The sequence below is a fragment of the Carlito syrichta genome, unplaced genomic scaffold (assembly GCF_000164805.1).
Source record: "Carlito syrichta isolate Samal-C Ts95f unplaced genomic scaffold, Tarsius_syrichta-2.0.1 Scaffold301930, whole genome shotgun sequence".
Lineage (NCBI taxonomy): Eukaryota > Metazoa > Chordata > Mammalia > Primates > Tarsiidae > Carlito > Carlito syrichta.
In genome coordinates, this window is record NW_007246026.1 from 265,257 (window position 1) to 336,435 (window position 71,179).

The following is a 71,179-nucleotide window of genomic DNA, read 5'->3' on the forward strand; positions in this document are numbered from 1 at the left end:
AGACCAAAGTTAGAGAAATTATACTTCCTTATATCAAAACTTACTGCAAAGCTATAGTAATCAAAACAGTCAGTACTGTTTTAGAATTCTATTATATAAGACCAATAGAATATCTCATATTTATGGTTAAGGGATTTTTGAAAACAGTACCAATTCAATGAGGAAAAATAGCCTTTTCAACAAATGGTTCTGGGACAACTGAATCTACATCAAAAGAGTAACATTTGGCTTCCACCTCACATCATTCACAAAAATTCACTCAAAATGGATCAAAGACCTAAATACAAGTGCAAAAACCATAAAACTCTTAGAAGAAGGCATAGGCATAAATCTCCATGACCTTGAATTAAGTTAGTGGTTTCTTAGACATGACACCTAACACAATTAACCATGACGACAACAAAAGTACATATATTGGACTACAACAAAATTTAAAACTTTTGCCCTTCAAAGGATACCATCAAGAAAATAAAAAGACGACCCACAGAATGGGAGAAAATTTTTGTGAATCATATGAGGGGGGACCACCAAAGAACAAGGAATTTATTTATAAAAAATTGTGTGTTTATCCTTACATGCTTAAACTTCAGTCACCTTCAAAATACTCTTCGTTTGATGCCATACACCTATCAATACACTTTTCCACTGCTCTAAACCACTTTTGAACTTGTCCATTTTGATGCCTTTTAGTGCTTCTGCTGTTTTCTCCTCTTCCACATCAGCAAATCGTTTCCCTTTCAGGACTTTTCATCTGGGGAAACAAACAAACAAAAAGTCCCTTGGGGTGAGATTGGGTGAATAGAGAGGGTGGGGCATAAGGAGTCATCCAATTTTTAATCAAAAACTGCTAAACACTCAGTGCGGTATGGACAGATGCTTTGTCACAGTGGAAGAACCAGTCATCTGTTTGCCACAACTCAAGATGTTTCTTCCATAGACCATGATACAACCTTCTCAAAACTTCCAGATAAAAACTTGGATTGATGATTTGATCCAGAGGAACAATTTCCAAATATACTACAAGGGGATTGACCCCCAAAAGATAATTCCAGGTTTGTTTGGTTGGTTCCCTAGTATATTGAATAAGGGGCTTATATCTAAGATATATAAAGAACTTTTGCAACTCAATAATAAGAAAACAAACAACCCAATTAAAAAATGAGCAATGGATCTGAATAGTTATTTCTCAAAAAAAAGTTATAAAAATGGGCAATAATATTTTCATGGACAATAAGCACATAAAAAAGATGCTTTATATCATTGGCCATCAAAGGCATGCAAATCAAAATCAGTGTAAGACAATATTTTATACCGACTAGCATGGCTATAATAAAAATAAAAAGTGTTGGCAAGAATGAGGAAGAATTGGATCTCTCAAATACTGTCGATGGGAATGTAAATGGAGCAACAACCTGGGAAACAGTTTGCCAGATCTTCAAAAGGTTAAAAATGAATTATTGAATGATCCAACAACTTCACTCCTAAATACATAAACCAAAAAAAATGAAAACATGCGCCCATATTCTTTTTCTTAGATTTATAAGCCTAAGAAAAACTTGTATGAACGTTCATAGCAATGTCACTCATAGCCAAAAAGTGGCAACAACCCAAATGTTCATCACATGACTAATGGTTAAAGAAAATGCCATTCGTCCATACAATGAAACGTCCTTCAGCAATAAAAAAAAAGTACTGATACATGCTACGTACAAGTTTCAACATGGATGAAAACACTGTGCTAAATGAAAGAAGTCAGTCACAAAAGGTTATGCATAGCATAATTTCATTTTTATTAAATGCCCAGAAAAGACAAATCAACAGGGACAGAAAGGAGATCAGTGGTTGTCTTAGACTAGGGGACTGGGGAAAAACGAGGAGTTACTATTAATGTTACAGGATTTATTTTAAGAATAACGAAAATGTTTCAATTAATTGTAGTGTGGTTGCACAACTTTGTGGATATTCTAAAAACCATTGAATTGTGTACTTTCAGTGGGTGAATCATATGGCAGCGAATTATATCTCAAAAAAGCTGTTATTAAAACAAGCACAGATTGCTGGGTTCTGGCTCAGAATTCCTTATTTTGTAGGTCTAGAGTGATGTCCGAGAATTTCATTCTAACAAGTCCCCAGGTGACACCGCTGCCGCTCTGGAGACCACACTTTAAGAACAACTGGTCTAATGCCCTCCATGAAGGTGGGACAGGGAGCCAGAACGAGGTGTGGTGGGCGATGGTGAGTGGGAACAACCTTAGATGAGACAGGGCACTAGAACTAACAGTATTACCCATGAAAACAGTAAGTTATTCATCTACCCATCTCTCTCCTCTTTATTTGTTTCAGTGAGACCCCAACGAATACTTTCAGAAGACACTTTTAAAGATCTCAGTATGATCTCAAAGTTTAGAGAAAGAAAGAGTTCGTTTTCTATAATGACCCACAAAGACTTTGTTATCCATTCATTGGCCTAAAAGTCTTTCAAATAATTTTATTTTTTATCCTGGGTCTCAACTTCTGGCTTGCAGGTTGCCCGCAGGGCATGAGGGGTGGGATTAGGTCAGCACTGACAATAAGCAGCCTGTGCATCACTACTCTCCCTTCTAAAAGACACCATTCTCCTGAATCACAGCCTTCTTTTCAGGAATAGCTCAGACTTGGGTTCAGGATCCTTCTCAACATGGTTCGTCAGGCAGCTACTACAAATCTATGAGAGCTGGCATGGAAAATAACGCGTATTTGCCATCCTAGGATTAAGGGCTCTTGAAGAACCTTTGAGCTCTAATATGATAAAGTTCACATGCCTTTGTGGAGCAACTGTGACCTATACGGTGCCATGCCAAGCACTGTGGCTGAGATGTGGGTGAAAATAGAGCAGTCCCTGAGCTCAATGGACATTGAGTCTAGTGATTCCAGGTTGAGTGAAGTAGGACCATACTTTTTCAATTCCCAGAGTCTTAATTTTTAAGGTTTAAGGACTTTGAATCTGGGAATAATGAGTTACATCTACACACCTATATAGGGCAATAACAAACTATTCCCTAATTTCAGAGCCCCTTCCACTCTCATTGACTATGTACTCTCAAAAGTGTTTGCTTCTTGTCTCCTGATGCAAATAAGCAAAGAGAATTGACCAGAAAGCCAGAATCCATCATCAGGGATGGAAGCATTTCTGTTTCTCACCCTCCTTACCCCTGGGACCTGGGAAGCTTAACATGGGAAAGCTTCCCATTCAATCACTATTTTATACCTTTCTATTTCATGTGCAACAGACATTGAACCATAGTTGTACAATTTTGCTTTTTTTTTTTCTTGCTCTCTCCCTGCTTTTAAGCAGCTGAGTACCCTACGTTAAGTTCCAAGGAACTCAACATAATAATAGCTACATTTTGCCCATTTACTACATGCCAGATCTTGTGCTAAGGGCTTTATGTGTATTATTCCATTTAATCCTTATTACAATCAAGTTAGTTTCTACCATTCATATTTTATAGACAACTGAGGCTCAGAGAGATTACACAACTTGGTAGCACTGATTGTTTAATAGTCAAGAATTCTGCAAGCTGCTAGCTGTTAAATCTAGCTTGAAATAGGCCATTGTAGAAGTATTTATACCACAGAAACAGGTATATCGAAGTTTTCCTTCCCTGCATCCAATTGACCAACTAAGCACTGGTTAACCCTAAAGCACGATGGTGCTATCCTTTTTTGTTATGATCTTCCTTTTGTCTGTACAGCATTCAAGTTGTTTCCAGTTCTTGGCAATTATGAAAAAGCCTCTGTCTCATATATGTCTGAGTTTGTATAAACATAAGTTTTTAATAAGGTATTCTTCAGCAATAAAAAAAATAAAGTATTGATACATGCCACATACAAGGTTCAACATGAATGAACCCTGAAAACAGTTTGCTAAATGAAAGGAGTCAGTTACAAAAGGCCCGGATAAATTTCTAAGACTGGGATTGCTGGATTGTATGGTAAGTGTATGTTGACTTTATAACAAATTGCCAAACTGTGTTCCAAAGTTATGTACCATTTTACATTCCCAGCAGCAATGTATAAGAGTTCCAGTTGTTCCACATTCTTGCCACAACTTAATATTGTCAGTTTTTGTTTTAACCATTATAATACAAGGGGGACCCAAAACCCCCAGGAATTTATTTATAGAAAGAAAATAAAGCATATTTATTCTTGCATGTTTAAACTTCAGTCACCTTTAAAGTATTCTCCCTTTGATATCATACACCTACCTATTAAGATACTTTTTCCACTGCTCAAAACAGTTTTTGAGCCGGGCTCGGTGGCTCAGCCTGTAATCCCGCGCCTTTGGGAGGCTGAGGTGAGTGAATTGCCTGAGCCCGCGGGTTCAAGACCCGCCTGGGCAGCGAGACCTCATCTCTACAATAAATCAAAAAATCAGCCGGGTGTGGTGGCGCATGCCTGTAATTCCAGCTGCTCGGAAGGCTGAGGCGGAAGGATCGCCAGAGCCCAGCAGGCCGAGGCTGCGGTGGCCGGAAGCGGCCACTGCACTCCAGTCTGGGCGACAGAGTGAGACTCCAACTCAAAAAACAAAAAAAAACCAGTTTTTGAACTCGTCCATTTTGATGACTTTTAGTGTTTCTGCCTTTTTTTGTTTCAGCTCTTCCACATCAGTAAAAAGTTTCCTTTTGAGGATTTTTTTTTAATCTGTGGAAACAAAAAATGTCTTTGGGGGTGAAATGGGGTGAATAGGAAGGATGGGGCATGGGGCTCATGCCATTTTTGGGTAAAAACTACTGAACACTCAGTGTCGTGTGAGCAGGTGTGCTCATAGATCATCCATAATGAAATGGGCAAATGCTTTGAAAGAATCTCCAAAAAAATTCACTGAAGCTGAATGCAGCCTCTCATGACAACGCTAGCTGGTATACTGATGCTGATGGGTTCCTAGAACACTTACCTAGCGGGAGAAGCCTGTACTACAAGAAACTCGCCTTACAAAAACATCATTCTAGTTTTTTGGGGGGTCCACCTTGTACTGTAAGTATGATCTTTTTCAGATTGGCTTTTGCTTAGTAGTATTCATTTAAGGATCCTCCGTGTCTTTTAAAGGCTTGATAGCTCTCTTTTTTTTTGTTTTGTTTTTTAGTGCTGAATAATATTCCATTGTCTGGATGCACCATAGTTTATTTATTCATTCATCGTGAAGAACATCGTGTTTGCTTTCAAGATTTGTCAATCTGGATGAAGCTGCTATCAATGACTGTGTAGGTTTTTGTGTGGACATAAGTTTTCAACTCATTTATGAGGAGAGTGATTGCTGGATCATATGGCAAAAGCTTATTTAGTTTTTTGGTAGATTTTTTTTAACATTTAGATTCTCAATCTATCTGGAATTTCTTTTTATGAAATGTATGAGGTAATTAAAATTTTCCCTGCAAACTAATAGGCATTTGTCCTGACACCATTTATTGCATCCACCTTTTCCTAGTAGTTAGAAAGCATCATCCAGAGACTAAATAATGCAAGGTAATTGTGTGAGCCTGGACAAGTTAGCTAACCTCTCTGTGCTCTAGATCTCCCACTTGACAAAGGGAGTAACAATAACTGCCCACAGCATTGGCATGACAGTAAAATAAGGATATGGGCATGGAGACACTTGAAAAAGTAAAAAAAATCGTGTACCCTGGATCATCCATATATGGGTGAGGACATTACGATACATTCTGAGGCTGTTTGCCTCATCTGTTCTTCTGAAAAGCCATCCAGATCCACCAAATAATTCTCACACCATTGGTCACATTTGAAATGTAAATGCCAATGATCCATGTTTTGGGGAGACTTGAGCATGGTTTTCAGTAGAAGGGTAGAGAAAGTTAGTGGAGGAATGAATTGGAGGTAGCCATGAATGAAGTATCAGTCTGGGTGCACTTGGTCCTGTAGACTTCAAGAGGACATAAATACCACTGTCAGACTGTGAGTTCCTTGAGGGCAAAGGGCTTGTGTCTAATTCATCTGAACAACCACAGAGGCTGACCAGTAAGTGTCCAGTAAAGTTTCATTGAATTAAATAAATTAAATTCTCCCCATTGGGACTCACTGAGAAGGAAAAGGAAAAGAAGGTTAAGGAAAATGGAATCTTTCATCTGGTCTACCATTGCTTCAAAATATTCCTTACTCTTGCAAGCAATCCAACTTATAGCCATGTTACTGCCAAGAATAATTAGTGAAAATGATCTTTTTTTCCCCTCCCAGTAAATGGCAGCCTTCTTGGTACAGTTGCCCTGTGCCTTATTGCAGTTCTGCAGCTGGGGAGCGGGCTGGGAACCCTATGGGTTGACTCCGCAGCGTCAAAGGGAAGAATCAGGAATCCCGGCTTGCTGGACTCGTGGGGTTCAGCCGGTTTCCCTACAACAGTGTTAGCCAGCACACAGCAGGCAGGGAAGGTGGGATCGTGCCCACCTGGGGAAAGAGAGCTCATGCTCTGCTAAAGAGGAGGCCGGATGCTGTGGTGCAGCATCCCCTTTGGGTCTTGGCTTCTACTTGTCAACTACTCATTAATTTATAGTTTTATAATTGACGTCTTCTTATCTATGACATCTGGGATACAATAGATCCCCCAGCTTGAAATTTCTGCTATTCCTCTGAAGAGCTTTCCTCAGTTCCATAGACAAAGGCTACCTCAGCAGCTGTGCTTCAACAGACCCCAAGTGTATCACACATGCCAAGTATGGCCAAACGTGGGCTTAAGAGGACAGGGTCTGTGGGTGCTGTCTCCTCTGGGCTCCTCTGACATTGGCCTCGTGGCTGGGGTTCTTCAGAATAAAGGTCTGGAGGAGCTGGGGCTGGCACCTGGGCCACTATAAGTGGTGGGCAGACACTGCAGAGGCTTAATCTTTGGACAGTCAATGTGGAATTCTCCTTTGTGCAACTGAGTCACTGAATTAAGCAACTAGAATTTTTTTTAAATTGGTGGGTAGACATTCTGCTCTCAAGTTTTAATATGCAAAATTTAATTTAGTAGGAGCTAGGACTCTAGGTGTTTATATCGTTGCCTCTAGGGTACAAAGCTCACAGCTGTCCCTCTGAGAAAACCTAATCTCTCTACCCTGCCTGCGTGATTGTCTGGGACAATTCTAGGACAAGAGTGGATTCCCAGTTACTGTTATTATCACCCCATGTAAATTAAAACTTAGGGAAGAGAAAATCATAAATTCTCGGTGAGAGCTCTATCTTACAGAACAATGTAAAATTCTTGAGTTTAAAAAGTCTTTAGGAAAGGCTGGGTGGGCACAGTGGCTCCTGTCTGTAATTTCAGCGTTTGGGGAGACTGAGGCCTCAGGCTTGCTTTAGACTAGGTATTTGAGACCAGTCTTGGTAACATAGTGAGATCTAGTCTCTACAAAAAACAAATAGACCCAAACCCCCCTCAAAACTAGCTGGGCCTGGCGGTGCGTGCCTGTGGTCCTAGCTACTCTGGAGACTGAGGCGAGAGGATCTCTTGAACCCATAAGTTCAAAGTTGCAGTAAGCTATGATTGCTCCACTGCACTCTGATCTGGTTGATAGAGCGAGATCCCGTCTCTAAAAAAGGCCTAGAAATTTAATAAACACGAGTTCGATTAATTTTGCGTAATTGAACCAAACTGAATTCAATGGAAGCTGACAATGAAAGGATTTCGGCTCCAGTAACGAGCTCCGCACCTGGCCGGAGAGCTTCTACTCAAGACAGTACCTAATGCTGCCGGAGCACAAGGATATGAGCCGAATGAACCGCACTTGGCGTGGTCGAGTCACTGCACACGCCCGCAAGCGCAGAATGGGACGGAGGTGGGCGTTGTAGCGCGGCGGGCGGGGGCGAGGGCGCTCCCTCGTTGCCCGGCCCCGCCCCACCCAGTCCTGCTTAAGCTGGAGGCATCGCCACCTAGGGGCATGCAGTGGCAGCGGCCACGAAACTGCACTGCCCGGGTTTCCAGCCGGGCCGTTTTCGCGGTCGGGCCCCAGCATGGCTGCCCCCAGGGCTGCGCGCCGGGCAGCCGCTGCGTTCTCTCTTTCCTGGTATCCCCCGGCTTCTGTGCTCTTCTAGTCTTCCCCGGGCCACCCCAGCAGACATGTTTGCCAAGGCCTTTCGGGTCAAGTCCAACACGGCCATCAAGGGGTCGGACAGGTGAGGGAAGGAGCCTGCTCTGCTCACCTGGACACCCAGACAAATCTCGGGCCCGGCTGGCCCATAGCCCTCGCGGGGCTCGGCTAGTCATCCTGGGATGGAGGCCGAAGGGTACAGCCAGGAAAAGGACCCCAGGGGCAAGGATGGGTTAGACACATTTTGAGGGTGAGGATGGAGAGGGAGCCTGATTTATCTACCAAGCTGTCTTTTGGATATTCTAGTGAGTTTAAAAGAAATTGTAATTCATTCAGCGTTTACTGACTGCAGACTGTTTAAGGTATTGTGGAAGATGCAAAAATGAAGAGCCCTCCAAAGAGCTTATAACCCCGTGGGAGAGATAATTGGGGCACCAAGAATTAAAAGAATAGGAGGAAAAACGTCTAGTGATTATGTCTGGCAGGAGACGCGACTGGAAGCTCAGGTGGGAGGGAATAAGGCACATGTGGTAAGGAGAACTGTATTTGTTTAGAGTCTAAATGCAAACTGCATTTAGAATTTCGGAACTAATGTTCTATACTTGTAATTCTTGGTGTCTTGGTCTGTCTAGCTATTTAACCATAACCTGACAGATTTACCAAGCATCTAGGAGAAAGAAGTGGGTCTGAGGACTAGGCATGAAGTTAGGAAGGCACGGCTGAGTTTCTAATGTCAGGCTAACTTGGGTTGCCCACTGAGCCTCAGTTTCCCCATTTATAAAATGGAAAGATATACCCCATGACTGTGAAAATAGATGAGACACTGGATGAAAAAGATAATAGAATGTTTTAGAAGAGTGTGTGAAAAGAGCGCATCATAAGGCAGTCATTCTTTCCCTAGCGCTCATGATTTTGTAGAGTCTTTCAGGAATTCTTGATATTTATGCTGTTCAGGCAGCATTCATGGCACTGGTGTGCTTTCTGCAGGAGAAAGCTTCGGGCTGATGTGACAGCTGCTTTCCCTACCCTTGGAACCGATCAAGTCTCTGAGTTAGTACCTGGAAAGGAAGAGCTCAACATTGTGAAGTTGTATGCTCACAAAGGGGATGCAGTGACCGTGTATGTGAGTGGTGGTAACCCCATCCTATTTGAACTGGAGAAAAATCTGTATCCGACAGGTATGGCAACAGAATGGAGATGGCCCTGGTTATAGTCCTTGCCTAACATCTGCTTCTGTTTCTTCCATTAACCTACCTCCTAGCAAACAGACACAAAATCTTTCAATACCATCCCTAAGGATCTTTGTGGACCTCGTGTTTTTGGAATTGGGTTTTTCAAGACCGTAAACTGCTATGGGAAGGAGAATAAAGGGCTAACACAGAAAGAGAGGTTAGTTGCAAAGGGAAGTTCTGAGATGAGGGAACAATGGCTGAGGAGTTTACATTGAGTTAACTAGGGATAGAGCAGAGGTCTTGAAAAGGATGGAATTGCAGGGCATGTTAAATATGTTTCTTAAAACTATCCATAGCAGGATAATAAATGAGATACTGTGAAAGGAAGATAAGATAATAAATGAGATACTGTGATAGGAAAAAAGCTGGGTTGATTAAGCTGTCTTGGTGGTATACTTCAATCAGATGTCTCACAGAGATTTGTTTAGGCTCTGACTGGTTCACTAGTATTCTTTACTTTTTGTCTTTCTCACATATATCAGACATCCAGTCTCCTTTTCTGCTTTCTATACCTGCTGGTAATACTTTGTCACTTGGTGCTTTTCAACCTCCAGAGTGGGCAGCAACAGTGTAATGCAGTCTCCTTAGGCTACTCCTGCCCCTACGCCCCACTTCCCTGCTATACCTGAAGACAAACACAAAACCTAAGGGTTTTACTGTGATTCACTGTGGAAACAAAGGGAATCAAAATGATTAAACACCAGAAAGTTTTGAAATTTCTTAAAGCCTGGCCTTCTTTTCTTAGGTTACTTGCTTCTGAAGTCCTTAATAAAGCCTCATTGGTTCTCTGCCCCCACTTTTAACCACTGTGGCCATTTTCTGCTGCAATCCAAGTGTCTCTAAACCTCTAGTTTCTTAGGTCTTTGCCTTCCTCAAAGATGAGACCTCTTTGGGCTTCCAGTCATAAGCTTTTCTCTAGCTTTGAATTGAGTTTCTTTTCTGTAGTCTAATTTAGTCTAATTAAAATGACTATCGTGTTAAGTATTTTCAATGCTCTAGGGCATTGACTTTTTGATACTAAGTGCTTTCTGGGTCTCTTCTTGTATAGTGTACATGCTGTGGTCCTATCCTGATCTTCTACCAGCCTTTACAACATGGCCTTTGGTACTCGAAAAACTGGTAGGGGGAGCAGGTAAGAGGATTTTCCTATATCTAGTTATGGACTGAAATCTACTTAGTAAGGGCCAGCTGATTTATTTAACCCATGTCCTGTGCTCATGTGGTTGAAAAATTGAATTTTTCCCCCCGTGTGTGTGTTGTCTCTCACTTGATTGGTTCCATGAGTTCTCTGTGCCTCTCTGACCTTGTTATAAGACTTAAATAGGAGACATGTTGTGAAAGTACTTTGTGAACTACCTTATACTATACTTTAAATCAGTAAACTGAATTTAGGAAACCAGGACAACATAGATCATAGTTTTGTTTTCAGTGCTTTTATTTGACCACTAGACCCCCAAGGGGAGAAGTTCTGATATTCGAGTTGCCATTTTTCATTTTTATTATGAATAACATAGTTGATACTTAATAAATGTTTCTTTGATGAGTGAGTGAATAAATGATGAAGTAATACATGGAGTTAGATGGAGGTAGAATGCAAATTGTAATGCTTTTGTTTTGTTTGCTGTAGATTTGATGCTGCCGGGACTAGTGATGCCCCCTGCTGGTCTGCCTCAGGTACAGAAAGGCGACCTCTGTGCCATTGCCTTGGTGGGGAACAGGTACTGTGCCAGGCAGCTGCGCCTTTGGGGGAAAAACTTAGATAAAAAGAGATTGGAGGGGAATAACAACTTCCAAAGCACATAGACAAAGGATTGAAAGAAAATGTAGGTTCTTCTGGGAAAAGCAGAGAGTGGTCCATTGGGCAATGTACCTATGAGGGGTCAATGCCTCTGGGTTGAGTGTATTTGCTTCTGCTGCTTTTTCTTCTTTTAACGTAAAAAAAATGATTTACAGAAGAGATGCAAAGATAGTAGAGTTCTGACATACTCTTTAACCAGTTTCCTCTAGTGGTTACATCTTATTTAACCATAATCTAGTTATCACAACCAAGAAATTAACATTGGTAGGATACTGTTAACTAAACTGCAGACCTTATTGATGTTTCTCCACTGATGTCTTATTTCTGTTCAAGGATCCAGTCTGAGGTATCAAATTGCATTTAGTGTCATGTCTTCTTAGCCTCTTTTTGTGACTTTTTTGGGATCTTTCCTTGTCTTTCATCACCTTCACTCATTTCCCTATCATCTAGATAGTCATCCTTATCTCTTAATTATTTTTAATAACTTTATTGATATATAGTTTACATATCATATCATTCACCTTTTTAAACTGTGCAATTCAATTATTTTTCATGCATTTACAGGGTTGTTGAACCATTGCCCCATTGCTGCCTTTCTTTTCCTTTTTTTAATGAGATGGGGTCTCACTATGTTGCCCAGTCTGGTCTCAAACTCCTGTCCATAAACAATCCTCCCATCTCAACCCTTTTTTTGCTTCTTAAAAAAAAAAAAAAAATTAGAAATAATTGTATGAACATTGCTGAAAAGTCAAAAGCCCCCTCACTGCCTAATCTTTTTCTCCTAGAAGTAACCATCATCTTGATGTGTGATCCTTGCTGCCCTTGTTCAATAAATATATACATGTGTGTAGAAAAATATGTGGTTTGTGTTTAAAAATACAAACAAAATTATACTGTACGAGGAGGGACTAAAAAAAAAAAAAAAAAAAAAGGAATTATTTTTTGGAGGACCAGCACCTTGTAGTACAGGCTTCCCCTGCTAGTTAAGTGTTCTAGGAATCCATTGGCATCAATATCCTAGCTAGCATTGTAGTGAATTTTTCTGGAGATTCTTTCAACTCATTTGTCCATTTCATGATGGGTGATTTACGAATACACCTGCCCATACCTGGCTGAATTTTTGGTCATTTTTGACCAAAGACAGCATGACCTCCATGCCCCACCCTCCCTATTTACCTGATCTCACCCTGAACGACTTCTTATTGTTTCCCTGAATGAAAAAAGTCCTCAAAGGGAAATGCTTTGCTGTTGTGGAAGAGTGAAACAAAAATGGCAGAAGCACTAAAAGGCATCAAAATGTACGAGTTCAAAAACCGTTTTGAGCAGTGGAAAAAGGATCTCTATAGGTGTATTGCATCAAACAGAGAATACATTGAAGGTGACTGAAGTTTAAGCATGTTAAGAATAAATATTCAATTTTTTATAAATAAATTCCAGGATTTTGGGGTCCTTCCTTATTTATGTTTTTTTTCTTCTTTCTGTTTGTTTACTTAATATAGTGTGGACATTTCCCATGTCAGTACAGACAGGTTTGCCTAATTTTGTATCTGCTGCATGGTGATGGAAGATGTCTTCTCCTGATGGACATTGAGGTTGCCTCCAATTTGTCTCTGTTACAAAAATTATCTTTATTGATGCCACTGGGGACACTGGTGCCAATATTTTTCTAGAGTAGATACTAAAATGCAGAACTGTCAGGCTGAAGATCTTGTCTATTTTCTGTTTCCCTACAAAAATGTTGTATCCGTTTTCACTTCTACTTATATCCGGAAACTATTTCTCTATACTTGCCAACATTGTATATGATGGGTCGTTTTCATTTGTGTCATCCTAGTGAGTGAAAGTTGATGACTCATTATTATCATTATTTATTTTTTATTTTTTTGAGGTGAAGTCTCACTCTGTCACCCAGGCTGGAGTGCAGTGGCACGCTCACGGCCACCCCAGCATCAACCTGCTTCGGCAATCCTTCCACCTTATTCTTCCAAGTTGCCGGAACTCCAGGCACGTGCTCTCATGCCTGGCTAATTTTTGATTTATTGTAGAGACGAGGTCTCATCAAGTCACCCAGACTGGTCTTGAACCTGTGGGCTCAGGCAATCCACTCACCTCGGCCTCCCAAAGTGCTGGGATTACAGGCTGAGCCACTGAGCTCGGCCTATTATTATTATTTTTCACGGAGATGACTAAGATGGACTTGTTATTTTAATCATTTCTTTGAATAAGAAGGAAAGAGAGATTATAGGCATGAGAAGGGTCAGTGTTTAAATCTTGTCTTAGCTACTCATATTCTTCTATTTCCCTTGAACCATTTGGAATCAAACATCTAATAACTTATCTTCTTGTAGTAGAAATTACAGTTGAAAAGAATGGTGGTATCATTATTCCTTCCCACCCCCCAATATTCTATACAAGATGAGAGGAAACTATGTAAATGGATATTTGGCCTGTGCATTTTAGCCTTTAGAATGAAGATGGGGATGGAGCTGGGGATGGTTTGTGGTGGGATAAGGGCATAAGGGAGTTGTTAAAAATGCAAATCATGTTCAAGAATAGAGTTTTCAAACCATTGATTTTTTCAAGGATAGGAAAAAAACTCTTTTAAGAATGGGAAAGTAGTCAGTTCAGTTTCTGTGGTGGGAACTGACCTATGGACACAATAAGTAGAGCCACCAGGCATAGTAAATGTTTAGGTTCAAGTGTTGGGAACTCTGCCCTTGACTCTTCTCCCTTGGACCCAGGCTATTGTGCCAGACTTATGTATCCCCCTCTGCTTTCCAGCTGGCACCTGTCCTTACAGTCTATAGTGATCGATGCTTGAGTATCACTGGGCTGACAGATTTCTCATTTGGATTTGGGGAGTTTTTGTAGTTTTTGTAGTTGTATTTGTTTTTGGTATCCTGGGAACAGCCAGCTCTAAGATACATAGTTACACAGAGCAAGCCTTGTTGTAGAGTCAGTTGAGAAGGAACCTTTCTATTGGCCCCACTGTTTATCTCTTCTCTCTTCCCCAGGGCATCCCTCAGCCTAATTTGCAGCAAATGGATTGCCTGACCTCTAAGCTTCCTTCTAGGATGGCTATGACTTCTTTAAGATAACTTACATTTTTGAAATTAAGGAAGGGGAACTTTAAATATTCTTCTATATCTCTCTTGGGTTTAATTTATAATAGGAGTAAAACAAAGGCAGGGATAACAACAGAGGATTTACTTACTTAGAGGGGTGATGTTTGTTTGGTCAAGGGATTTTGGAAAGGAATATTTATAGGTAATTTGGAGAAAATTGAGACTAGACTGAGTTTAGTTTTGTGATACAAGAGGATCTTCATATTGGTAATGGTGCTTTTGCCACATGTGTGGAAGATGGTCCTAGCATGTGCCCTCCTGCAGACCTCCTCTGACCCTGGTCTTTGGCTTCCTTCTTTTAGAGCTCCCATAGCAATTGGAGTTGCTGTCATGTCTACATCTGAGATGCTGTCTTCAGGCCTGAAGGGCAGGGGCTTCTCTGTGCTCCACACTTACCAGGACCACTTATGGTGGGTACAGAGTTTCTTCTAATTACAGAGGGCCAGAGTGGGTGGGGAGAGTTTGGGGCCTGAGATTCAGAAGGGAGAGTTTTGGTCCCAGCTGCATTCTTAGGCAAGCTGCATGTCCCAGACTTTCATTTACTTGCCAAACATGGAGAAAATAATTTTTTTCCTGTTTAGACAAGAAATTAAAGAGAACTTTGATTATTTTCTAAGTGAATTATGGAATCCTAGACCTGAAAGAAGACCTTGAGGATTGTCTGCTCTGCCCCTCAGTATAGTGATATTCATTTTTGATAGCTCTGGTCAATCCAGCCTTAACTACCCTACACATTTTAGGCATCATCTGGCCCCATGATGGGTACTTCTCAATCCTTAGTTACCTGGATGATAACCCAATTACTTTTATGTTATTTAAATTCCACATTTCAGACTCCTTCTCATTATGGGAGTAATATATTCTGATTGTAAGTGTTGCTTTCTTGAGACATGTACCAGTTTATTTTCTGGTTATTTTCTTATCGTTTTACCGAAATAGTAAACAATGCTTTATTCAAAAGCAAAGTACCTAGTTTTTTAGCTAAGTGCTCTGTCCTATTGGTATAGATTTATCTTTATAATTTTCAGCCCAATCTTGGGATTATTTATTTTACAAGTATTGACCAAGCCTTACTTTGCTAGAGACACAACCTCATTTGCCTGTTTTTTTGTTTTGTTTTGAGCAGATACTTGGGGGCTGATGACTGATTTTCGAGCACCTTGGTTTCTAACTATCATTCTGGGCAACAGTAGTCAAGGTTATGTTGTCTAAGTTGTTTTATCAGCAGCTGCTTCAGTTTCTTCCCAACACTTGAAAAAAGTATTTACGGCATTAACCTGACCAGAATAACCTAAACATACACTTTGGCCTTACTGTTAACAATCCTAATAAGCCTTTCTGCAGCTATTAGTTAAAATGTGGTTTAATTCATATAATCTTGGCTAAGATAAAACCTTTTAGCACTCTGTATGCTCTGCCATGTGACATTGCTGTTTTTCCTGTTGTCCTAAGGTTTAGTGGCATAAAGCAATGATAATCTCTATTCTGCAAGTTAGATTGCATTTTATTTAATACAGAAGCTGCTGATTTTGTAATGCTTGAGTAGTCCAAGTGTTTGTGTTTTATTACGTGCATTGAGCCCTGGGTTTGTATTTCACCAAACTGGTACAACAGAGGCATTTCTTATTGTAGTTATTACATTCAAAATGGTTTTATTATTAATTCAGATGAAGGGAACATTTTGAGAGACTCATCTTAAACTGTTTTTTCTTTAGTCTTTTTCTGAACTAAGATGTCTGTTAATATTATTATTCTTTTGGCATAGGGAAGAGGCGAGACTTATTCTCTTCATTTCAGAGATGAGGAACCTGAGGCATGGAACGTTTCTGGGCCCAGAATTGAAAGTGGGGTTGAGATGAGAGCATGGGCGCTCTGCTCTCTCCTGAACATTCCTGCCTATGGGCTTTTGCTGTCTCTGAACTCCCTGCTGACTCTTCCCTGACCAGGGATGGAGAGTGTTGTGGCTGCTGTGTGATATTTCTGACATGAGATTTTTTCCAGGCGATCTGGAGACAAGTCCTCTCCGCCTTCCATTGCTCCATTGGTCCTGGATTCCACAGATCTCAGTGAGGAGAAGGGGTCTATCCAGGAGGACTCCACCCTGCAGGGAAACATGAGGCACCTGACACTGGAGGGAGAGGAGGAAAAGAATGGGGAGGTTCATCAGCCCTGTGGGGAGAAGTTCCTTTCAGAAGCCTCAGAAGACACCAGCAGTGGGGGCCTCAACCAAGACTCCACAGACAGCAAAACGCTTCAAGGTATGATTCTGGGAGTAGAAGGCCCATCTCCCCTCCTCAGTTTAGGAGTCTGAAGTGCTGCAATACACTTATGACCAGAACGGTACTGAAGCTCCGGGAGGAGAGGGGAAAGTCTTTATTTTCTGTGAGGTGGGTGTAGCAACCCTTTGGACATCTTGACTTAGAGTCCTTTCTACAGAAGTCATGTCTCCCGAGTGCCAGTCTGCCCTGGCATTTGGGCTATTTCTAGCAACAGAGCCCTCTAGGGTTGCTTCTGGCTCTGACTTCTCTGGGTGAACACTTTTGGTTGGTGGGCCTTTGTGGACCCCTTCTCAGGGGTCAACTCTCTTTAAAAGCTCAGTGCTCAAGAGAGTCTGGGAGCTTTGGTACCTGGGAGTAGGTTCCTTTCAGAGCCAAGAGGGGGAGGTGGAGATAGAGCTGGGTTGGGGACAGTTTTCTTGTACCATACCAGACATTCTGTATCCTTCAGGAAGGATGTGGTTCTTGTCATTTCCTTGCAGAGCAAATGGATGAACTATTACAGCAATGCTTCTTGTATGCTCTGAAGTGCCGAGTCAAAAAGGCTGACCTCCCTTTACTCACCAGCACTCTCCTTGGAAGTCACATGTTCTCCTGCTGGTATGGATGGCACTGGTGGGGGCTGGAGGCCAGAGACTGGGTTTCACTCTTGTTCTTTGACAGTAGGACAGGACAGGGTTGATGGGGGACTGGTTGAGGGATATGCTGTGGAAAGGATGAGGTGGAAGGTTGATCTCGCAAATAAGAACTTAATCCTTAGCTTGCCAGGCTATAAAAAACAAACAAGCAAGCAAGCAAAAGCACCCATAAATTTTAGCTAGTGAAAGGATGTTGAAGATATGGAAGGTTAAAGTTCCCAAGATTCTCTAAACACTGCCAGTGCTGTGGTGATACTGGGCTGTCACTCACAAATGGGGTGGCATGTCCTGTACCGGAAGTATCCCAGGGGCAACCTCTTTGCAAGAGGCTTCTTCTGGAGCGTTCATCCCTTCACACTTCTGAAAAGTGGGTGGGCCAAGTTAGGTTTTATCAGGAGGAAGAATTGGTATGAACTCCCCTACCCCATCTAAAACATCAGCCACAGGAGAGGTAGTGTCACATGTGGATAGAACCTGAACTTTGAAGGCAAAGCCATCTGTGCTCAACTGCTAGCTCCCCAGGGTGTTTGAGCAAGGCAGATTCAACTGGTTACTGGGCTTCTCTAAGCCCTAATTTCCATTAATCACAGGATTACTATAAAGACTGAATAGCCTGACATATATAAGTACTCAATAAATGCTATCATCTCAAGAGGTTTGCATGTTGATTTTTACCCTGAGATAAACTTTCTTTTGAGACTCTTCCTCTGATTTTTTAAAGTGGTTTTTAATGCGAGCTTCTATAAGGCATCCGTACAAGTGTGGCGTCTGGAGTATGTGGTGTCTGGAGTATGTAGTGGGATTCTTGGGAATTTGTCCTGACCTTGCTGGGTTACAAGTAATCGGCAAAGGGGTCCCAGAATAATTCTCTCATCTCAACCCCACTTTCAATTCTGGGCCCAGAAATGTTCCATGCCTCAGGTTCCTCATCTCTGAAATGAAGAGAATAAGTCTCGCCTCTTCCCTATCCCAAAAGAATAATAATATTAACAGACATCTTAGTTCAGAAAAAGACTAAAGAAAAAAACAGTTTAAGATAAGTCTCTCAAAATGTTCCCTTCATCTGAATTAATAATAAAACCATTTTAGAAGAACTTCCTGAGAATCCCACTGCTACTGCATATCATGTTTTGAGATAAGATGTAAGTTCTGGGGAAAGATTACAGCTTTTATCAGAAACTTTCCCCCAGAAGCTAATCACTCCAGGGCAGGGGTCAGCAAACCTTTTTCTGTAAAGGGTCGAATAGTCAATATTTTCAGTTTTGCATGTCATACTGTCTCTGTTGTAACTATTCAGCTCTGCCGTTGTAGCACTTATATGACCACAGACAAAAGATCAGTGATGAATGTGTCCAGATCTGGCCCCAGGGTGTAGCTTGCTGACCCTGCTCCATGCCTGGCTACGCTCAGTGTGAACTTGGTGTTAGGTGGAACTTTTGAGGTCACAGAAGTTATCCTGGTCTATGAGGAATCTAAAGCTATATCTAATACAGTAGTGCTTGGTCATATTTGAGTATATTAAATTTAAATTAGTTAAAAGGATATAAAATGTAAATTTCAGTTCCTTGGTCACATTAGTCACATTTCAAGTGCTTAATAGCCATATGTGGCTAGCAGCTTGTTAGACAACACAGGTAGAGAACATTCTATCCTCACACAGAGTTCTGTTGAACAGCACTGGCTTAGAGTTTCCCATGGTCTGCATCCCTCTCTGATGCCTCCACTGGGCAGAAAGTTCTGAAACAGGGGCCTTTCTCTGAATGTAGGAGAGGAAGGCTGAGGAAGAAGCCTTTCTCTCAGTGTCAGGCAAGCCCCATCACGACTGCTTGTTAGCTTAACTTGCCTTTTCCATCTGCCATCAGCCCCGAAGGACAACAACTGGACATAAAGAAGTCAAGCTACAAAAAGGTGAGCAGGTACCTTCTTTGCATGCCCACACAGAGAGTTGTGTAGGAACACACATGACATGAGTCAGATGGACACTGCGGAAGCCCTACCTACAGGGCTCAGGCTAGAATTAAGCTTTTTGATTCCAGATAGAAGGGGGAAAAGAAACTCTCCCTGGGCTGAGGTAGTTGGTGTACCCACTCCCCTTTCCCTTTGACCCCTTTATAACAAATTAGCATTCTGAGTGCCTTCCCATCAGCCTCTAACAGTTTCTTGCTCCTCCGCCCTCAAGGTGGGGCCTCCCAGTTGCGAGTCTGAATTGGGCAGAGACTATCTCATATCCCTGCTCAGTCCTGCCTGCTTGGTCTGGCACATCCCAGGTTCTCAGGATGTGGGTGGAACCAATGAAGTCCCCTACCACTGGCCCTCTCTCCCTTAGCTCTCTAAGTTCCTGCAGCAAATGCAGCAGGAGCAGATTATACAGGTGAAGGAGCTGAGCAAAGGGGTGGAGAGCGTTGTGGCTGTGGACTGGAAACACCCAAGGTGAGTGCAGGTGGCCTGGGCACTGCAGCCCAGCTGACCCCAGGGCACTTGGGCCACGGACTGGGGATTGCCGAGACACTAGTATAAAATGTGTTTTTTCTTTCCTTCTGCTGGGTTTTAGGATCACATCTTTCGTCATACCCGAGCCCTCCCTGACCTCCCAGACTATCCAGGAGGGTAGCAGGGATCAGCCCTATCACCCTCCAGATATAAAACCCCTCTACTGTGTCCCAGCCAGCATGACCCTGCTCTTCCAGGAGTCTGGCCACAAGTGAGTTTTGGAGAGCAGCTCTTGTCTGCCCGCTTGGTGTTCTGGCCTGCAGTTCCTCTCAGCCTGAGTAGTGTTCTTTTGTGACTGGCAAAACCTGCTCTGCCCCATTCTCCCTTTTCCCAAATCCAGCTTCAAGCCTCCTTCCCTGGGAAGTTTCTCTGGACTATGTGAATGAGAGAGTAGACATCTTCTTTTCCTACCTGTAATTATTTTTCACATGGTTGTGCTCACCTCAGTCAGGAAGAGGGAAGAAAATAGAGGTCGAAAGCTGAGGAAAACTCCCTGCTTAGCAGGGAGAGGGCCTTGATTTTGCAGTTTGTCTCCAGGTACAGCTTGAACTAACCCCCCGGTCCCTTCTCACCTAGGAAGGGGAGCATTCTCGGAGGCAGTGAGGTCCGCGCGATCATCATTAACTACGCCAAGAAAAATGACCTGGTTGATGCAGACAACAAAAAGTGAGTGGATGATGAGGAGAACCAGATGTGTCCCATTGGAGAGTCCTCTGTAGCAGATATGGACACACTGGGGGAGGCTGTCAGAGAGGGAGTATAGAAACTCACCTTGTGTTAGAAATAATCAAGTCCAGTTAGTTCTACACCATGGGCTGTGGACATCTAGAGTTACTCTCTGGGGTGTTCAGATCCAAATATGCTGTCAACATTGACTGTAGACTAAATATTATTTCACATTTATCTACCAGTGATCTTCAAGGAGCTATTGTGAGGTATAAAATGTAAACTTAAAAAAACTTTATGAAGTCATCACAGCTTTTTGGTATTATTTTCCATTTTTTAAATTGATACATAATATTTATACATATTTCAGGGTATGTGTGATATTTTGTTACATTATCAAGTCAAGGTGTCTGAGGCATCCATCACCTAGAGTATTTATCACTTCTATGTGTTGGAAACATTTCAAGACCTCTCTTTTAGTTAGTTTGAAGTATACAATGCATTGTTGTTAACTATAGTCGTCCTACTCTGCTATTGAACAGTAGAATTTATTCCTTCTATCTAACTGTATGTTTGTACTTATTGTGATGGTATTTTCTTTCTTTCTTTCTTTTTTTTTTTTAGTTGGGGTCTCACTCCCTGTTGGGCTCATGTGATCCTTCTGCCTCAGCTTTCCAAGCAGCTGAGACTACAAGCGTGGGCCACAATGCCCAGCTGATTTTTGTATTTATTGTAGAGATGAGATCTCACCATATTGCCCAGACTGATCTTGAACTCTTGGGCTCAGGCAGTCCTCTCACCTCAGCATCCCAAAATGCTGGGATTACAGGTGTAAGTCAGTGTACCCAGCCCCATTATGGTATTTTCTTAGTAAGTGGATATGTACGGTAAACTACCAGATGAAGAAAGTTCCAATATTTTTTTTTCACTTTAAAAAGACATTATCGGTGGGGAGGGGAAATAAATAAATAAATAAATAAATAAAAAGACATCATCATGATAAAAAAAAAAAAAAAAAGTTGGGGCTACCAGCCTAATCTAATGCTCTCATTTTATGTATTGATTGATTGATTGTAGAAACAGAGTCTCCCTATGTTGCCCAGGCTGGTCTCAAACTCCTGACCTCAAGCAATCCTCCCACCTCAGCCTCCCAAAGTGCTGGGATTATAGACCTGAGCCTCTGTGCCCAGCCTAATGCATTCATTTTAAAGATCTCTGCTTCCTTTCTTCCTTGCTAGTCTACTGTGAAACTAAACCTAGAAAACTGTGGTCATATGATTAGTTAATAGCAGAACTAAGCAAAGAATCCTGATCTTTAGACTTATTCCGTCCCACTTTCCCCTCTACCACTTGCTTCTCCTCCTAGGAAAGCATACTTGCACCTCCCAGCCATAGGGTACTGATGGTCTGTGGTTCCATAATTGATTATGATTCTGAATGACTATAAGTGACATACAAGAGATAAATTCTGAGTTTGCACTTGAGTCAGAAGGGGCGAGTCTGGAATTGCTTTATTGCCTCTTCTTTCCCTGTAGTCTTGTGAAATTGGATCCCATCCTATGTGACTGCATCTTGGAGAAAAATGAACAGCACACAGTCATGAAGCTTCCATGGGACAGTCTCCTGACCAGGTAACATGCATTGGCAGCTTTCCTATCTCCTGCCCTTGATAACTATCACACTGAACTTTAATGTTGTCTCTGTTTTAGTCTCTGACTTACTTTCTTTCTGTAATTCATACCATGTCCATCTGCATAAACACAGGCCTGTGTAATTTTGATATGAAGGATCTTTGGAACAATTTAAGCCAACTCAGTATAGGAGAGGAAGAAAGAAAAGGAAAATTAATTAAGAACATCAACAAGATTTAGAAGCAAAAGAAGACTGGGGGAAATTGTCTTAAGTCTTCAAAGGGAAGATTCTTAATATTCCATTTTTTTCACAGAACCATACCTGAAAATAGTTTATATCAGGAGTTGGCAAACTATAGCCCATGGACCAAAAGCTGACCTGCCACTTGTTTTTGTAAATAAAGTTTTATTGGAACACAGCCATACTCATTTTTGTGTTGTCTATGGGCTGCTTTTGTGCTATAATAGCAGAATTGAATAGCTGTAACAGAGACTAGATGGTCTACCAAACCCCAAATATTTGCTGTCTAGCCCTTTATGAAAAAATTTTGTTGATCCTGACATATGTGACAGCAAGAGAAAATTTGATTAGGGAAAAGGTAGAAATTTCTGTGCTAAAGGTGTTCTATAAAACATATCAGAAATATGAAGCAACACTTGGAGGCAGTAGGCTGGTAAGGTACATTCTTGAGACAGGTCAAGACCCCCACAAAGCATACTGGGCAGAGTCTCAGAAGGACAGGCCAGTAGACAATTTCCAGAGGCTCAAGTCACTGATGTTCTTTTCCCTGAATCAGTGAAATCTCAACTTTGGCTGCACTTCGGGGAACTTTAAACATATGGGTGCCTGGTCAGAGATACTGATTTCATTGATCAGGGCTGCAGCTCCCTGGGTGATTTGAATGATTCCCATGTGTAGCAAAGGCTGCAAACCATTGCCCTGAGATTTCGGCTTACACCTAACTGCCTGCTGACAGTGGGGTATGAGGAAATGGTTTCTGTTGGCTTTATTATTTTACAACTTATAACTCCTATTTCAGATGTTTGGAAAAATTACAGCCTGCCTATCAAGTGACCTTCCCCGGACAAGAGCCCATTGTGAAGAAAGGGAAAATCTGTCCAATTGACATCACTCTAGCACAGAGAGCTTCTAATAAAAAGGTAAGTTTATTTATTTATTTATTTTGAGTTGGAGTCTCACTCTGTCACCCAGGCTGGAGTGTAGTGGCACACTCATGGCCACTGCAGCCTCAACCTGCTGGGTTCAGGTAATCCTCCTGCCTCAGGCTTCCACATATCTGGAACTACAGGTACGTGCCACCATGCCCAACTAATTTTTTGATTTATTGTAGAGACGAGGTCTTGCCATGTTGCCCAGGCTGGTCTTGAACCCCTGGACTCAGGCAATCCTCTCACCTCTGCCACCCAAAGTGCTGGGATTACAGGCATGAGCCACCGCACCTGACTAAAAAGGTACATTTAAAAAGACAGTGTTTGAGGATGGTGATTTAATATTCCTGAAAAGTTCTAGTCTTTCTAATATGATTAGATGTTTTATTGACTTCAAACCCCTCAAAGATTGTTTATGAAACACCCATGTTTGACTGCCTGGGCTTGGCCCTGTATAAAACAGGTATAGCTGACTCTCCTCATTCACTGCCATCTAGGATTTTGTGCTAGGAAACTTGCTAGAGCCTGGTTCCAAAAGTAAACAAGATTTTTTTTTTAAGTTTTTTTCTTAAAACCAAAAGAATATGTATGAGCTTTCAATTTTTACATATTCTTTCACCTCTTGGGCCTTGCTCGATGAAAATAATTTGTAAATTGCTGAAGGAACTGAGTGTGTTTAGTTTGTCCACACAAAGGTGGAGGGAACCAATGACACCTGTCCTCAATATGTGGAAAGCTGCCCTCTGGAAAAGGAGTGTGCCTATTCTTTATGCCTTGAGAAGACAGAAGTAGGATTATTGGATAGAAATCCCAGAAAGACAAACTTGAACTCAAAGTAGAGAACTGTCTAGTCATATAGTTATGAGCACGGGCTTTGGATTAAACATGGGTTCAAATGCAGCCTCTGCCTCGCTGCTTGACCTTGAGCATGTTATTTAATCTCTTTCTCTGAGTTTCATTATATGAAAAATGGGGATAATACCTACCTTGTAAGGTGTTGTGAGGATCAAGGGAAGGAATACACATGGGGGAAGCCCTTAGAATAGTGCTGGGCATATAAGCATTCACTGAGAACCAGTAATGAGAGTCTTAATAATAATTAGCAAACTAGCCACTACTTACTGAGTGTTTAATTATGTGCCAGGCACTGTAACTAGGCAATTATATATATATATTAGTTTATTTAAACACTAATTTTTAATTAATAATTACAAACAGAAGTGTCCAGAATTAAAATTGGTGCTTCATAAAATCGGGAATTATTTTCCGGAGGTCTGTAAGCAAAGATTAGGTGACCGCTTGTTGGAGGAAGATATAGTTGGGAGTTCATCCTCAGGTGGGGTCTTGTAATAGATGTGATTTTTTTGAAGCATAATTTTTTCTTCTTTTTTTAATCTCAAAGTCACATACTTATCACTTGTGAAGTTGATAAATAATAGAAAAATACATGTGTTGTGAACTAGATACCTGATATTAAGGAATTATTGGTCATTTGTTTTTAGGTGTGATGGTTTTGTGTTTATGTTTAAAAGAGCCTATCTTTTGGCAAACATACTGAAATACTTATAGATGAAATCCTCTGTTATCTGGGAGGATTTGCTTAAAAGTGATACAGGAGTAGAGAGTGGACAGTGATGAATCAAGTTGGCCATGAGCTGATCATTGTTGAAACTGGTGAGAAGTAGATAGGGCTTCATTAACTATTCTATTTTATTTTTTTTTTTTTGAGTTGGAGTCTCACTCTGTCACCCAGACTGGAGTGCAGTGGCCGCTCCCGGCTACCGCAGCCTCGACCTGCTGGGCTCCGGCGATCCTTCCGCCTCAGCCTTCCAAGTAGCCGGAATTACAGGCATGTGCTACCACGCCCAGAAGATTTTTTGATTTATTGTAGAGATGAGGTCTCACTGCCCAGGTGGGTCTCGAACCCATGGGCTCAGGCAATCCACTCACCTCAGCCTCCCAAAGGTGTGGGATTACAGGCTGAGCCACTGAGCCCGGCAACTATTCTATTTTTACTTATGTTTTAAATTCTCCATAGTAATAAATTTTTTTTTAAGTATATATGTGAGATAGGGAGTGTCTGTCCCACTAAATATATAACATATATATTGGATTTAGTAGAGAAAATCATTTTAGAAGAACAAAAATAAATCTTTTGGATAAAAAAACACCAGGGTTATAAGGGCAGTGAACCATCAGAGAACATGGGGATGAGGAGGCTGCTGAGATTCTGGAAGCCCTCTGAAGGGGAGAGCCTGTGTCAGTCTTCTGTCTCCACTGTCGCTCCAGGTAACTGTGGTCCGGAACTTGGAGGCCTATGGTTTGGACCCATACTCGGTGGCTGCCATCCTCCAGCAGCGATGCCAAGCTAGCACCACCGTCACCCCTGCCCCTGGGGCCAAGGACAGCCTGCAGGTGCAAATCCAGGGAAACCAGGTCCACCACCTCGGCTGGCTGTTGCACGGTGAGCATCCCCTCTGAAGAGGAGAGGATTAGTCTACCTTGGCAAAGACCTTTCCATTGACTCAACTTGGTGTAGTTATCGTGATACCCATCAAACACATATCCATTTAGTGTTCAGCAGCTAGCAAGAAGCAGAACCAATGTTTGAACCACAGCCTTTGGCACCTTCCAAATTCAGTGCTCTCTTCTTTTTGTAAGTCGTCTTTACTTTTTATAAGAGTTCTTAAGCACTCAGACTGTACTAGGCTGGGCTTTTTGCAGCATCTCTCTAAATCCTAATGATGCTGCAGAACTGTTATATGTTTTACAGAAAGGAAATTGAGGTGCAGAGACTGCTATGCCCTGAGACTATCTCTTGAGTGCTATGGCTGGGCTTGGAACTTTTTTTAGACTCCAGAGTCTAAGTTCTTTCGACTAACTCTGAATCACCCAGCCTGCAGTTTGTCCTCAGTTTAAACCAGCCTCCACATCTCTGCCAAGTCAACTTTCTCAGACAAATATAATCACATCATTTCCCTCCAAAAAACTGTTTACGACTCTTCATTGCCTTCAGAATTAACTTCTAAGCTCAATAAGCTAGACCCTCCCAGCCTGACGCTATTCCTTCTCGGAGGCTCTCTCTGGCAGCCATGTTGGCCACCTTGCTGTTCCCTGGATTCTCCTTGTATGTCACCCTGGCATGCTTTCACCTAGTTTGGCTCCTCGCCTAGCATCCCTCTCACAGCCCAAGTCTGCCTTACCTCAAAGGCTCATTGGCCCAGCTCAGGGGTCATGGGAGGCCTGTCCAAGAGAAGGTCACATTTCCCTAAATTAGCACTTTTAAAATTGCTAATGTAGCACTTTCCAATTGTGTTTATATTTCTGGTTAGTGCCTGCAGCCTGGCTATTTTTTTCTAATGTGTGACCCCCTGCTAGACTGAACAGAAGCCTTGCCCTTTCCATCCCGTTTTCATCCTCAGGGGCTGACACTGCAGATGCGCAATAAGCAAATTTATTCATGGTCTATGGCAGTACCTAACAGTTAACTCCTAGAGTTGAGCCCTTTATGTGGAGAACCCCATAGGAGGTGCTGAGGAGAAGTACACAGGAAAAGAGATAAGCACACACATGCATTTTCTCATGAAAATTTATACATGCCTGAAATACACCTAGAAAGTAGCGATCAGCGTGAAAATTACTGAAGTACACACGTTAGTCTTGAGGTATAGGGATAAATGCTCCATTCAGAAGTTGAGTTTGAGCTGAGTGTAGAAGAGCAGATCACATGATGGGAATTCTTGCAACAGAGGCTTGACAGTGGCTTAGAGGGGCTAGGAGGTCAGCTGTGCCTTAGGGCCCTTGGGGTCAGAGCCACAGAGACAAGGGGGGAGCACTGGAGGGACAGCAGGGGAGCGGGGTCATGCCCCACTGAGGAGTGTCTGCTTTCTGAATTGTAGAAGAGTATCAGCTCCCTCGAAGACACATTCAAGGCCTAGAAAAAGCCCCCAAACCTGGCAAGAAGAAGTGACAGATTCTTTGTTTCATGCGGTGGATCCAGTGGAATTGCAAGCTCTGGGCTGGTAATTTTATGAGCATTTTCATCTTTTGCAAATACAACATGTAATTCTTTACAAAAATAAATTTTTATTCTAATCTAAATCTGCCTTCCCTCCTGTTTCTTCCGCTTAGCTAAAATGTTGTACTAACTTTCGAAGTCAAAAGCATTCTAAAGGGACAGAAGAGGCTCCGGTGGCGTGGCTTTTCCAAGGGAGCTTCAGTGGCTTAGTTCCTTTCCTGCTTTCAAGGCCTAGTCAAAGGTCAGGCAGGTGGGGCTTCCTGTTTTTAAAGCCCCTCCACTAAATACTCCACAGCTTCTTGCCCACCTGTTCCTAGTACCTAATTAAACTTCTAGCCCCAAAATAGATCCTTCTTCTGTCTAACCCAGCTGTTTTGTCATCAGTTAAAGCAACAGAAGAAAGAATTGACCCTACATTGCAACACAGTTTAGGCTAGATAGAAAAATAAACAATAAGAGCACAGTAGGGCACAGACTGCCAGTGACTGGTAAATTTGTGATGTTACTCAAAGGTGATAGCTTTGTTACAATGAAGAATCTTTTTCTTTTTTTTTTCTTTTTTTTTTGAGTTGGAGTCTCACTCTGACACCCAGACTGGAGTGCAGTGGCCGCTCCCGGCCACCGCAGCCTCACCTGCTGGGCTCCGGCGATCCTTCCGCCTCAGCCTTCCCAGTAGCTGGAATTACAGGCATGCACTACCATGCCCAGCTGATTTTTTGATTTATTGTAGAGATGAGGTCTCGCTGCCCAGGCGGGTCTCGAACCCGCGGGCTCAGGCAATTCACTCACCTCAACCTCCCAAAGGCGCAGGATTACAGGCTGAGCCACCGAGCCCGGCTACAATGAAGAATCTTATCAACAAATGCCCTCTTCACCCCCAACTTCTTTACTTGGGTGTCACAAAAGAGGTCCTTAGTTGGTCTCCAGAAGGTTCACGAACTCTCTGAAATGGTGCACAAGATTTTATATGCTAATTTGCCTAAGAGAGGAACCATGCTTTTGTCAAATTCCCAAAGGCTCACTTGATGCCAAAAAGGTTCAGAACCACTGCTCAGTTCATGGAAGTCATTGCTGTGACCAGAACTCTCCTTGTACAATAGGAGGGAGGACGAGCTGAGTTGCGTTCCTTGAGTTCTTGAGTTTTACTATCAAGAAACAATTACACTTCAACTTCCTTATTTCTTTCTCATCTCACTTTTTTCCAAACTGAGAAAAGAAAGGCTTAAAAAATATCCACAGTATCCACAAACTACCCATTTGAGGTTTGAAAAGGAAGAAAGGGATGTGTGAAAATGTATGTATGGTGCCTCCTACCTTTTGTTATCAGGCCCAGAATAGGCCCTTTCACTTGTAAGTACACAAATTTCACTAATCCTCTCTCTACTGGCATGAGAATATGGAACTGGAAAAGGGATTTCTAGAAATTGACCCCAAATGGGATCCTATTACAACAAAGCCTTTGACCAGCCAGAGCCTGATCAGCACAAGTATGATATCTATAGCAGTGATGAATTATGGTCCTTATATGAATACAAATAACTTGTAGTACTGTGCAAAGTTATTTCACAAACACGATTTGTTATGTACAATCATGGAGGGATTGGAGGTTCAGAGAGCTTGTGTCTTCCCTTGTTAATCCCTGCTAAGGACACAAGGCCAGTAAGTGGTGGGGCCAGCTCTAAAATGAACATCTCTTAAATGTGGTTTGACCCAGAATTCTGCCACGACACAGTGCTGTTGAGACCTTGCTTTGAATGGTTTTTCCAGTAACTGACACATTTGCATTGAGTCATCTTCCTTCTCCCCCTTGAGAACAACATAGGGACATGTAAGAAGGTGGAGTAGAGTTAGAAGGTGGGGTAATAGGTTCTTTTCTATGTGCTAAGCCAGATAATCTATATCGAGGTAAATGTATAACCTTGAGCTTTTTAACCCCATGAGTTTTAACCACAAGAGTGTCAATGAAAACAAGCAACTGATTTATTTCCAGGTTTTTGGCAACATCACTGGACGCTACACTTCTTGGGAGTCTAGGTGAACAAATGTTACACATGTGCCCATTCTTGGGTAGTTTTAGGAATGTCTGTTGGATATTCATACATTTTTTGGAGCCCATTCATGGCATTGTGTGGAAGGCATGCAAGAATTTCTTTTTAATAACTTTTACAGGGTAATTTTCATGATTTCTGAGATGTCCCTTTGATGGGAGTCTGAGAATGCTCAAGTTAAAGGACTGTTTTGGTCATCAAATCTAGCACTCTTCCTCCGGGTGAAATGATCTGAAACTTTCAAGCACATATTTCTATCTATCTTCTTTTTAAATAATTCCAGAAATAGAAGAATCACTGTCCACCTCAATCACCTGTCCTGGTGTTAATCACTCTTAGCTCCAGAAAGCTCCTCCTCTCTTCTAACTCACTATCTCCTTCTGAATAAGTCCCTTGACTCCAGCCCTGTGGAGATAAAGAATAGCTGGTCACCTCGGCAGTGCCCTCCAGCCCACACATTTGGACAGTTCTCTCCACTTGATTTGAACAGCAACCTTCATTCTTCTGCTCACTGGCAGATCGGACTGCCAAGAGGAGTGTGATCGTCTCTGTTCCCACCCTCTCTCTCTGACTCCCAGTTTCCATAAGGTGAGGAGGTTCAAGAAAGACGTTGCCTAGATGAGTCATTTTCACAACAAGCTTTTATTACTCTTTTTAAAACCCATATAAGAAAGACATTTAAAAGGAAAATATCCTCAGAACAAACACATATACGCTGAACAACACAACCATAGAAGGCACTACCAGCAGTTATACCCACCTCTGGGAGGGAAGGAATACTCTACAGATACTTTTTTCAGAGGCTTAGACCTCAGTGTAGATCCTGGGTCTCACTGTGCTTTAGATAAAGTCTGAATTTTCCCCTAATTTTCTCATTTCATAAACACCCTTATCTTTTTATATATAGCTATATGCCTTTATGTATGTACACACACACACACACACACACACACACACACACACACACACATATATATATATATGACTTGTTTTTTCCTTCTCAAAAATAAAATAGCCATCCCCATAGAGGGCGATTCTCAGCAGCATTCACAGCGGTTGCAGCGGGAGCCATGCCTTCTATTAACGTTAGAGACATGCAGGACGAAGGAAAATGACTCTCTACCTGCTCCCTTTGATATACAGCAGGGGAAGAGAGTTTTTAAGGAGGGGAGTGATAAGGCTGAGCATGAGATGGCAAATAACCACAATTTTGGGGGTTTAAAAAAATCTCAGAGTTGCGAGCTTATGTTGCTTTTGCAGCTCTGAAGACTACGCACAGTTCATAGGACAAGGGGTCAGCATTCCTTCTGGGATCAGGGACAGTGTGGACTCAGCCTGGGTCAGGGAGGGAACTTCTGAGGCTACATGAAGAAGCCTGGGCTCGAACCAACCCAAGAGGGACTTGGGAAGGCAGAGGACAGCAAAGAAATGGTTTCTCAGAGGCTAGATTGGGAAACCAGCTCTGCTTTGAAAATGACAAGTCCTTCTCCCTCTGCACTGGAGTGTCTTTGCAGTCCTGGCTACTTGCTGGGATTGTTTGGCTAATTGATTTTTCAGATTCAACCTAAACAAGAAGCCAGTACAAATGTAGAGTCAGGAATCTGATCCTCCCTGTCATCATGGTCTGCTGTCACTTCTTGGAAGTCAACACTCATCACCCAGATGGGAAGGAGGTCTGTGGCCCTCACCCACACAAGGAGTGAGGGCTTCCCTGGCACTGTCTCCCACACTGCTGTTGTCCACTTCACAGCAGGCGCGAGCCAGTGGCAGGGCTTCAGGCAAACCATGCTCTGCTCCTATCTCTCTCTGAAAACAAAAAGGCACTGAGGTCAACAGGGAGGCCAAGCCCATGGGCTCATGGAGCGAGTGCATGAGCAGCTGGCCGGTGCTTCAGAACAGAAAGGACTCCAAGTTGACCGAGTTGGAGGATCCCCCCTCTGTAATCAAGGCAACTCCTTGGGCAGCACCTGAAGATTCCAGAGTCCCAGTGGGAAGAGGGAGGCAGTGCTGGAGACCGAGGGGGGAACCCAGGCAGCCCAGGCCCTCCTCTGCTCTCTAGTTGGGGGAAGGCTGAAGATAGCTGGGAAGTGTTTCTCTGCATCACTTTTTGGCTTTCTCCATCTGCCTGATTTCTGTACTCAGCAGGAGACTTTTTAAATGGCACATGGCTGGTTTCCCTTGGTGGAAACACATGTCGAGGGTGGTGATATCAAATTCAAATTTGTAACTTAGAAAGTCTGCTGACAAAGATGTGACAAAGTACCACATGCACGCAGATATATGCCTTTGGGTTGATACGTGCACGGTCTCTTGGGCCATAAGGGCAATGGCCCTGGCAGGCTGCAGCTTCTCTGGAAATCTTTGAGCCCACCTTGGCTCTGGTGCACCTTACCCTGAGCATCGGGGCCAGTGGCTTTACGAACTCTCCCTTAAGCATGAGCAGCGGGCACTGTGGGGCAGTGGAGACAGTCCTTTTATGAGCATTATCCTGCCTTCAGGGGCTTAGCTCAGACCTACTGAAGGAATATGCTACAACTTTTCACTCATAAATAAAGGTGTTGTGGGTGGCAAATAAGAGAAACTGAAGAAGAATCAAAGCCAGAGAAAGAACGTAGCACTCTAAAACTTTTCTTCCTTCCTTTGCCGGCTGGTGTGAGAGGTTCCAGCTGGGTGACGAGAGGCAACTATTTGGTTTGTGAAAGGCTTGCAGACTGAGAGAGGCTGTTCATTTCACACGAGTTCTGATCCTTGGCAGAGTCTGTGGTGGGGCACAGCGTGGGGGCGGGCAGGAATGAACCCCTGCACAAACACTTGTCCATGGAGGAGACTCTGTGCCACAGCTGGGTGAGCACAGACGCACCCGCCAGAGGTGTCCTGAGAAAAAGTGTCTATTGCAAAATAATAATAATAACAATAAATCTGAGCACATTGGGAGGAGAGGAAGCAGGACCGGTTACCCAGGTTTGCCCTGGGATTCTCTTAAGGCCTCCTCTAGTTTCTGCCTAAACTTGTCATACTTCTTCTGTACTTGTTGGATTTTGTCCTGCTCTTCTTTTTCCAGGATTGTTAGGAAGTTCTGGAGTTCAGGGATGGAGAAGGCGTCCCACTGTGAGGCGATTGGTGGGGAGAAACAGAAGAGGATAAGGGTTAGAGGTTGACATGACCCAAGGGGTCCTGCTGCTTCCTCCTTCCCACAGTTCACACCGTGATTCACACCAGTTTGCTACCGAATAGGCATGAAGCTTGGCTTTTACATGCCTGTCATACCAGCAATGAGATTTCAAATCTTGGCATCTCGTGACCAGAAATTGCCAGTCCACGAACCATGTATTTGCTTAAAGAATCAACAATCTTAAAGCCTCTGTGCAGCAGCTGAGATCTTGACAGCGATACTTGACCCTCCCAGCATGCAGACCCTCGAGAGCAGGGGGAAGAGAGTGGGACTGGGACTCAGAAGACTAGTTTGAGCCTGACTTCATCTCTTGCCAGTCATGTGATCTTGAGTATCACCCCACCCTTCTCAGCCTGCTTTCTCATCTGCCATGGACTTGGGGTATCAACTTCCCATAGTTGGCAGAGCAGATCGTGCTGGTCAACTCAGGCCTGTCTGGAAGGGACCTGGCCTGTCAGGGCAGAAGGCAAGTCTGACTCCTCTCAGGCTGAAGCAGAGGCCCCACAGGGCCAATGATGAAGACTCCTAAGCTCTCTGAGCACAAGAGTATTAAGGTTTATCTCATTTATGCCCCACACTGGATAAAGGAGAAACCTGAGCTCCATAGAGGGAAGTTGGCATTATCACGATCACAGAGCTTGTGGCAGCAGAAATGGAACTAGAACCCAGGTCTCTTGATGTAGGCCCATGGGGCTTTCCACAGGGCCTGTAGTGTTCACACACTTGCAGTGTAATATTTTTCCAAAAGTGATCTACAGATGCCAATAGATAAAGCAGATGAAAGCAGAGCTGCCTGGCTGAAGTGGGGAGAAGGGACAGTCCCACTTGCCTAGATCCTCCAAATTGCCATAGCAACCCCTAAGGCTGCTCCCCATGACTCTAGGCCTCCACCTAACACAATGTGACAAACACTGAGACCCTCTCCTGCTCTCAGTCACTCCTCTCAGGCCACGGGAAGCAGACCGGTTTCACTGCAGCTTACACAACAAGAATGGATGCCAGTTAGCTTCCCTTGGGGGAAAGAAACCAATATTTAAGAATAAGGAAGAGAAAAATTGCCCAAAAGTATCTATACCCAGTAGAGCCCAGAGTTTGTTGGGCCTCTGCCCATCCTAGAGCAAAATCAGCCTGGGCCTGAACAAAGTGAGTCTCTCAGTCCTCTCCACCCTGAGTTTTCAGAAATAAAGCACATCAAATCCTTTCTTTCTCAGGCCTTGCCAGACACAGGCCCTGACTTGTTCTCCTGGGGTGCGCACAATCCCAGCTGAAACACTGAACCTTGGGCCCAGCACTCACCCCCACCCAACTTTCTCAGCAGTCTTCCTCCCGTCCCACTGCGTGGGCCCCACACCCCACCAATGCCCACCTGCGCCCACCCAGGGCACCCTGAGGACCAGGTTTATGCCATGTGTGCAGACCTACCTCCACCTCTCCAGTTTCATTCTCCTTTAGCACAAAGCTGAGGACCTCAGGGTCAGGCCCGGCCAGGAGGCGCAGGTAGAGGGGGCAGTCAGCAATGGAGAGTTTCTGGAAGAGCACTGTGAACCAAGAAGGGGGATGGGGAGCTCATCTTGGAAAAGAAGGACGGGGCCTGTGCTGGGGACAGGATTGGAAACGCAGGGGGGCACTTATAACTAGAAGTGGACATTCGGCCCTTTCAGCTTAATGAAATGAACCCATGAGAGTCAGTAGGGTCATCGCCTTCTATCTTGGATGTCTGCTCAGAGTTTAAAGCCGTTTCCGTTCACATCACCTCCCAAATGATTAGGAATGGTGGGGCAGATTCCTCCCATTACACAGATTAGGAAATGGGAGGCCGGGGTGCGGATTTCCTGAAGTCACATGCAGAGTTAGGGGCACGGTGGGTGGGTGTGAGCTGCCCTGCCAGGCCCTCTGCTCTTGCCTTCCTGCCCGAACTCTGTGTGTGGCTTTTCCACAGATCTGAATGTCATGTGGATAGCTGGGTCCCTAGTACACAGGAGAAGCCCACTGCTCCCATCTAAGCCTGGCAGGGGCATCAGTGGATGGGCATGTCAGAGGTGGGGTACATAGCTTCTGGTTGGGTATGTTCTCTCTCCTACCTTGTCCGTCCTTGTGGATCCGCTTAAAAAGTGCAAACTTCTGGGGATTGTCCACGACCATGAACTTCTTGAGCAGCCCCTGGATGACCTCACTGACCGTGGTGGTGCTGCTGATGTGGAGCTGTTTGATGGCATCGAGTGGCAGGTAGAAGGACGTCCGCTTGTCTGTGGTGGCTGCCAGGTTCACCTCCTTGATGGCGTCATAGATGGACTGGGGCCGGATCCCAGCAGGCACGGTCACCGGCCGCCGCAGTTTCAAATGCACTTTGATGAAACCTGTGTAGGTGCCATCTTCACTCTGCAGGGCGTTGGGGTGGGGTGTCATAAGGGGTCAGGGCTGACCATCTTGTGTGCTCATATCTGTCACTCTGGGCCATTGTCCCAGGCAGCACCCATCTGTCTCTCTGAGTTCCTTCTTGCTTCTGCTGACCTGGAGATACCTTCTGCCCTGCCAGTGAGCCAGGAGAAGGCCCACAGTATCTGGCTACCAGAGACAACTTGTGGGGCTGCGGTGGCTTTCTCTCCTGGGTCTCGAGTCGACCGCCCCAAACCTCCTGCCAGGCAGACATCAATTGCCTTTGGTGAGTCCCCACTCTAAGAGGCAGGTCTGGAGTGGCTTCTCTAGTTTATACCTCTGAACCAGGCAAGAGCAAGAAGGCTCTATAATAAGGCCCTTGGAGAACCAGCCCACTGGATTTCCTCCTGCATCTCTTTACAAAGAACGTGCAGCCTTTAAGACTTAAATCCGGGCCCATTTGCCACTGGATTTTTCTGGTGCTCCATCTGGCTGAAGCTCCAAAGAGCCAGTTGCTGTAGTCACCAGCAGGGGGCAGGGTTTGTCTACCATCTCCCCTCCCCATTGAAGACGGCCTTCTCAACCAGCGTTAAGTTGGGTGCCCTCCCTTCTCTGAACATTGCATGGGGGTAGGGAGGGGAGCTGTGAACTCCCCTTGTCAAGGGCTCCCTGGGGGCCAAGCAATAATAACAGGCCCTTGGTCATAGTATATCATTCAGTCTCTTAATTTACACTGAAGCTCAGAGCAGTTAAGAAAGTTTCCCAAAGTCACGAGCGAAAAAACCAGAAAGGCTGGAGGCAGGATATGGCTCTATCTTATTCTAAAGCCCACTCTATTAATATTTCTCTAAAGCACATGGAGGCCACTGACAGCCCAGGCTACAGCTTTCCATGACCCCTGAGGGACCGCTGGGGAGAGCAGAGGAGCCAACACCCCCAAAGGGGGTCGTGTAGTGGGTGCTGGGCAGAGGGTGGGTGCCCCACTCACCAGCTTCATGCCCAGACAGTTCTTCTCCCGTGTGTTGTAGCTGTCAATCTTCTGCTTGATCTCCTGCAGTGTGGGCGGGCGCCGCGTCTCCTCCACAGGTTTACAGACATTCTGGAACAGACATAGAAGTGGGGGTGGGCATGCAGTCGTTCTCAGGATGAGATAGGGAAACACCACACCCTCCCAAACGCCTCTCTGACCAAGAAGTGAGCACCAGCCCCGCAGAGTGAAACTAATTACATGGACTCAGAGCAAGACATTAAAAGGTCAAATCCCAGCTGTGCCATTTTCCAGCCAGCCACCCCTGGAGAAGAAACTCAAATCTCTCTAAGTCTCACTCTCTCCACCTGTGAAATGGGAAGAACACCAGTATGAAAGTACCTGGCACTGCCTATACATCTGGTGAGTGAGCAGAGCTGCATTTGTTTGTGGTGGGTTGCTATGGAAACGATGCCTTTTAGATGCTATGGAAGATGCAAAAAACACAAGCCACGGTCCATCTTCTCAAAGAAGTAACAATAGAGCTGGAGGGACAGGCATGTACATGTGGTGCCAGCAGATGCTGACGGGACAGACAAGAAGTTTCCGAAACCCAAAGGACCCCTTAGGGACACATGGATACCAGTTCAGGCCCCATGTTACTGGCCACAGTGCTTTGCACACAAGAAGTAAATATCAATCTATCAAATGGACGAGTGAGCACCAGGGATGAGGGGGCGGTAGCCCTCTTTGACAGCTGAGGAGATAAACTTTCTCTACTGGGGATATCAACAACCAGCTTTTACTCAGCACCGCCACTATGCCAAGTACTTGGCATACATTATCTCATTTAATTCGCACAGGCCAAAACTCTATAAGACAGTTTATTGCCCTCATTTACGGGTGAGCCTATTGAGACCAGGACAAGTTTAACAACTTGCCTAATGCCCTACGGTCGGTATGTACAGAGCCAAACAGCAATTCCAGGTCTGCCCTGTCATGTTCTTCTCACCACATCAGGATTCCTTCTTCTCATATGTCCCTGATGTCCTCTTGCCCCCACCTCCGGGAAGGGTAGGGGGAGGAAGAAGTTGAGTTGGAGGTCAAGGTCCCTCACACTATGGAGGGAATACAGGGTTTTCAGCAACTCTGTCCCTCAGCCAGTTTTCTGGATTTCTCTCAAGTTCACTGTCACCCACTCCTGTGTTTAGTCTTCACACTGTCTCTGTGTAGCTGAGAGTGCTGGAACAGGTTAGTTAAAACCCATCCAGCATTTGCCAGATATTAGAAATCTAGTAGACTCAGGGGGAATCAGTATTCTCCTCTGGCAAATCAGGAAACTGAGGCCCAGATAGAGATGACTCTGACACCACCCAACACCGCCCTGTGGGTTTCTGGGTCTGGCTGGAGAATTTCACAGCTGCCCGGACATCACAAGACCAGCCAGTGGAACACAACGGGGCACCCACAACAGAGCTCTACCCCGACCTTCCTCCCTTCAGCAAGCCTGTTGGGGAGTCACGTCACACTGAATACCATGCCTTCACTTCCTCCTCCCACCTTCCAGTCCCACAGAACCAACACGACATCAGGCTCTGGCTGCCAAGAGGAGCTGGCATGGCCAAGCCTGTGTGTGACTTCAGTCTCCCACCTCCCACTCTCAGCACAGAGGAGAGTGGCATCCTCTTTCCATCATGGCATCTTGGCCTGGCCTGCTGCTCCCTCTGTTCTCCTCCCCAGGGCTCCTGATTTCTGGTGCTGGGTACTTTCACATGCCTTCTCTTATGTACTATGTATGCTATTCCTATTTTACAGACACAGAACTAAGGCTCAGAGAGGTTAAGACATGTGCCCAAGGTCCCACTGCTATAAATGGCAGAGTAGGGCCTGGAACCAAGGCCTCCTAAGGCCCGTGCTTTTCTCAATTCTTCTGCTGAGAGGGGCTGGCCATTCTCCCACAGGGATCACAAACTCCGCTGCAGGGTTGGGGGAGCAGCTGCTAAGCCAAGGCCTATCAAGTACCTGACTTGTGAAGTGTTCATCCAAGATGCATCTGCTCAGTGGGCCAGGGCCCAGAGGCACCATGTCACCTGTGAAGATGGCAAGGAGGAACCTCTAACCTTGGGAGCGAGATGCAGCCTCCAGGAGGCAGGGCCCACCTTTCTCCTGTGTGCCTCCTCAGGTCTCTGAAACTGAACCTTGATTCTATAGATCACCAAGGGGAGCAGCCCCTGGACATCTCCTGTTTGCCTGAGTAGTGAGTGGTGTGAGCCTCACAGACTGTTTATTCACTGTCAGTCCATTAACCCAGAGATCACCAGAATGAAGCCTCTCTTTCCTCATCCTTTCCTTGGGTAGCTCCTGGAGTTCTCCACCCTCAGTCCCCACCAACTGGGCAAATCTTTAGGGAGCCAGGTGGGCCTGGGCCTGGCCCTGCCTTCCCTCTGTTTGTCTCACATAGGCTGTCACTTCTCAGGAGTTAATAGCTTTCTCATACTCATCTACAAAAGAGTTAAATGAGGAAAGAAAACTCTAGAAGCTCCTGGAAGATCTCTCATAGTTTCCAACCGAGCTACAGTCATTCCCCTGTTAGAAAAGGCAGCAGTGTCATAGCTTTCAAAGGCCTGGTCAGAGCATGAGTCAGAGTTGCCTTAGCCACGGTTTCTTCTTCTTCCTGTTCTCCTTTTCTTCAACAGATAAACCCATCTATTCTCTCCCTTTCCTACCACAAACCTGGGGAAGTGACGCAAATGGCCACAGGGCACCTTTGCCTTCCAGGACTGACGCAGAGGACAGCAGCCCTGATCTCACCATGTGGAGGTCTAGCCCTCTGGGTGGTGGTGGGGAGCCCCATCTGGGGGTGCCAGGAGCCCCATGTGTGGCCAACACTATGAATCTCACAGCCCTGGAATGTCAGCTCCCCGGTCTGGGATGTCTGCTGCCCACAACACATCGGGCAGACAAGATCAGACCCACAGACTGAATGAGTCACCTCTCAAAGTAGGCCAGCCAGCCGCCACAGCTTTGAGGACCACTGAGCCCTTTCCACCCGAGAGAGGGTACAGGATCTAGACCAGTGGTTCTTAAACTTGCCTGAACAGTGGAATCATCTGGGAGATCTTTAGAGACACGGCTGCTTTATCTCTGGAGATTCTGATTTAATTGACCTGGAGGGCAGCCTGGGCATAGGAATTTTAAAAATCTCGTAGTTAATTCTGGTGTGCGGCAACATTTGCAAAGACCTCTCACAGCAATTCCAGACATGAAGGGCCCCCATCTAGCTTCAGAGTTAACACTGTGGCACAAACAGATCACACTACCCCAAAAGTTTACCTAAAAGGTTGTATCTGTTGTGTGAACAAGATCAGTACATATGGTGATTTTTTTTTTTTTTTTGGTAAAGGTTTCACTCTGTCACCCATACTGGAGTGCAGTGGCACGATCAGGGTCACCACAGCCTCAACCTCCTGTGCTCAGGTGATCCTTCCATCTCAGCCTCCCTAGTAGCTAAGACTATAGGCGCACACCACCATGTCTGGCTAATTTTTTTTTTTTTGTAGAGATGAAGTTTCATTATGTTGCCCAGGCCGGTCTTGAACTCCTGGGCTCAAGTGATCCTCCTGCCTTGACCGGCCTATAGTAATAATCTTCAAAGACTACAATTTCTATTTACCTGCCAGATTCTCAAGTCCTCAAAGTGAAAGATTTGCCTCTGTCCGTGGGTACAAAGCTAGAAACCAAACAGACAGAGTTTGGTCTTGTGGGGTGGCAGAAGATAGAGACAGAATGGGGAATTCTGTTATGATTTAACAAATATAGACATTGGCCTGTGATGTGTCTCTCCTGGGGGGTTTACACATCTCAGTGCATCTGGCGTGGAATTCATCTGCTCTGATTAAGCCCCTGGCATTGGTGGCAGATGGCTGAGCTGTTCCCAATGCACCCGGCACGTCCAAGGCACTGGTGAAAAATAGGTTTGTGCTCACATGTGCTAAGCCAGGGAAGGTGCTGTGTCCTTCTTCAGTTCTTGAGGTTACTGGGGTACAGCCAAATGAAGAGGTAGAGTCTAGGAGTCAGAGCAGAGAGGCCCCTCCCCCAAATGATTCCCTAATGTCTTCATTAAAATATTCTTAACAAAACGAGGACCACAGCCCTGTAGTCTCAGAGCAGGTTTGCCCTAATTTAAGTTTTTCTTTATTTTATCTTTAAAACAACAGCAAAACACTGGCTAATTCTGCATTCTAATCAATGACATATGTGAAGTCTTGATTTTGATCATGGGGGAGTGACCCAACGTCCTGAGACAGAACGGCTCTGAGTGAGTTGCATGGCTTTGAGTATCCCCACGTGGGCCCAGGACAACTCAGGAATGCTGCCACATGAGAGGGACACCCCAGGGTGAGGCATGGGCTGAGTAGAATGTGTGATCCACCCTCAGCACTGCAGCCATCATATATATTCATGCTCATTTTTTTTTTTTTGACCTAAATCACACAGACATTATTTTTGCTAAATATTCATTCTCCCTTTTTAAAAACTGGTCAGTCTCATTTCCTTTCATCCTATCACTCCTGTCTTCCATCTGCAGTTTCATTTGTCAAGGCCTCTCTGACCACTCCAGTCCTGAAAGACGACAGTAATAATGATGATGGTGATAGAGAAGAATATTCTTCGCTACAGCTAATTGTGTGCCATGCACGATTTGACTCACTCGGCATATATTAGCTCAATTCATCCTCACAGCAAATTTATGATGTAAAAATATGCGTATAATACCCATTTTACAGTAGAGAAAACTCAGGCACAGTAAGATTAAAGCTGACCTACATCTAAAGCTAATACGATACTATCTGGCACATACACAGCATCTACTTATATTAACCTCCAAGTAGACCATTTATCTCAGTTTTTTTCCCCAGCTAGACTGAAGCTCTTTAATAACTTACAGCATACTTCTATTTCTTCTCTATGACTAGAGGCACGTGTATAAGGCAGATAGTAATTATCTGCTTAAGAATCTTCAGTGGTTCCCCCATTTCCTACAGTGGCCAAAAAAGGTTTTCTCTCCTAGGAATCACCATGCAGTGAGCTTTGAATTTCAATTAGACAGAGCTCTGTGAGAGAATCGCACACCCCTGTCTTGTCTACCACAGCATTCCAGATGCTAGTTTCAGCTTGACACATAGTAGGGGCTCAATCAATACCTGCAGTATGAACACAGTGTGTGTGCCTTCTGACTCCCATTATTAACTATGTAATCTTAGAAAGTCAGATGATCTCTAAGCCTCAGTTTCTTCCTCTACACATTTGGGATTTTAAAAAATCCTTTATTGCCTCCTTGGATTGCTGTGAAGGCAGAAATCAAATAAGATATTGGGTATGAAAGTGTTTTGAAAACCAGCAAACCCATGCAAAGGCATGTATTGTGACTATCATCTCAGGAAAGCAAAGCTCTACCCCTCTGAGCAAATCTCATTTCTCACTTCCTTGCGCTCTTATTCTAGATTGGCCCGCATGTCCACAGAGTTCCTTCATTCCTCTCTATACAATAACAATCAACAAACATTTTCCATAAAGGGCTTAAACATTTTAGGCTTTGTAGATCACACGGTCCACTGCGACAACTCAGCTCTACCATTATAACACAAAAGCAGCTATTGGATGAATTCGGCTGAATTCCAATAAAATTTTATTATAAAATCTGGCCCCTGGGCAGTAGTTTGCTCTACAATGTTGTTTGTGCAGTTTCTCCTGTCTAGAATACATATTCCCACTGCCCCTAGTTCCACCTTCTCCATGTAGCTTCCTAGTTAATTTCTCCAGCCCACAGCTATCTCCCCATTCTCTGTTCTCCTAATAATCAGATCCCTGACATTTTAATTCCCAAATGAAGAACGGTATACACAGTTTTGTCCTGGTCCCTTTCTTTCTCCTGAATTATACTTCCTACGTTTCCTGTGTATTTCCTCATACCACCAGTCAATAGACCTTTGTAACTTCACTCTCACAGGACACTTTTCACAAGCAGACAAAGGTTTGGTCACTTTCCTAGAGTTCTCAATGAGGAGGCAACAAAGCTGGCAGAGGAGATGGGCGGCTAGGCTCACTCACTGGCTCAGAGACTCCCAAACACCAGCCCCATGGCCCCAAAGCTTCAGACTCCTGTTGCAGCAAAGCTGCAAATTACCACTCGTCACAGATCGCTGCAGCTGCTGGGTCAAGTTAAATCCACAATGCAAGAATCTACAGAGGTGCTTTCAGAGCCTGTATGGCTACATTTGGCATCTAATTATATGCTACCTTTTATTGTTTAATGATTGTTGCACATGTTAATTCCATCTCCCCAATTAGATGCTCCCCTGAGGGAGACAGACATTAGTCTGGTGCCTAAGCTTCTTTTTGGCATTCAAGCTCAGTGAGGCTTGGCTGAACAGCGGGCTGACCGCCAAACAAGGGTCACATAAATACCTGTTGATTGGGTGGCAGGGGAGGGCAGGACAGCCTTGATGATTCCCAGACAGTCCCTCACACTAAGCTGTACCATAAGATGCCAAGAACATGCATGGGGTTCGGACTCTGGCCAGCCCTGTAGCTCGCTCTTCGCAGCTTGCTGGTGAGAACACATGCAAAGATCATCAAATGACCTCTGGGGAGTCACTTCCTCAGTTTCCTCATATGTGAAATCATGAAGTGAGCCCAGAGAAGGTCTAAGGCCCCCTTCACAGGACTAACATTTTACACATAAGAGAGGGTGGTTTTTTTCATCACTGCTTCCTCTTCTATTTCAGAGAATTGGGTATGGGGTGCGGGGAGCCTCTTGGAGGCTAGCTGTCTGAATTGCAGCAGGAATAACTCATCTAAAGAGCACTAAGAAAGTCTCTAACCTCTATGACTTTACTTTTTCATTGCTCAACACCTGCTTTAGTCATCAGCAAGATTCCATTTTAGCTAAACTCAAGTAGGTCTGCATCTCTTAATGCACACAGCTCAAGAAAACAAAACAAAACATACCCCGGAAGTCATTCACCATGAGCCTTTGCCACATTTCCTCTTTCTCAGTGCTTAGCAAATCTGTCAGTCGCAATTCTTTTGCCCCTTGAGTGGAATCCATCTCCAGGCCTAAATCAGAGTGAAGAACCTCGGGCATCTCTTGCACGAGAATGACCCATTCACAGATGACTTTGGGGTCCCAAAGAGCTGGTGCTTCTAAGGGCCTTCCCTAAACGAGAACCTCTGAAGGCTGGGGCAGACACCCATCTGTGCGGGATGGGTTTGAAATGCTCTGCTCCATCTCCGAACCACATTCAAGGGTCATGGGTGCCTTTGTAATGGCCTCAACCAGCCAGAAAAGAGGAAGCTCAAGGGCCCTCCCCTTCAGGGTCCGTTCCCACATCCTAAAGGGCGTGGGTGCTGGTACAGATCCCCCCAGCCCCCCCCCATAGAAGTGAAGAGGTTGATTCCCACAGGTCCTCCTACGCAGCCTGTCCACTGTCCCAACATAAAAGAGTTGGAAACTCCTAAACTGTGTCCTCCAGTGGGTTATTTGCTGCAGAGCAAGGAAGGGGCCCCAGTATGGAGCCATCCATAGGAGTAGAACCTTGTGGAATTTGAGGAGCTCTGGTAGGGTGTAGCGAAGGAGCAGAAGAAAGAAAGGGGTGGGGGTAGGGGTGGGCTGAGAAATGAAAGAGACTGAAGTCCCCAAAGACAAAAACATAGAGCAGATGGTCAATGTCAACAGTCAGTCAGCAGTAACTGATTGAATTGCCTATGGTGGGGGACTGTGGAAGGCATCTTGGGAGACAAAGCAGATGGGGTGTGGTCCCTGTCCTTGGGAGCCCACCGTTATCTGAGGAAAGAAGACAGAGACACTTGCACTATGGCATGCACTGTGGCACACCAGAGCTCCCACGGCATGTGGGACCAAAAGCCTCAGGCAGCCCAGATCACGTCATTCTAGCAGACTCGCTGGGGTACCAGCATGTCCTAGGGCCTGAGCACAGGGTCGCCCACTTCCTAAGTAGCTGCTGCAGTCTAAGCACGGGAGCAGCTCACCTAGGTTGGGTCAGGACCAGGGTACAGGAGCTTATGGAGGAGGCCTTGGAGCTATAGGGACCTAGGTTCAAGCCCTACACTAGCTATTATTCATTCTAATAATAAAAATCACCAACAGCCAGGCGCTGCCCTGAGGGTTTCACAGCTGGGATCTCATTTAAACCCCTAAATAACTCAATGAAGGTGCTGCTACTACCCAGAGTCCCTGCTCCTCATCTCTAGACCATGCTGCTGTGGCCTTGGCTGTGAACTTCAGCAAGCCCATCTCACTGAGACTCAGATTTCTTTGTGAAGTGCAGTTTATACATTGGTTACAGAGGTTCAATGAAAGCACACATCTGAAAGCCCTTGGCACAATGTAAGTACACAGTAAGCACTCAATAAATGTTAGTGATTACATCATCATGCAAAGCATCATCATAATCACCAGTAGTCATGAATCTGGCAGGACAAAGGAAAGTCTGGCCAGGCTGACCCAATATGGGGCCTTGATTCCTGACAGGCCTTCCTTTCAGCCAGGGGCCACATGATGACTTTAGTAGGTCCTAAGTACTTTTGTCTGGGGCCAAGGGCCTCTTCCTCTATTAAAAACAAACAAACAAACAAACAAAAACAACCTGAAAATGATATTTTATGATTCCATTGGTAGAAAGGCAAATATACTAATGTCCTAGAGTAAACACTTCCTTTAACCTGCAAGTTATTTTTTTCTCTTGATTTTGAAGGAAACTAAAACATTTTTATGGGCCTCTAAAGTATCATGGGCCCCTGGCATGATACCTGTGGTGCCTCATGGAGGAGTTGGCCATGTTTTCCAGCTGTTCGGTCCCTACAGGTTGACCAGCTGTCCCAATTTGCTGGGACTGAGAGAGAGTCCTCTGAGGATGTGGAACTTTTGATGCTAAAACCAGGATAGGCCTGGGCAAGCCAGTACATCTGGTGACCCTAACCCCAGGGTTCTACCTCAGGCCTAGAGGACTCCCTTCCTCTCGTTTCCTCCCTGCTGCTGGTCCCAGGGTCACTCTTCTGCTCTCTGTAAAGCTGTACCCATGTACTCGATTCTGGAGGTTTTTCTGACACCGCCCTTCTCTCCCACCCCAAGGCCAGGCTGTGGCCTAGGACACAGCTGTGCTGACTGTCTCTGAAGACAAGCACACACCCCTGCAGCTTAGTCATAGAACATAAGCTCCCTGGGGCAGGGGCTTTGCCATGTTTACTGATGCAGCACCCAGAACAGTGCGTGGCACACAACAGGGGCTGATTAAACATTTGCTAAATGAATGGAATAAAACACAAAGAAGTAATAAGAGAAAACATGCACACACCAAACCCCAAAACAAATGTGAGGAAATTAAAAGGCTCCAGAATTTTATAAGGGTTTTGTAGGATTCCTGGTCCATGGACCTATTTACATCTGAGACAATAACTGAACATCAAAGGAGACATTTGTCTTCTGTTTCTGAGGGTTGATGACCCAAATCCCTTCCATTTCTGTTCTTCCCTCCTCTGGGTCATCATGAAGACCCCTTTTCAGCTCAGAGGTTTAAAGTCTGAATCCCGGCAGAAAAGGGTGATGCCCGTTCTTCTGAGATGGCCATGGGAAACTCCTAAAGAGTTTCTAGAAGATCTTTCTTCAAGTTAGTTTTCCTCTTTGGATTTCCAGCTAGGTCCCTGTCCCCTTACCCAGCCTCCCCTAGGCCAGTCTCCTTTTGGTCGCCCTAAACTCTTCGTCTGACCAATCAGCCAGAGAGGGCCTTCTCTTTATCTGATAGGATATACTCCTGCCCCTGGAACTGACAATCTGTCTTCTGGGATACCCATTTTTTCTAGAATTGTGGGCTTACCAACAACATCAGTATATGTCCAATTATTCTGGCATTGATTTCACCCTCTGTATGTCACAAGGGTGTACAAGTCTATCTCCATTAGACCATGAGCACCCCAAAGTCAGTGACTATATATATATCTTTCACCTCTGTATTCCCAGGGCACCCTGAATCAGAATACCGTGAAGTGAATTAGGAATGAATGGTGGGCAGGTGAGTGAGTGGGTCCCAATATCCTGGCCCTGGCCCCAGGCACTCCTAAACTCTCTCAGCTCTTTCAGATCAATTGAAAGAGAATTTCATGACGAATCATATAACTGATAAGGGATTGATATCCAGGATATATAAATAACTGATAGTATCTAACATCAACAAACATAAACAACCTGATTTTTAAAAAAATAGACAGACATGAACAAACATTTCTCCAAAGAAGATCTATAAATGGTCCACAAGCATATGAAAAGATGTGGATGAGGTGGTCATTAGGGAAATGCGAATCACGTCATTAGGGAAATGCGAATCAAAACCGCAAAAGACCACTTCACACCTATTAGGCTGGCTATAATTAAAAACAATAACAACCACAGAAAATAACAAGTATTGGCACGGAAGTGGAAAAATTGGAACCCCGTGCATTGCTGATGGAATTATAAAATAATGCAGTCACTGTGAAGTATAGTACGGCGATTCCTCAAAAAATTAAACATAGAATTGCCATAGAATCCAGCAATTCTACTTCTGGGTATATACCCAAAATAAATGAAAGCAGGGACTCAAATAGATATTTGAACACGCATGTTCACAAAAGCATGATTCATAATAGCCAAAAAGGTAGGAGCAATTCAAGTGTCCATCGGTGAATGAATGAACAAAATGTGTTATACACATACAATGGAATATTATTCATTCTTAAAAAGGAAGTACATTCTGACACATGCTACAACATGGATGGACCTTGAAAATGTTATGCTAAGTGAAATAAGCCAGTCACAAAAGGACAGATACTGCATGATTATGTCTGTATGAGGCTCCTAGAGTAGTCAAATTAATACCAGGGGATTCCCAAATACCTGAAATTTATTTATAAAAAATTTATTCTGACATATATAAACTTCAGTCACCTTCAAAGCACTCTCCATTTGAAGCAATAAACCTACTGAGTCACTTTTTCCACCGCTCAAAACAGTTTTTGAACTCATCAACTTTGATGCCTATTAGTGCTTCTGCCATTTTTTGTTTTACCCCTTTTTCACCTCTGTTTCACCCCTTTCATTTCCTTTTGAGAACTTTTTTCATCTGGGAAAAAAAAAGTCGCTCAGGGCATAATCAGGTGAATAGGGAGAGTAGGGCATGGGGTCTGCCATTTTTGGTCAAAAACTGCTGTACACTCATTTGTGTGGTATGGTCAGGTGTGTTATAATGGTAGAAGAACCAGTCACCTGTTTGCTAAACTAGAAACATTTCTTCTGCATATCATGACCCAACCTTCTCAAAATTTCCAGATAAAAACTTTGGTTGACTGATCCGGAGAAAAAAATTCCAAGTGTATTACAAGGGGCCTGCTCTCCAAAAGAGAATTCTGTTTTTGGGGGGGTTCCCTTCATACACAGTTGCCAGGGACCAAGGGAGGGGGGAAATGGGGAGTTACTGTTTAATTGGCAAGTAGTTTCAGTTGGAAAAGATGAAAAAGTTCTGGAGATGAACAGTGGTAATTGTTGCATAACAATATGAATATCAAACTTAATGCCAGTGAGCTGTATACTTAAGAATTTTATGTTAAATGTGTTTTACCACAATAAAAAATAAAAAGGATTCTAAGGGCAGGGGAGCCTGGATGGCAGATAACTGGCTGGTTTTATCTGCTTCCCATATCTCAAGCTTTCCATATCCCAAGCAAGTGAGGAACCAATCCCACTTCCAAGCAAGTCAGTCCCCCTCATCCCAAGAACTCCAAGAACAGGCTCTTTTCCTAGGACTAGGCCACCCTTCTGGTAGGTGCACTGAAAGATCAACACCAGGGATGACCTGGACAGCCCCGCCCAGATCAGAGGAGCTGCTGCAGGCCTAGCGGGGGAATGCCTGCTAATCTCCCAGCTAACTTTCCAGAAAAGAGGTCAGGGTCACAGAAGCCTGTGCTCCAAGATCTGCAAGGGACCTTAAGATGAACTGGTCCAACCATCCACATTCTAGAGCAACCTGAGTCATGAGCAGATTCAGGTAGTAGGGACTTCCCAGCCTTCTCCAGATGTTCTCCTGCTACCCAGTCCCAGCAAGGTCAAGGAACTGTGTCTGGCTCCCCAACCTCACAGAGGCTGTAGAGACATAGATGTGGCTATAGAGTCATGGTGTGCTCTTGGAGCCAGAGAGCTGGGGACTGGGCATTGGCTTGCCGTTGGAGGTATCCATGCCCACCTTCCTATCATTTCTTGCTCTCATATAGTGGACTTCCCTGCACAAGAACACTTTGAACAAAGCATTCCTCAGCTTTATACAGAGTCCCTGATGCTCTGAGAGGCCTAGAGTGAAACCCAGAAGAATCACTAGACCTTGAGAGAGAGACGGCTTAGGAGGTCAGTTCATGCGTTCTCATGACAGGATGCGCAGGGCTCAGTGCCATGACTGTGGGGAGCACTCTCCCCCGCCATGTGCTGGCTCCAGCTCCAGCTGGATGTTCCTTGCAGGACAAGGCATTCAGTTCCATAAATGATCCAGATCATTCAGTGGCGAGTGTGCATGCCAGTGGTGAACCAGAGCCCAGAGGCTAGTGCCTAGCATACCCATACCGCCCACACTTGCTGGGAGGGGAGGGGCGGCCCGGGACTTGTGCCAGCAGCCAGGACACCAGCCTGTGCTGCCCTCCGGAGGAATGCGGCCCTTCCTGGCTCTCCGCTGCCTGATCTTTGGGGCCTGGGGTGATGCCGATGTGGCAGCCCACATGCGTCCTCTCCTCATGTGCTGCCTGCCCTGCTAACTCTACCCCAGGCTGGCGATCCTGGCACCCAGGTGCTCCAGATTAATCTGTGATACCAAAATGCATCCTCACTTGGTTGTTAAGTAGCTCTGAATCTTTTCATGTGTTGTCCCCTTACTATGCCACAAAGTCCCTGGGGCAGGGTCATTTGATTTCCTCTCTCCCCTACATAGCCTAGCAAAGTATACTATCCACAGTGACTCCAAGATGGTACTGTTGACATAGGGGTGCCTTTGTGGGCAGTTTTTGGCCTCAATGCTTCAGCTACTTGGAGAATTCTGGAAAGAGCTATAGGAGAGGCAGTATGCCTAGTGGTTAGGAGCTCTGGTATTAGACTACTTGATCCAGATCCTGGATCTGCCACTTACGATTGTGCAATCCTGAGCACATTACTTGACCCCTCCTGTGCCTCAGTTCCCTCACTGTTAAGTGGAAACAACAATAGTACCTACCTCACAGAGCAGTTGTGAGGATTAACCTGAACCTCTACCTAGAATGATGCTTGACATATACAAGGCTGTCATCAACCATTACTATCACACATTCTAGCCATTTTCCAGCAGATCCCCCACTCCTGCCCTCGTCTGCCTATGAACCGAAGCCTTATACCTCTGTGCACTCAATTATGAGCTCCACCCCACAATGTCAACATCCATCTGCATTTCTCAAAATGATCTTTATTATCCCAAGCCCCAGAGTTCACCAGAGGTTTACACAATCAAATGTTGGGACCCCTTGAGCATTCACTCTCCATTGGTGGGGCAAGTCTTTCCATTTTGCAGAAGGAGAAAGGGGGGCCTAGAGCAGTGAGCATTCTCTCTGAGGTCACAATGGAGTAAAGGCTTGGCTATGGGTTCCCAGACCCAGTGACAGGCTCACTTGAGGTCCTGGGACCCCACTCAGAGCAGCATGTCCCTGCCCACTCCAACCGGGCACCAAGTGAGGATGCCTAAACTACTGGAACTGCCAGACCAGGGTCTTTCACTCACTCAAAATTAAAGTGGAAAGTAAAACAAACAAGAAGCTTACTGGTTCCTTCCTCCCCAACCTGCCATTCCCCCTGAGGCTGAGAGGCAGACAGAAAAAATCTGTCACAGCAGGCTCCCCTGCCTCCTTTGATAGGCCCCTCTGCCCACCCCCCTCAGAGGATCCACTTGAGGAAGGCCCACCTGACTCCTGCCAGCAGGTGCCAGGGCTCCCCGTTGCTTAGTAACCCGCCCCTGCCTAACCCTATCCTCCAGGGCAAACAGCTGAACAATCATAGACAGGATGCAGGGGCCTGCTCTAGGTTTGGAGAGTGGTCCTTGCATTTTCTGCTCACTCCATGGGACTTTTTCAGGATTACTGGAAAAATCTTTTTATGCCACATCCAGAATCCTGGTAAGCTTCCCTTTAAAACAGTCCCAAGATCAGCTTTCACAAATCTTGCCCTAATGTGCTTGTTCATGTGCCCTCTTGGGAAAGAAGCTCCAAGCCCTACCTCCTCTACCAAACATGTGTTAAGCACCTACCATGTGCCAGGGAACACAGTGATAAATGAGAGATGGCCCCTGGTCGAGAAAATGACAGCCCATCTAAGTGAGGGACAGGAGAGAAAGAAAGGCCAGGAGTTTCAGGAGCACAGAGAAGCGAACATCTGAACTACAACTGGAAATGCTCTCTAAACAGCCTGGATTCACCAGCTTCCACATTCTCCTCTTGAACCCATATTTCCCCAGCCACGTGTTGAGTATTGGCATTCTGTGTGCCTACTGCCTCTTTATTGTGCTCTGGCTGACCCGTTGGACCTCAGTACTGCAATGTGAGAAGACCTGCCCACTACAAGCTACTGCCCTGCAGACCCCGGTCCTGTGTGCTGTCCATATCACAGCCAGGGGAATGTTTGAACACCACTCTTCGTGCTGGGAGAGAGCGTGGCAATGAGGAGGATAATAAGGGGCTTTTGAATTGGAGGCTGATGAGATAATCGTGATATGAGTACTGTAAACCAGATTTCCTTAGAACAGGAAAAAACGGCCTAAATTTCAGCATCAGAAAATTCACTGAATGAGGAAAACAGCCTTCTCCACAGAACGCCAGGGTTTGAGAAGTGTGACTAGGGCTTACCTGAAGCCCTTCAAAACCTGACTCACTCCAAGAAGCTGTGTGTATAGTGGGAAGAGGGTGGAGTTGGACCAGCATGGGGTGGGGGCCTTCTCCTTGGGTAACCCGCTTCCAGATGTTACCTTGTGCCAACCTTTTGCCTTGATGGCAACAGAAATTCTGCCAGTGTGGCCAGTCAAGCACAAGCACCCTGCTGTCTCCTTCTCTCCTTTTTTTTTCTTTTTTGCCTAGGATATAATACCCTTTCACCCACCCCCCACATCTCCCTCCCCTCACTTAAAAGGGATCCAACCAGCCTGAATCACATTGTATAGCACCCTGGACAAGGGAGGATTGAAACATGGGTTGGAGGAGGGTGGTGGTAACGAACATAGCTTCCTTCTCCTGCCTGCAACAGGTTCTGTGCAAGCTTGCCTGGAAACAGGTGGGGTGGCTGTGATGACCCCTAACACTCTACATCAGCTCCTAAGTGCTCTGCTTTTCAGAGGTTAATTCCCTCCACACCTCCCAGGAACCAGTGCAGCTGGCAGCACCCTCCACCCCAAGCTCCCTTGTAGACAATTCTTGTTCCAACTCCTTGACTCTGGGAGTCAGTCCCTCCATCCTCTCTCAGGAACTGCCACCACATTATGATAAAGGCCATGTGGCTGCAAGACAGATGCAGAGAGTGTCACTAGGACACTAGGATGTTTCCCTGCCTTGGGGCCCTCATCCAAGTACTTCATGGATGGGGAAGGGGAGTGGCTAGAGTCTGTTACACAATGTGGCTGGAGGCCATGAGGCCTTTAAGTGTGAAGACCCCATCTTATCCATTTCTATATCCCCTCACCTCTGGTGCTCAGTGCTATAAGAAAGCTAAAAGAACAATGTTTTGACTGGTGCCAGGTACTGCAGAGCTTTGGACACTGTACTGAAGGGCAGGGACCAAGCATGGGCTTCACTTGGAAGCAAAGGGAGACTGAAGACTTTGGTTTACGAGAAAAATAAGTACCTGGCAGTTGTAGGCAGGATACACAGAAGGGGAAAAACACCGGATGGAAACCAGCTGGGTAACTAACTCACTGGAGCATCTCAGTGACAGGTGATCAGCACTCAACACCGGGCAAGGTGGGGACAGAAAGGCCTGACCTCTGCAGCACTGTGAAGGTAGAGCCCACGGTGACAGTTGGATGAAAGGGACGAGTTAGCCGGGCTCGGTGGCTCAGCCTGTAATCCCAGCACTTTGGGAGGCTGAGGTGAATGGATTGCCTGAGCCCGCAGGTTTGAGACCCACCTGGGCAACTTGGTGAGACCTCATCACTACAATAAAATAAAAAATTAGCTGGGCATGGTAGCGCATGCCTGTAGTTCCAGCTACTTGGAAGGCTGAGGCGGAAGGATCGCCAGAGCCCAGCAGGTTGAGGCTGCAGTGGCCGGGAGTGGCCACTGCACTCCAGTCTGGGTGACAGAGTGAGACTCCAACTCAAAAAAAAAAAAAAAAAAAGAAAGGGATGAGTTAAAGACTCCTGAAGATTTGAAGGTAGGGGACTAGGAGGGTAGGACAGAGACAGGAAGAGAAATTACGCCTGGGCAAAGAAATGAATTGGTTTTGGATATATTACATGTTGAGTAACTGAGACCTCCAATAGGCTGGAGAAAATACCGGTCTAGAGCCAGAAGAGAGTTAAGCAGGGGACGCAGGCTGAGAGTGATAAGCTACAGCTGGGGTGGGGAGGAGTGAAGATAGGAGCCAGGACGCACCGTGGACAGAAGCCACAGGCTCAGGGGTATCTAGTGACTCAAACCTGTAGTTTCCTGTTGCTACAGCTCTCTTCTTCCTCCTGGCCCTGAAATTAAATGCCTCTGATTCTTGGCAACTTTATCTAGTTCTCTTGTCTCTAGAGACTACAGCGGGCCAGGTGTCTGGGTCCCCATGCTCTTTCAGGGGTAGTTTGGGCCATGCAGAAGAAGAAACTGAGGCATAAGGACAGGTCTGGGTTCTCCACACAGAAAGTCCTCAAAGCCAGAAAGTACTTGGGTGTGGGTTACCTAGCAAGTTGAAAGAAGGCTCCCAGGCATCCAGGCTGGACCTATGGGGTTACTCCCCTTCAAGCTCATGGGCTGAGGAGCTGGATCCAGAGCCCAACATGAACGTGTGAAAGCACAGCTGAGATTCAGGGTTTGATATCGGCACATAGTCTTTCTTTCTTTCTCCCTCAACTACTTGGAGGGGTGTGGGGATATTATATGTGCCCCAAACTATAACTGGAATTGCTTTATAGGGAAAAGCTAGCCGAGTCAGAGCCTGAGCCAGGCAGTGTGTGTGTGTGTGTGTGTGTGTGTGTAAACAGGGATGTCTTGGGTAAGCCCCAGGTGGTTCTGGAGGAAAGGACTCATGCCAGCCATTTAGGTCCTCTTCCTGATCCTACCCTAGGGGAAGTCCTTACCATTTAGAGAGCCTGGGAGTCAGTATCTAAAATTCCTGCCAGACCCACGAGAAACAGGTAAAAAGGGTCTGTTCCCATGCAAAGAGGTGCAAGACTCTCAGGGTGACAGGTAGGGACAGGCTCATATCACAAGCATTCTTGCTAAAAAGAACCAGGTGAAGTGCCCACACTGAGCATTGATGTGACTTGGCTGTAGCTTCTTAGTGACTTGAGCTGGGATGAGAAGGCAGAACTTCACTTATAGTTCTGTCTTCCCTCATATCATGCACTGTCAAGGTCCCAAAGGCTATCATCTAAACAGCTTTGAAATAAGAGCTTAGCATGCTGTGATGAGGGTAATGGATAAAGCGCTAAGCAGGACCCAGGGGAAACGAGTCCTCAGTTCTGTCTCTATTTAGCTGCGTGATGGAGGGCAAATCCTTTTGCCTCTCTGGGCTTCAATTTCCAGCCAAGGAACCACTCAGGAATCTGTGACAAACTTTTTTTTTTTTTTAATTGAGGTCTAACTCTAGCCCTCGGGTTGGAGTGCAGTGGCATGATTGTGGCTCACCATAGCCTCAACCTGCTGGGCTCAGGCGATCCTTCCACCTCAGTCTCCTGAGTACCTGGGACTACAGGCATGCCCAGCTCATTTGTTAATTTTTTGTAAAGACCAGGTCTCACTATATTGCCCAGACCAGTCTTGAACTCCTAGACTCAAGTAAGCCTCTTGCCTCAGTTTCCCAAAGTATTCACATTATAGGCATGAGTGATGGTGCCTGGTAGGAATCTGCGACAAATTCTTATCTTGATTTTCTCTAGAGTAAGCAGTCAATTACCAAATGTTTCCTAAAAAGGTAATTCCTAGATTTCAGTATGTATGATAATCACCTGGGGATAGTATTAAAAAAGCAGATTCCAGGGTCATATCTCCAAAGATTCAGGAGTAGGTCTGAGGAGGGACATCTGAAACAGTCATTTTCTTCTTCTTTTTTTTTTTTTTGAGTTGGAGTCTCCCTCTGTCACCCAGACTGGAGTGCAGTGGCCGCTCCCAACCACCGCAGCCTCGACCTGCTGGGCTCCAGCGATCCTTCCACCTTAGCCTTCCAAGTAGCTGTAACTACAGGCACGTGCTACCACGCCCGGCTGATTTTTGATTTATTGTAGAGATGAGGTCTCGCCAAGTTGCCCAGGCGGGTCTCGAATCTGCGGGCTCAGGCAATCCACTCACCTCAGCCTTCCAAGGCGCGGGATTACAGGCTGAGCCACCGAGCCCGGCAAAACGGCCATTTTCAAAGAGTGATTTGGTGCAGGTGGCTAGGGCCACACTTTGAGTAACACTGAAGGTCTCAGATACTGCAGAGAAGCCAGAGCAGTGCTGAGTAAGAAAAAACATCCTCAAGAAGTTCCCAGTTTAGCTGGGAGACACAGGACCAATCTCAGGAACAGAATATTCTCAGTGACAGACGAAGGAGAGGCACAGGGACAGAGGCATAGGTCATGGCCTATACCAAGCAGGTATGAGTAGAGTTTCCCATGTGGCTGGTGCAGAGAAGATGGTAGGAGGAATGTGTGACAGGGATAGCTAAATGTTCACAACCTGCTTCCTTTTCTGCCGGCACTCACAGCTGTACTTCATTTCCCAACCTCCCTTGTGGTTAGGTGTGGCCATGTGACAGGGTTCTGACCAATGGCATATGGGTGTAAGAAACACACCATTTCTGAGCCTGGTCCACAAAAATCTTCCATGTGTTATCCTGAGCCCCCAACTGCCAATCTAACTTTAGGTAAAGAGGGAAATAAACCTCTTACTAAGTTCAATGACTTAAAATCAGAGGTGTTACAAGTTAGTCCATCCTGATTACAGAGGATACAGGAGAAAAGATGTAGCAGCTAAACTCAACCAGCATTTAGTCAGCACCTGCTTTTGTAACCAAGTACTTGGTACTGTGTTGAACCTGAAGGAGATACCATTTCTGATCTTACTGCTGTGGCTGAGATACTAGTAAAGGCCAGAGGAGGCAGCAGACAGTGACATCCGCAGGAGTGTATTATAGACTAACCCTAACTGGAAGGCTTTTGCGTGACTGTGCCAATGTGAATATGCCAGTGTGAAGATCAGTCTTCACACTTTGGGATTAGTCTTAGGCCATGTAAGCCTTTTAGGTGGCACATAAAAACACACTTAAGTGGTCCCATGGTTCTGAATTCTTGTTTTGTTGTTATTGCTCAAATTCAGGTTAACTTATTTTTAGTATCTTTTCTTTTCACTCATGCCATGGTGGTCAGGGGCAGGTGCCATGCCTGAGGCCTGGGTGTGCCTGCTGCTGGCAGAGAGATGGGGACTTCTCCAACTTGTTCTAGGGCTGTCAGGGCTGCCTGGTATCTCTGGAGTACCACAGAGGCCCTGTCCGGGAAGAAGCCAGCTGGACAGGCAAGAGGAGATGAACAAATGCAGGACTGGAATAGGGAGTGGTATGGTGTCCTGACCTCTAAGACTCCCTTCCTCTTTCATCCTGGAAAAAAAAAACTCAGTGGTGTTACTGTAGACCAGAAAAGGCCTTGGGGGATGGAGGGATGGGGGATGGGAGTGTGTTCTCCATGTGCTTAAGTATAATATTTAACCATAAATATAGCCAATCTTCTGTTCCTTATATCCACAGAGAAAAACACACATGAGGAAAAAGCTCCACCAAGAAGACAGGTGTTTGTCTATTAAAATATTTCAATTTGGGGATAGACACCAAGAAGGATTTTTAAATAATTAAAGTTATAAGATTGCAGGGACCTTTTGCTAGTGTTAAATGTAGGGCCAGCGTTCCCTTAGCTAGTATGCCTTATGGAACAGAGGAATGGTAAGGAACTTTCAAGAACTTACCCATCCTGAACTTGTTTGAGTCTTTCTATTTTGTAGAAGGCTCTGAGAGGACAAGGCCTACAGTCTGTCCTAGGTCACCCGCTGAGTAGAAAAAAACAACAAGAAGAGCACTTGACAAAGGGTACCAGAAGGGTGTTAGTCCTGGCTCTACCCAACCAGATGCATGTCCTGGTGAAGTCCTTCCACCTCTCTGGGTCTCCGTTTCTCCATCTGAAAAGTGAGATGCTCTGATCTTCTGCAAGAAGCAGGTTTTATATGTCCTTGGAGTGTTCAACCCAATGCTCTGGGTAGGCTCCAGAGTCCTGGGGTCTCAGAGTACCTGTGTCCCTCCTCACACCTGTAGGCATTTGGGAAATTGATGGGACTGAAAGCAAGTTTCACTTCCAAGGTCAGATCTCAGATGGGAATAAGAAAACAAATGCAAGAATGGCCAGAGGGCCTGGCCTGGCTTCACAAACACCAGCCCTGCAAATCCCCAAACCCTGCCTTCTGTGGGACTAAAGCAGAACATTATCTGGGCTGAAAGGCAACAGATATAGGTAATAACCCTGGGTCTCTCATCGACTTGCCTTGTGACCTTGCGACTCCTCGAGCTAACACCTTAGACTTGGGTAACTGTGTGCATGCCTAGTTGAGCCCATCCAGGTCTGCACTGTCCAAGCACACAGGCTGGCTCTCCCCAAGCCTCGTTATGATATGCATGACCCAGGAAACATGATCTCATTGTGCCCAGCCAAGCAGGAGAGTACCGCCTCAGCCTCCTGAAACTGTGTGGTGTGACTCAAAACCAGGTTCTCCCGCTCTCAAATGAGGCACACGGCCCCAGGAAGCTGCCATTTTCTGAAAGGAGAGGCCAAGCTAGGGCCCAAGGCATGGTCCCTGTTTCTTCCTTGCTCTCTCTGACCTTCAGGCGCCTCCTCTCTGTGAGACAAGGAGACCCTCCCCACTGCTCCCACCTCCCACCAAAGGGGATTGGACAGTGGAACTCCTTGGAGACAGGCTAGTGACGACTTCCAGGTGGTGGCACCCGCCCGCACAGCAGCGAGGCTTCCCCAGAGCTCTGTTCCAGCCAGGCACAGACTGAGTGGCAGACACAGGTTGTTCTGACAAGGCTATTTATAGAAGCCAGCTCAGCCTTCCCCAATGGGGGCCTCAGTCTCTCAGCGACCAGGAAACACATAAACTCCTCTCCTTGGAGACAGCAAAAAGAAATTTTCTTAGGGGCTCAAACGTGATCTCTCTTTGGATAGGAAAAAAGCATTGTTAGGGGTTGGTATATGGCAGATCTCTTTGAAACCCTTTCCAGAAGTGACATCAAGCTGGAGAACTGGAAAACATCAAAGGTAAAAAAAAAAAAAAAAAAACTCGTAGAAGAATGAAAGAGTGCAACCTTTAGAGGAAGTGCCCCAAGTTCCTGGGTCAGCCACACATACTCTTCACAGCCCGTGCCTTGTCACCAGCAGCTCCCCTACAACTCCCCCCACACCCCAAAGTTGACTCACACAGACCTGACCCTCCCTGGGGAGTTCTGTGCTGAAGGTCAGTTTGATGCTGAGGTAAACTGTCCCTGACTGCAGTTCTGAATATTCAGTCAAGATTCTTCTCATACTTGAGAAGAGGCCAGGGAGGAGAGGAGCTGTGCCCACCACCCCTTCCCTCCGTGAAGCTTTTATTCCTTATCGCCTTGTCTGGAGTCAACAAAATGAATTTCTTAGAAGGAATTCCTGTCCTCTGGGGACTTACAGACTCTGGCAAAATGAGGTAGAGAGATATACAGAGGCCTCAAGATATGTAATGGATTCAAGACACAGACAAATTAAAAAGAGTTTCTGTGGACACCAAACCAAAGGTGTATTTTCTGGACTGATGCTATGAAGGAGAATTTGGGATTTGGGGGAGCAATAAAGAGAGAAAGCGGTTTAGGTCATGGAACAAACCATCCCCAACATAACCCCATCCCGGGGTATTTCTCTGTAAGATATTTCTATTTCTCCCAAGAAATATCAGAAGCAGCTTTTTCAATTGCCAAGTAAAAGAAACCCCAGCTTTGCAAAGTCCCTTCCTCACCCAATTATGCAAAAATCTCACTCTCTGAAACCAAGGGCTCACAGTCTGGCTAGCAGAGAGAGGAAAACATAGCAAAAAAAGAAAAAAAAAAGGAACCATTTCCTTCCCAGGCAGCAACAAAATGTCTAGAGTAAGAGATCAAAACCTCAGCTGCGTATCTGGGAAGCTTTTCAAAATCCTAATGCCCAGTCTGTGCCCCAGGCCAATTAAATCAGACTCCCTGGGCATGGGACCCAGGTATCATCAGAATTTTCTAAAATTCCCTGGGAGTCCAGTCCACTGTGTAGCTAGGGTTGAGACACCCTGTGTTACAGACCTAGACAGCTAAAGTGCCTGTGGGGGAAGGGTAGGTTCATACCACAAGGCAAGAACCCCAAGAGAGGGTGGGACAGTGCCTCTCTGTAGCCATGGTGTGCTACATGAGCCCCACCTACAACCAGGGAAGAGAATGTTTGTCCCTTTGCCCCTCACCCTCTGGAACATACCCGCTTCCCCAGCATTATGAGGGTGTGCCCCAGAAAACAGGTGCTGGTTCCAGGGACCAGTATAAAACATAAAATCGCAACCTCTCCTTGGTCCTTGGGCGTCCTCTCACAGTTGGAAAGTCTAGTGCGTTTGCCTGACTTCAGAACCCAGCAGATGCAGGGCCTACAGGCAGGATGAATTATTAACAAAAGAGGCCCCAGAGTTAGACATGGGGAAGTTTTCGGTTAATTCAAATTGGTGGAGGACTGCTGAATTAATGATGAACCTGCCACACACCTGTGAAATTGGGCAGCTCACTTCTGTTTACAAATAGCCCCTTCTGCCGGGCTCGGTGGCTCAGCCTGTAATCCCGCGCCTTTGGGAGGCTGAGGTGGGTGGATTGCCTGATCCCGCGAGTTCGAGACCCGCCTGGGCAGCAAGACATCTACAATAAATCCAAAAAATCAACCGGGAGTGGTAGCCTATGCCTGTAATTCTGGCTACTCGGAAGGCTGAGGTGGAAGGATCGCCGGAGCCCAGCAGGTCGAGGCTGCAGTGGCCAGGAGCGACCACTGCACTCCAGTCTGGACGACAGAGTGAGACTCCAACTCAAAAAAAAAACCAAAAAAACAAATAGCCCCTTCTGGATAACCTCTCTAAGAACCTGGCTTGGAGTCCTCTCATCTAAATAACAAAACAAATAAACAAGCACAGCTTTGCCCCCACTCCCACCAAGATACTGGCAGACATGAGACTCTGCAGCCAATTGGGAGAATGGCCAGGGCTCCCAGGCTTGCTGGGCGTCCAGAGAGTGATAGTTTTAGGAAACACATACAACCCCATCAGGGAACACACACAAGCCTCTTTAGGTTACCCAAACCGACCCAGGAAGTTTAAAATGGCAGCATGACAGTGGCCTAGGAGAGAAGTTTTAGTTTGCTTCTAAAACACCCTGGACTTCTGCAAAGTTACTCGACCTTGTTTTACGATGGTTTCTGGCCAAGTCTCAACCTAGGAATGTTAATCCCACTAAGGGACTGGGTACCATCCACTTTCCATCTAGAACTTCTAAGCTGGATTTGGGAGGCCGTGGGGGTAGGGGGATGAGACTGAGCAGTAGTCTGGTTACCCATTCAGGCATAGGTGAGCATGCAGCCAATCCATGAGGCAAGGCAGTCTCCAAATCCTAGAGAGCCATTTTAAAGAAGTCTAGGGACAGGAAATGCTGCCTGGAATACTGTAGATCCCTGAAGGGCTCCAAATCCAGCCTCTAGTCTGCTCAGAGTGCAAGTTCCAGTCGGTTTCTAGGTCCGGAAGGAATTGCCAAGACACTCTCCTGACACATGGCTTTGCCTGTTTGCCCCAGCAAGGTTTCCCTTCTAGATGAGAGTTATCTGCCTCTCCCCACTCCCCTGAAAAGCTCTTGGATTCTATTATTATGTTTACCTTTGAAGGATGTTTGCTCTGCGCATTCCTGAAAAAGGTGGTCTTAGCCGTGAAGAAGCAATCTTCCAGCTCCTCGTCCAGGCTGCAGTATCCACTGCTCATGCTGCAGTCCACGGTCATTTAGCCCGGAGCCCCCGGCCCCGAGGCCGCCAGCGCATGGGAGGGGCCCCGCTGGGGATGCGGGGTGGGAGGTGGGCACCCCTCCCAGGGCTCTGCCGGGGAGCGAGCCCTAGCCCCGCAGGGAGCTAGTCAGTTACCAGGCCAGGCAGAGCCGGTGGGTGCCTGCGTTTCTTTCACTGGGGTGCGAGTAGCTCAAGGCAGCCGGGTCACCTGTTCCTGTCCCCAGCCGCCTGCGCCAGCACAGCCCGGGGTGCCTCACTCTCCAACTCGCCCGGCCTCTGCGGTTTCATGTCCCCGGCGCCGGTTCCCTCCCTCTACCCGGCTGCAGAGCGCCATCTCCACACCTCCCCCGCCTCCCTTTCCTGCCCCTCACGCAGTGCAGTTCTGAAGCCACTTCCTCTGCAAGGTTCCTCAAAGCCGGCTGGGCTGTCACTGTGCCCCTCCCCCCTCCCCAGGGCCTGGGTGCCACATGCGCTGGTGGCAGGGGACCTAGGGCACCAGAGGTCAGGTCAAGGATGCAGGGAAGGAATGAACCAGGATGAACCCGAGGCGGGGAGCTCCCTCTGTTCTTTATCCTATGCTGTCCTTCTGAAATGAACCTATTCTATGGTGACTTGGGTTCAGGGTAGAAGCTGCTGTAATGTCAACACCATTCCCTCTCCCTTCTCCCCCATCTACCTCCTCCTCCCACTCCACCCCACCCCCCATTGGCTGGGTCAATCAGAGTGGCTAGAGCAGTAACTGGAGAAGAAAATCAATGACTGGCCTGCCCGGGAAGAGGCAATATTTTAACTTGGACATGCCAGAAGAAACTGCAGGGAAACCTGTAAATGCAAGCACATGCAAATCATATGCAAAGTTATGGCAACCCGGGGAGCAAGCCACCTTCCTACCCACAGGACTGGACCTTGGGAAACCTCATGACACCAAAGGAGCCTGCAGACACCTCCCAGGTTGTTTGTGCACTTTCCTTATAGTCTGGCCAAGAGAGGTCACCAGATCTTGACATTCCTAACATCGAGGACCGCTCATTTGCCTTTCCCCATTCACTGCAAGAAGGAACACCTTCTCCCATCTAGGACTGAATCCTTCAAAGCAATTAGGGCAACACCACCACAATGTCTCAGACCATGTTTGTACAATAGCAGTGATAGCGACCACTGTTTGAACAACTGTATGTGCCAGGTGATCTACATGCAGTCTGTCATTTAATTTTTCCAATAGCCTTGAGACGGAGACGGTTTATAGATGAGGAAATTGAGGCTCAGAGTCACACAAATAGGACGTGTGTGCTAGGACTCAGCCCCAGATCTGTGTGACTCCAGGGCCTATGCTCTTAGCCACTGTGATGTACAGACTCTCAGCAGAGATAAGACTATGGTGGTGGGCACTCTGCCACCTTTAAATACAGTGGGGCTTGGAGTCCCAAGAAAAGAAAACACACTCTTCAGGGTCTGGCATTGCCACCATGCTCATGGAGCTTGATGATCTGTGAACTCCAGGAGTGCCCTGGACAGTGGCTGGGAGAAGTTATCAGGAGTCTGTCTAAGCCTGTGTGGCTTTTCCTGCAGATCTGAAACAATCCAGTTCTTGGGAAGACAAGGACTAGACTCAGCCCCCACGTACCAAGCTGCCAACTCCATTTTAAGTGCTGGTTACTTTATGAGGAACCCTCGTCTCCCCCACCTCAGCCAAATTCGTCAGTGTTCAAGAGGGTTTTAAACTGCAGCCCAATTCAGCTTCATCCTCCCACACAGTCTTTTTCCCAGAAGCCTGTGTGTGCCTGGCAGGCACAAACACGAGAGCTGAGAGTCAGCACCCCAGCCGGCTGGCCGCCCTCGGCTCAAGAAACCTGTCAATACCAGTAGGTATCTTCTCTGGCAGGAAGAAAATAAGTGGAGGTGGACAACCAGGGCTGGGGGCTATGGTGAGCTGCCATGTGTTTGTGGGGAAAGATTTCACATTAATGGGGTTGAAGGTAGGTTCTAGCTTTGTCTGGAGCAATCTTTTCTTTAAATGGGTATTTCAGAGGCTGTTTTGGGGGGTTCCCATAGAGAAGGGGTTCTCCATGATCCTTGGGCCATCAATAACAGCCTACCTGCTTTGTCCAGGCACCTAAGAAACACACTTTTCTTTAAAGAAAAAGGACCTCCTTGCTCAGTGGGAATCCAATACTTAAGAAAAAAGAAAGACAGGCCCCAGATTCTCTGTGGCCACACTGTGTCCTTGGAGTCATGCTGAGAGCTCAGCAGTGCAACAGCAGGGATCCACACTCAAAATGTGCAATCTCAAAATACAGCTCATAACAACCTTTTCAAATGCTAAGCCAGGGTACCCCAAGAGTCAGCGTAAGTCTCTTCATGTAAGCAACACACTAGATGCCAGACTTGATTAGGAAAGTTCTCAGGGACATTGTGTTCTTTTAGGGTGCTATTCCCTGCCATTCAAACATTATGAAAACCTGACACCTGAATAAGGCTTTTCAAGCCCTTTTAGCAACCATTACTTCACTTAGACTATTCTATAATCTTGAGAGCAGGTATTATGCTCATTTTACAGATGAGAAAACCAAGGGAAGTAACTTGTTCCATCACTGCTCATTATTTTCAAAGCCTCTTGATTTCTAGTTAATGTCTCTTACCTATCCTACCCCACCTGTAGATGAATCTAGGCTTGGAAGGAAGCCATGTGTGAGAAGTCAGCAAAAGAGAGTCTGCTGGCAGGGACCCTGGGACTAGAAGAAATAAGTAAAGATCATATATAATATACCAAGTTGGCCAGACTCCAGGGGGAAAATTCCATACTGAAGCCCCGTGGAAGACAGGGGCCCATCAGCTTCTAATGACTCTGTCTGAGCCTCTTATGAATAATCAATAGTGCTGATAGTTCAGCCGGGGAAGTGGGAGGGAGCATGGAAGAGACTGAGCAATAGCCTTTTAAGCCTCTGAGAGCTGATCACACAAAGGATAGGAACTGGCTGTTCTTGTCTCCTGACCCAGAAAGATGAGGCTGGACCTAAAGTCCAGCATCCAGAGCCCTAAATCCACAGCATCAAGCTAGGCTTCAGAAAGCTCACTGAAATGATAAATGGGCCACTTTCCTAACTCAAAATGTCAGATGATAAAAGACATTATTTTAAACTTTCTTCCTTTCTCAAATACGATCCTGTCACATGGCCAGATCTCCCTGTAAGACCCACCCTGTGATTCTGAATGTTCTAGAAAAGCTGTGAAACAGGACTGGAGGTCAGGAGCTGGTACTCTAGATGCAGCTCCAAGCCCAGCTTGAGCTGGTATCTTGAGCAGCTTTGGACTTCAGGTTTGCTCATGTGCCCAACTGGAGAGTGTCGGGGTGGAGATCAGATTTAGGGCCTAAAGATCCACTGACACATTCACAGGCTAGAAACCAGGGTGAGGTGCCACCCTGCCCTTGAGATGTATTTTGAAATCATTATTAGCTAGTATATACATGTACTGTGCTAATAACTTGATGTGCATCATTTCATGTAATGCCTGCAACAAACCTATGAGGAAGCAGTTATTATCTCTCTTTTACAGAGGGAACAAGGAGGTTCGGGCAGGTTAAGTAACTTGCACATAGTCACACATGCTACTTAATGGTAGAGCCTAATACTGAGCTGGCTGGATGTGACTCCAGAACCCAAGTCCTTGAATTCTACACTCTGTGGCCTCACGGTTACTCCTGGGACTACTCTCATATAAATCATACTGACATCACAAACAAGTTAGGAAGCACTCGTTTGGTCTGCCTATGCCCCTGTCTTCCCTTTAGCTCATTGGGGTCACCCCTCCCCGCCCCCCACCCGTATGCCCCTGCTTTCCTGGGTTTCATCTACGCCAATGGTACCAACCACACCTGACAGACTTAGGGCTCATAACTCTCTCTACGTGTCTCCAGATGGATGCCTGCCACAGGTCCCTGAGAGCTCAACCACTGCCCATTGGAGCTTCACTCTCAACAGGTAATTATTCCCTGCCTCACCCTCCACCGCACCTCCGGCTTCTCCTTTATTTTTTTATTTTTTTGAGTTGGAGTCTCACTCTGTCGCCCAGACTGGAGTGCAGTGGCCGCTCCTGGCCACCGCAACCTCAACCTGCTGGGCTCCAACAATCCTTCCACCTCAGCCTTCCAAGTAGCTGGAACTACAGGCGCACGCTACCACACCCAGCTAATTTTTTTGATTTATTGTAGAGAGGAGGTCTCGCCAAGTTGCCGAGGCGGGTCCCGAACCTGTGGGCTCAGGCAATCCACTCACCTCAGCCTCCCAAAAGCGCAGGATTACAGACTGAGCCACGGAACCTGGGCTCCTCCTTTAATATGCTATCTTGGTAAATGCCGTTAACCAGGCAATCCACTCACCTCAGCCTCCCAAAGGTGTGGGATTACAGACTGATCCTCCTTTAATATGCTATCTTGGTAAATGCCTTTAACCCAGTTTACTGCAAAGCCTTCCAGGGGTTCCCCTTGTTCCAGTCTCTGACTCCTCCAAATTCCCCACCCCCTTGTTGCCACACTTACCCTTCGAAGATTGAGATCTGATCATGGTAGTTTCCTACCAGAAAACCTCTATTCAGATTTCAACTAATAATTATTGAATAATTATTATATGAGTATATCAAGTTCTAGTTACTTATTCGTTTATTTAACAAATATTTACTGAGTACCTTCTGCATGGCAAGCACTGGGCTGGGTGTTTGAATTCAGGCATGAATAAAACAGTCCTTACCTCCTCATAATGCACAGTCTAGTGACAACAACACTAAATAAAAGCATATATTAAAGTTTCCAAGTGAAAGTTATACATTTCATCATGTTGCTTAATCCTTACAACCCTGTAAGAAGGTATTTTACAGATGAGTAAACTGAGACTCAGAGTGGTTAATTTGCCCAAGCAAGTTACTGGTAGAATGAGATTGCAAACCCAGAGCCCCTGGGCTAACTTTCCATTATAACTGTTGTCCTTCCCCATAGACTCCCAGTGCCTGTTCCAAACTCTCCTTCAAGGCCCTTCACAACGCACACCCAGCCAACAGTTCACACCCGTTTCCAGCTACAATCAAGCATCCCTCATTACAGCCGAACAAAATTCGATTCACATTCCCAGAAGCCACCCTGCCCTCTTGTGGTTTAGCTCTTGTTTGTCAAAAATCCTTCTCTTTGCTTCTCTTTGCTTGTCAAAAATCCTCCCCTCTTCCTGACACATATTCCCCAATACTGACCACACCTCCCACACCTTCCGTGTGACTTTCAGAAGCATCCTTTCCCTCAGGTTCTATCCAGGTTGAATCCTAAGAATGCCGCCAGCCATCCATAGAGCAGCACTTTTTAGCATTAGTGTATAGCAAAGAGATCAACTTCTCCCCAGATGACTTCCTGTTGTTAGAGATAAATGACTGCACACCACTTAGGTTAGACTCACACTAGAGAGAGATTCACTTTATCAGAGGCACTAGCCCGTACCACACTTCTTATTGGCTGCCAGGCTGACAGCTTTAATAGCAGCCCCTCCCCCACCCCCCTTGCAAAGCCTGAAGACTGAGCTGGTCCCATAGCTCATCCCCGTAATGCCAACCTTTGGGAGGCTGGGGCAGGAGGATCACTTGAGCCCAGGAGTTCAAAACCAGCCTGGGCAACATAGTGAGACCTCATCTCTACAAAATAATTTAAAAAAAATTAGTCGGGTGTGGTGGCATGCACCTGTAGTCCTAGCTACTCGTGAGGCTAAGGTGAAAGAATTGCCTGAGCCAGAAGGTTGAGACTGCTGTGAGCCATGATAGTGCCACCTCACTTCAGCCTGAGCAACAGAGTGAGACCCAAAAAGGTAGTAAGGAAGGAAGGAAGGAAGGAAGGAGACTGAAGACTGGTAAATTACCCAGTTATCCTTCAAGAAGTTCATGTCAGGATCTGAGTCAGGCCCAGACATTCTGTCTTCTAATTGTCTTTCCTTAATGAGAATAGACCATGACAAAAGATGTTTCTAATCGATAATGCTTTCTCTCACTTGCCCCTCTCCAGGACCAATATTTCAATGCCCTGGGCAGCGTGGTCACCAGTGTGAGACGTGAACAATTTTCACACTACTGCACCTAGCAAGGAGGGTCTTGTCCCCTTCTACCTCAGAGCCTCAGGACTCATCTTGGGCAGCCCACTGCTTCAAGGGTAAGGGTAGAGTAGAGGGTAGGGCTATGAGGAGCCCAGAGAAATGTCTCCAGGACATATGGATTTCCAGAGAAATAAGCACTAGAGTTCTGTCCCTCCCCTGAAGCCAGGACCTCAGGGGCTTCCTTGTTGGGAAGCATTTCCACTCAGCCTGATCAGAAACACGCTGAAGCGGTTGGCCCAGCCTGGGCTGGCCAGCTAGGCCTTAGGGAAGGTTCTGAGAGGGACAGCTGTGTAGGGCAGTTGAATGACTGATAACTTTGGCCAGCAGCACTTCAGGCTTCCAGAGCATGGTAGAGAATCTATGAAGGAGCCATGGAGTGGGCTAGCCTAGATATACAGAATGGGCTATCCCAGACATAGCCAGAGTGAGCTTTCCCAGACATAGCCAGAATGGGGAAGAGGGAGGTGAGCACTAACTCCTTTCTTTGGTACATGTGGGTGGGCTGGTGCTTGTCTAGCTGCCTCTGGAATCCCCTGGGAGAGGCCATCAGTTACTTATCAAGGAAAGGAGTCACAATAGAAATCACTGCCAAATTTTGGACTTGGAAGTGAAGGAAATACTGACAGAGACTAGGTGGGGTCTAGTGTATTCCGTTCTTCCACCCTCCAAATCTGCCAGGAAAGCTTAGATCTGAGACCCTAGTCTCTGGTTTTTCTGACATCCGTGCCATGCCAACTGGAGGTATTGAATTTCCTCTCATTTCCGGTGGCCAGAGGACACAGAAGATGCTCTCAATATCAAGTGACTTCTGGATCATAAAAGTATTGAGCTATTGAAAGCCAGGTTATAGAGCTGGGGACACAACTCACTCCAAGGCGATACATTTCCCCAAGTCAGAAAGGAGCTGTCAGCAGCATTAGGAAAGGGTATCAGACTGGGCACGCTGTGTGTGTGACTGCTGGCACAGGGGACAACACTCTCCTATTTTGGAGAGTGTAACCATATTTTAGAACTATGAGAGCAGTCGTGTTTCACATCCTTACCAGCCTCGACTATAACGGTCTATGGAGGGCAGGCAGCCCTGCTAGGCTGAAGGCCCTCAGAAACCCTGTGGGGGCAAGGGGCACTAACAAGTATTTACTATGTGCTAGTCTTGTCACATGTATTCCTAGGTGCTGGGGTGGTCACACTGGTAAACAAGATAAACAAGGTCCAAGTTCCATGGAGTTTACAAGTACTTTTATACAGTTGCCGCAACTGCTATCCCCATTTAATAGCTACAGGAGGTTAAGTACTTTCCTAGGGTCACAGTAAGCAGGAGAGACAGGATTTTGAACACAGGAAAACTCCAAAGTCCAAGTTCAAAATCAAATGAAACCAGGACTTACTGAACACCGACTGTGTGCATGGCCCAGTACACTGTGAGGAAGACTAAATGGTATGAGATGGGATCCCAGCCCTTAAGGCATTTACCTGACTCTTAAGGTTGGGTAGCAAATGAATTAGTGCATGTAAATTGCTTAGAACACTGCCTGGTGGGGGGAAAGATGGGTAACAGGATACTCCATCTGCTTCTGACAAAGATGGAGTAACAGGATTCAGACATAGGCTCCTGATTAAAACAATTCTCCCAAATGAACAAAACTTAGGAAACAATGGTTTTTATAATACTGGATATCAGGCAACAAGGACCAGAGATCTCTGAGAGACAGGAAGCAAATGAGTGATTCCTACGATCACTCCCACCTTCCCACCTAGAGAGTTCCCAGGCTCTGCTCTCAGTGCAGAGGGAGAACTGAGGTGGAACCTGGAAACTCCCTGGAGCTGAGGAGACACTGCTGAGAGTCTAGGGAGACGAAGGCAGCTGGAGTTCACAGGACTGGATGGAGACAGCTGGAAAGAGATCTGCAGAGGGCCCCCCTGAAGGGTTCAGCTGAGTACTGGTCAGGGTATTCATGGGAGGAAATGACCCAAGGCCAGAGAAAGAACCACCCCAAAGAATTCTAAGAACAGTCCTGGCCCTCATTCAGGGCCTGTTTCCACAAGCCACACTAGAAAAACCTCATGATTAATGAAGCATTTGGTAGAGTACACACGCAGTCTTACCATAGTGGTGGGAAATAATTAGGCCGAGACTGAGCCCTGTTCCAATTCTGCCTAACGCATCTTCAAAGCAAGACCCCAAAAGATCAACCATTTCCAAGTAACTTAACTGAGTCCCAGAATAAAGCTCAAGAATATTTACAGGAATATGAAAACATCCAGCACCCAACAAGATAAAATTTACAATGTCTGGCATCCAATAAAATATTACCAACCATGCAAAGAGGCAGGAAAATGGGACCTTTAATGAGGAAAAAAACTAATCAACTGGAACCAAACCATACTTTACACAGATTTAGAGTTAGCAGTCAAAGACACTAAAAGTTATTATAAGCATATGCTATTTATTCAAATTTTTTGTTTTTTGAGTCAGGGTTTCACTCTGTCTCCCAGGCTGGAATGCTGTGGCACCTTCATGACTCACCCAGGAGCCTCAGACTCCTGGGCTCAGGCAGTCCTTCTGTCCCAACCTCCCAAGTAGCTAGGACTACAGGCGCATGCCACCACGCCTGGCTAATTTTTTTTTTTTAATTTCTTTGTAGAGATGAGGTCTTGCTATGTTGCCCAGGCTAGTCTTGAACTCCTGGCCTAAATGAAAAATACATTTGATCCTTCTGCCTCAGCCTCCCAACGTGCTGAAATTGCAGGTGTCAGGCACCATACCCAGTATATTCAAAAAGTTAAGTAGAGACATGGAAAATATAAAAAATACTCAAATCAAACTTTTAGAGATGAAATTCACAATGCCTTGGATAAGGAATATATTAGATGGGGATGAATGGCAGATTAGACATTGCAGAAGAAAAGATTAGCAAACCTGAAGACACAGGCAATCACAATGATTCAAAATGAAACACAGAAAGAAAATTAAAGAGAATTTTTTTAAGCGAGCAGAGCAGTAAATAAGAAAAGTAAATGAACTTGTGGAACAAGTTCAAGCAGACTAATATACATGTAATTAAAGTCCTCAGAAAGAGGAAGGGGGGACATAAAAAAATTTGAAGAAATAATGCCCCAAATTTTTCAATTTTGTTGAAAACTATGAACCCAGATCCAAAAAACTCAATGAATACCAAGAACAAGAAACAAGACACATCATAATTGAATCATTCAGAACCATCGATAAAGAGAAAATCTTCAAACCAGCCAGAGAAGGAAGACATGTTATATACAGAGAAACAGCAGATTTATTGTTAGAAACAATGAAAGTGAGAAGATAGCAATGTAACATCTTTAAAATAATGAAAGAATAGGCTGGGCTCCAGTGGCTCAGCCTGTAATCCCAGCACTTTGGGAGGCCGAGAAGGGTAGATTGCCTGAACCCGTAGGTTCAAGACCAGCCCAGGCAACTTGATAAGACCTCGTCTCTACAATAAATTTCTTAAAAAATGAGCCAGGCGTGGTCGCACCTGTAGTTCTGGCTACTTGGAAGGCTGAGGTGGAAGAATCACCATAGCCCAGCAGGTCGACGCTGGGGTGGTCGTGAGTATGCCACTGCACTTCAGCCTGGGCAATGAAGTGAGACTCCAACTCAAAAATAAATATAATAATAATAATGAAAGAATAAAGCTATCAATCTAGAATTTTCTACTCCTTAAAAATCTGTTGACTGTGTGCGGTGGCTCAAGCCTATAATCCCAGCACTTTGGGAGGTCAGGGGCTTGAGACCAACCTGGGTAAATTGTCAAAACCTCGTCCCTACAATAAATGAAAAAATTAGTCGGGCGTGGTAGCATGCGCCTGTAGTTCTGGCTACTTGGAAGGCTGAGGCGGAAGGATCACCAGAGCCCAGCAGGTCAACGCTGTGGTGGCTGTGCGTGTGCCACTGCACTCCAGCGTGGGGGACAGTGTGAGATTCTGACTCAAAAAAAAAAAAAAAACCTGTCAAAAGAAAAGGTGAAATAAAGACTTTTTCAGACACTGAAAGCTGAAAAAATTCATCATCAGCACACCCACAATACAAGAAATGTTAAAGAAAGTCCTTTGGGGAGAAGGAAAATGGTACCAGATGGAAACCTGGATCTACTGAAAGGAATAAAGAGCACCAAAAATGTAACCACATGGATAACAACATAATTTCTTTTTATTTAAATCTCTTTAAAATATAATCAACCATTTGAACAAGATAGTACCAATACAGTATGGGGTCTATAGGACACGTAAAAGTAATATGTGTGACAAGAATGGCATAAAGGTCTGGAGAGGAGACATGGACTACACTATTGTTTAGGTTTTTATACTGGACATGTATCACTTGACAGGTAGATTGTGATAAGCTAGATAGACAGATGGCCTCCAACTTACCAAGGACGATTTTTCAGTTTTATGATGATGTGAGAGAGATACACATCCAGTAAAAACCATACTTTAGTACAGGATCCAACAAATTACATGAGGTCTTCAATATTTCATTATAAAAATAGGTTTTGCATTAGATGATTTTACCCAACTGTAGGTTAATATAAGTGTTCTAGCATGTTTAAGGTAGGCCAGGCTAAGCTATGATGTTCAGTAGGTTAGGCGTATTAAATACATTTTCACATACAATATTTTCAATCTACAATGGGTTTACTAAAATGTAATCCCATCATAAGTTGAGGAGCATCTGTATACTGTAAACCCTAAAACAACCACTAAAATAACAAAATAAAAGATTAAAGCTTGTAGGCAACAACTTAAATAAAACGAAATCATAAAATTTACTCAGTTAAGTCAAAAGATGGCAGAAAGAAAACAGAACCAATGAAGAGATAGAGTACAAATAGAAAACAAATAGCAAGAAGGTAGACTTAAAATGTAGTTATATAATCACATAAATGCAAATGATCTAAATGCTCTAATTAAGGGCAGAGATGATCAGATTGTATAAACAAGATCTAACTATTTTCTGCCTAAAGAAATTACCTCTTTTTTGTTGTTTGTTTATTATTTTTTTCAAGAAACAGAGTCTTG

The 71,179-nt window shown here is 45.4% G+C and overlaps 2 protein-coding genes across 3 annotated transcripts; one reads left to right on the forward strand and one right to left on the reverse strand.

The window, feature by feature from the left end:
* The first annotated feature begins 7,916 nt into the window (after positions 1–7,916).
* EIF2D (eukaryotic translation initiation factor 2D) lies at positions 7,917–27,184 on the forward strand. 2 transcript variants are annotated; one of them, XM_008055698.1, is made up of 15 exons: positions 7,917–8,142; positions 9,045–9,235; positions 10,338–10,421; positions 10,917–11,007; positions 14,515–14,622; positions 16,214–16,470; positions 16,971–17,088; positions 18,989–19,034; positions 19,453–19,556; positions 19,678–19,827; positions 20,193–20,282; positions 21,818–21,913; positions 22,954–23,074; positions 25,373–25,547; positions 26,983–27,184. In XM_008055698.1, exons 1-15 carry the CDS (start codon positions 8,087–8,089, stop codon positions 27,051–27,053), a joined length of 1,758 nt encoding a protein of 585 aa, XP_008053889.1. In that variant the 5' UTR covers positions 7,917–8,086; the 3' UTR covers positions 27,054–27,184. The 2 variants fall into 2 exon arrangements, with proteins under 2 accessions (XP_008053889.1, XP_021566878.1); XM_021711203.1 differs by lacking the exons at positions 16,214–16,470; positions 16,971–17,088.
* A 2,907-nt stretch (positions 27,185–30,091) lies between these two features.
* RASSF5 (Ras association domain family member 5) lies at positions 30,092–60,358 on the reverse strand. Its single transcript, XM_008055700.2, has 5 exons — positions 59,881–60,358; positions 35,686–35,796; positions 34,403–34,700; positions 33,744–33,859; positions 30,092–32,255 (listed from the first exon to the last, which is right to left on the reverse strand). The coding sequence occupies exons 1-5, from the start codon at positions 59,998–60,000 to the stop codon at positions 32,103–32,105; spliced, it is 798 nt and encodes a 265-aa protein (XP_008053891.1). The 5' UTR covers positions 60,001–60,358; the 3' UTR covers positions 30,092–32,102.
* Positions 60,359–71,179: the final 10,821 nt, after the last annotated feature.

Bases quoted from the DNA above. Each gene is read 5' to 3' on its own strand.
- EIF2D (XM_008055698.1), top strand. From the start codon at position 8,087: ATGTTTGCCAAGGCCTTTCGGGTCAAGTCCAACACGGCCATCAAGGGG. The intron at 8,143-9,044 runs GTGAGGGAAGGA...TGCTTTCTGCAG, and splicing joins GCCATCAAGGGGTCGGACAG to GAGAAAGCTTCGGGCTGATG. The intron at 20,283-21,817 runs GTGAGTGGATGA...CTTTCCCTGTAG, and splicing joins GTTGATGCAGACAACAAAAA to TCTTGTGAAATTGGATCCCA.
- RASSF5 (XM_008055700.2), bottom strand. From the start codon at position 60,000: ATGACCGTGGACTGCAGCATGAGCAGTGGATACTGCAGCCTGGACGAG. The intron at 34,701-35,685 runs GTGAGTGGGGCA...AACGCCCTGCAG, and splicing joins ACTGTCTGGGCATGAAGCTG to AGTGAAGATGGCACCTACAC. The intron at 32,256-33,743 runs GTAGGTCTGCAC...ATCGCCTCACAG, and splicing joins ATGAAACTGGAGAGGTGGAG to TGGGACGCCTTCTCCATCCC.